This window comes from Emys orbicularis, chromosome 13 (genome assembly GCF_028017835.1).
Source record: "Emys orbicularis isolate rEmyOrb1 chromosome 13, rEmyOrb1.hap1, whole genome shotgun sequence".
Classification (NCBI taxonomy): Eukaryota; Metazoa; Chordata; order Testudines; family Emydidae; genus Emys; species Emys orbicularis.
This window is the reverse complement of record NC_088695.1, coordinates 37,464,488-37,531,043: the sequence shown is the minus strand read 5'-3', so window position 1 is coordinate 37,531,043 and position 66,556 is coordinate 37,464,488. Positions and strand designations below refer to the sequence as shown.

At 49.0% G+C, this 66,556-nt stretch overlaps 3 protein-coding genes across 3 annotated transcripts; all 3 read right to left on the bottom strand.

Moving 5' to 3' along the window:
- Positions 1 to 8,803: 8,803 nt before the first annotated feature.
- On the bottom strand, positions 8,804 to 20,862 carry EPN3 (epsin 3). The gene is made up of 9 exons (XM_065416102.1): positions 20,289 to 20,862; positions 19,166 to 19,284; positions 14,916 to 14,999; positions 14,394 to 14,501; positions 13,456 to 13,540; positions 12,690 to 13,004; positions 11,123 to 11,233; positions 10,166 to 10,396; positions 8,804 to 9,120 (listed from the first exon to the last, which is right to left on the bottom strand). The coding sequence occupies exons 1-9, from the start codon at positions 20,860 to 20,862 to the stop codon at positions 8,804 to 8,806; spliced, it is 1,944 nt and encodes a 647-aa protein (XP_065272174.1).
- A 13,010-nt stretch (positions 20,863 to 33,872) lies between these two features.
- Positions 33,873 to 49,253, bottom strand: MYCBPAP (MYCBP associated protein). The gene is made up of 19 exons (XM_065415849.1): positions 49,115 to 49,253; positions 46,235 to 46,362; positions 45,433 to 45,592; positions 45,151 to 45,257; positions 43,551 to 43,734; positions 43,034 to 43,149; positions 42,190 to 42,340; positions 41,687 to 41,802; positions 41,389 to 41,504; positions 40,315 to 40,426; positions 39,783 to 39,972; positions 39,047 to 39,234; positions 38,296 to 38,442; positions 37,770 to 38,084; positions 36,693 to 36,814; positions 35,796 to 35,911; positions 34,912 to 35,045; positions 34,506 to 34,688; positions 33,873 to 33,974 (listed from the first exon to the last, which is right to left on the bottom strand). The coding sequence occupies exons 1-19, from the start codon at positions 49,251 to 49,253 to the stop codon at positions 33,873 to 33,875; spliced, it is 2,826 nt and encodes a 941-aa protein (XP_065271921.1).
- Positions 49,254 to 60,335: 11,082 nt separating this feature from the next.
- Positions 60,336 to 66,212, bottom strand: RSAD1 (radical S-adenosyl methionine domain containing 1). Its single transcript, XM_065416121.1, has 9 exons — positions 66,075 to 66,212; positions 65,252 to 65,385; positions 64,622 to 64,826; positions 63,990 to 64,355; positions 63,396 to 63,459; positions 62,956 to 63,103; positions 62,281 to 62,335; positions 60,523 to 60,626; positions 60,336 to 60,444 (listed from the first exon to the last, which is right to left on the bottom strand). The coding sequence occupies exons 1-9, from the start codon at positions 66,210 to 66,212 to the stop codon at positions 60,336 to 60,338; spliced, it is 1,323 nt and encodes a 440-aa protein (XP_065272193.1).
- Between the last annotated feature and the right edge of the window lie 344 nt (positions 66,213 to 66,556).

Genomic DNA, 66,556 nt, shown 5'->3' with positions numbered 1-66,556 from the left:
ACATGAATTATGCACATGCAGAACAGCTCCCAACCATTTGCACTTACTCTTCAGTTACAATAATTTGGTGTTTCACCCAGAGAAACAATGAGGATATATTAATAAAATTCATCCAGTATGCGAGAGAGGACAATCTGCCAGAAAGTAGAGTGCAGCAGTATAGAGCATCTGACAATGTATATCACATCACACACCAGCTCTGTGTGGCTGGTTCCTTGTTGTTTGTAGTTCCACGCTGGATGGAGGCCCAGCACTCGCTTGTCATCACGCCTAGAAAAATAACAAGGCTTGATGGGTTTGTTGTACCTTTTTTCCCTGCCCAACATCAGCTTTTCTGAACCAAGGAGGTTGCTCCACTCCAGACTCCTTCTGCAGCTGCCTTACTATTCAATTAACTGCTCAGCATTGATCTGCTTTTAAGTGCCACTGGGTAACCTGCACACCTGCACTCCCCCCTGCCCAGCTCACACCAAAGAGGAGAAGGACTGGGCCACATTAACCTCCCCCTGCCTCTTGTTAGCTCTTGAGCATCGATTTCCTATTTGTGCAGCGGTGAGGAGAAAAAAGACGCCTGAGAAAGCAGAATGCTGTCCTTTTACTGGCGTTTATTAATGACACTGTGGGAGGAAAAGCACATTTTTGCTAAGGGGGTTGATTCAGTGCTGCAGTGGATTGGCTTCCCTCCCCCCACTGGAGGACTGTAGACCCATGTTTGTTTGCTGCAGGATGTGAAGAGAAGATGGTCTTAAATATTTGTTGTCATGAAGGTATGAAACAAGCAGCGCTGCTTGGTAATTGCCAGATGAGTGCTCATTCCCCCAAACCCCAGCGTCAGCGCCTTGGTGAGCTGATTTGAATTTCCAAACGCTTGGAGTCTGATGGGTATCATGTAGCTGCGGCGCCTGAAGCACAGGCGAGCCTGACTAAATTGATTACCTGCTAAACCCAGGTAGATTGTTTCTATTTTGTTCCTGCTGTGCCTTTTGGGGGTGGGGAGGGGGTATTATGTAACATGTACAGAAAAAGCTTTTGCAGCAAAAAAGATCCACGTGCAGAGTAGATCTCAGGACTGCAAAGGCAGGCCTCTTTGAGAGCTGGAATATATGACATTCGCTTCTTCCCCAGGGGATGGCTTGAAATGTTTTCTTTCTTTCTTTCTTTTTTTTATTTTTGCTTTATGTCTTGGCTTGATAGTTACTAAAAGATCAGCTATAACACCTTGTTGCACTGGCTTCTTTTCTCTGAAGCCATGTCAGCTTTCCCCATCGCCCCTCCATCCTGACCCCTTAAGAGAGGAGACTTCAGGCTCTGTGTTCATTCATGGTTAGCAGTCCACCACCGCTTGCTATGCTCTGCCCCCCTGCCATGGAGGGCCCATTCCAGCCTTGGGTAAGAAGGGAGGTCAGCGTCCATGTTGGTTCAACTCTGCCTTAGAAGAACGCTTCGCACTTCAACCCCATTTCAGCCCCCGTGTGTTAGGTTGGAAGGTGATCACCAGTTGGAGTCAGGCAGAAATTCCCCCATGCCATTTTAGCTGGGGTGAAGGTGCTGCCTCCCTCTGTAGTATTGGCCACTGGGCACGGTCAAAGCCGAGAGAATGGCATGGATGGATCAGTGGACTTGTTCCAATATTATTCCTTAAAGACTAACAGCTCTGTTAGTCTTTCAGGTGCCACCGGACTCCCTGTTGTTTTTGTGGATACAGACTAACACGGCTACCTCCTGATACTTGACACAATATTATTCCTGTTCGTCCTCCAGGTTCCACCGAAAAGGCTCTGGAATTTTGTGATGGCTGAGAATGACGAGGGATCTTTGCAAATATGGTGGAGGTGGCCCTGTCCAGTCTGTAAGGCGCCTGTGCAGCAGTCCGTGCTCCGAGAGACAGCCCAGAAAGTGAAACTTCGGGAGGAGGGGGGCAAAGGTGGCTTTAAACCAGTTTTGCACAAGGCAGGTTATATCTGTGTGCTCAGGGCATCTGCAGTTTCTGGTATAAACTAGAGTAGTCCTGGGGGTGCTCTAATTTCTGGCAGCCAACACTGAGCTGTGCTGAAGCCGAGACTCCGCTGTAGAGCAGGATGCTACTGACCTGTCCCCAGGCATGGCCCCTACACTGGGAGCTACCTGTAAGGGGGGCAGCGTAGGGCCATTTACATTGGCCCAACAGTATCATAGCAGCCCTGCAGCCCCTATATGTTGCCAGAACAGTGTACAGAGTCTGGAGTGGTGGCCAGAAGTGGACTCTCTGTTACATGACAAAGGAATTTCACATTTTACTGTAATTCATTTGGGGAGAGACTCTCATGTCTTTCAAGGATTGGGGAAATTCATAGCTTGGGATAGGACAATAATGTGACACAGAAGCTCCTTGGCAAAGGGTCCCCTGTTCTTTGCAAATGATGCTTACCTCAGACCTGACAAACTCAGTACACCAGAGATGTGTTACAGGATATTTATCCATAAAGAATAAGAAGTAAGGTATCTAGAGAAAGCTTGTAACTTGTCAAGAGTTATAGTCATTGTGAGATGTGTATGGGTGATATTTAAGCAATAATTTAATAGGGTTGCCAGGTGTCCAGTTTTTGACAGGAATGCCCAGTCGAAAAAGGACCCTGGTGGCTCTGGTCAGCACCACTGATCAGGCTGTTAAAAGTCTGGTTGGCGGCGCAGCGGGGCTAAGGCAGGCTCCCTGTCTGCCCTGGCTCCGCACAGCTCCCGGAAGTGGCGGGCATGTCCCTGCAGCCCCTAGGCACAGGGGTGGCCAGGGAGACTCCACGCGCTGTCCCCGCCCCGAGCATCAGCTCTGCAGCTCCCATTGGCCAGGATCCGTGGCCAATGGGATCTGCGAGGGCGGCGCCTGCGGGCTAGGGCAGTGTGCGGAGCCCCCTGGCCACCCCTGTGCCTAGGACCCGGACATGCCGGCCGCTTCCGAGAGCTGTGCGGAGCTAGGGCAGGTAGGGAGCCTGCCTTAGCCCCACCAGCCGGGAGCCGCCTGAGGTAAGCGCTGCCTGGCTGAAGCCCGAACCTTTTCCCACACTCCAACCCCCTGCCCCAGGTTGGAAACCCATCCTGCACCCCAACCCCCTGCTCCAGCTCTGAGCCCCTCCCGCACCCTAATTCCCTCCCAGAGCCCACACCCCGTACCTCCTCCTGCACCCCAACTCCCTGCCCCAGCACTGAGCCCCCTCCTACACTCCAAACCCCTCATCCCCGGCTCCACCCCAGAGCCTGCACCCCCTCCTGCACTCCAACCCTCTGCCCCAGCCCGGAGCCTCCTCCCGCATCCTGAACCCCTAATTTCTGACCCCACCCAAGAGCCCGCACCCCCCAGCTGGACTCCTCAGCCCCTCCCACACCCCAACCTGCTCCCCCAGCCCAGTGAAAGTGAATGAGGGTGGGGGAGAGCGAGCAATGGAGGGAGGGGGGATGGAGTGAGTGGGGGCAGGGCCCCGGAAAAGGGGTGGGGCAGGGCAAGGGTGTTTGGCCACAGCGGCTCCAGGCACCAGCGCACCAAGCGCGTGCCTGGGGCGGCAAGTCGCGGGGGGCACCCTGCCGGTCCCTGCAAGGGCGGCAGGCAGGCTGCCTTCGGCGGCGTGCCTGCGGGAGGTCCGCCGGTCCCGCGGATTCGGCGGCGGGTACGCCGAAGCCGCGGGACCGGCGGACCTCCCGCAGGCACGCCGCCGAATCTGCAGGACCGGGGACCTCCCGCAGGCATGCCGCCGAAGCCAGCCTGCCTGCCGTGCTTGGGGCGGCAAAAAAGCTAGAACCGCCCCTGGTGTTCGGTTTTGTGCAATTAGAAAGTTGGCAACCCTATAAGGTAATTATATTGAAAGTCTGCTTTATGGACTGGGAGTAAAAGTTAATCACCAGGGGATAATGTGTCTCAGTGGTAGCCCATTCAAGCAGGAGGGAGTTGTCACCCTGCCCTGGTTAGCCACTGATGTAATACCAGGCTCAATTGTCTAGCCTTGTTCCACCCCAAGACTTTCAATGAAAAACCATCAGAGACAACCGCAAACAATCAAAATCGCTTGGAGGTCAAAAAGGAACATTACAACAGATGGGGGATCACCCTGGCTCTGGATAAAGACAAAAGACTGTATCAGTATAACACAGGGTGGGGAAAGGCCCCTGGATCCATTCACTGAGCAGACATCCGGGGGGGGGGGGGGGGGGAGGGCGGGCAGCGTGCTCATGAAAAATTGGATACTGGTTCCCGGGAAGCCAGCTAGCCAGCCCTGCAACAGACTGAACATTGAGGGGAAAGCCTAATTTATTAGCTAGGAAAGGTAACTATTAGTAAGTGTAGACCCAGTTTCCGTTTGATGATTTTGTTTTGTATTGTAACCATTTGTTTCCATCCGTCACACTTGTTTCTAGGAGAATCGCTATCCTTTCTCAAATAAACCGTCTTTTGTTTTATTACAAGTGCTGTGTGTTGGGGGTGGGGGGCGTTAAGGTAAAACTGGCACACTGAGACACACTGCTCCTTTGGGGGCAGAGGCTGTGGGATTTCTGTGAGTAGCCAGTGGCAGGGACTAGCTATCACAGGGACTCGGGGACTGGGCTGCAGGTATTGTTAACCTGCAAGGCGAACTCAGGGCTGGCATAACCCGGAGGAGAGTGGTCGAGGGGCTGACAGGCTTAGGGAGCGGACACCAGCCACCTCAGGCCAGACTCCCTCTGGCTGGAGGCAGGGGGTGGTAAGGTGACTCGGGCCTGAGGACCCCATGAAATGTCACACACACAAGTGGGATCTGATTTCGTCTTGGGAGGAATATTGTGCTTTCCATCTAGATGACATTAAACAGCCCCTCATGCTACCCAGTCACTTTTGCCCCTCTAGCGTGCTATCACTGCCTTTGAGATGGGGGAGCCCAGTCTGGGCCTGCTTCCAGGCCGTACATGGTGGCCTCTCTGGCTCAATGTAAAGGCCGCCTGGACAGACGGCTGTAGCTGAGACTACCTGTGAGCTGACAGATGTTAGCCATGTTTATTGTTCCAGAGGAGAAGATGGAGTTGACATGCCCACGTCCCCCACACAGGCAAACAACAAACCATCTCCAAAGAGCTGCCAAGGGAACGTAGCTGGGCAAGAGAGCGAATGGCAGAAATACACCCCAAGCGAAGCCAGAACTGAAATCCCCTCTGTCTGCTCCACGGGCAGAGGATCTGCAGGCCAGCAGTGAGCAGGATGCTCCTCGCAGGGGCCTGGCTCAGTCAGAAACAATTCTTGTCCTTCAGAACTCAAGGCAGCAAGTCCCTGGCTCATTCTTTTAAAGAGACAGCCCTCTTTGCTTTGACACTGAAACGGCTCAAATTCCTGCTTGACAAACTCACCCAGAAGGCCTGGCAAAAGATTCCAAGTGGGGGCAAGACGCAGCTGAGCACTGCTGAGAGGTCAGACAGACTAGGAGCAAGGCCGTGCTGGAGAGAGCTCCAGGGTGGGAGGAGGATGTTCACAACTGGAGGGGAGAAGCAGAAGGGCATTTCTCAGGAATGGGGAGTAGAAAGCCCACAGCACTGGTAAAAGAAAAGGTCAGCAGTGAGATTCTCATCCCTGCTCCAGACTCTATTTGCCTCTGCACTGGTATGCACGAGCCAGAAACAGCCTGCAAATGGCTGGGGGGGAAATGCCCCTGATACAGCCACCGTAAGCATCTCTACATGCTGGTTCCCTTGCCAGGCCTGGTGCAGGGGATGTCCCAGGAACATGGGGTGTTGCCCATTGCACCAGGGAGTCTAGGCTGCAGCAGCCCAGAGGCTGCCCAAGGTGGAACCCCAACTGCTCTATTTTATACCAAGGACCATTTTGCCCCTTGTAGCAGGTCAGAATTGGGAGGGTGCAAAAGTGGCTGAAAGCCCCTGGAGGCACAGCACAGACTCTCATCCCAGATATGGGGAACAAGACGCAGGAGTTCTGGGAGGAAACCGACATCCCTGTGACAGATGCTTTATAAATCCATCCAGGCACATGCATGGCTCCCACCACCATAGCGTCAGCGGGCCTGATTCCCCACTGCCCTGCCCTCCGTGTGGCATTTACACTAGCACAAAGTGGGTGAGAAATGCTGGCAAATCAGAATGGCAGCATTGTAAACCCGCTTGGCAATGGTGTAAATGATGCCCCAAGGTGCAAGGCAAGTGTGAATGCCAGAGACAGGGCAGCTATCAAAACAGGGATGGGTCTGGATCCAGAGGCCAGGCATTGCTGTGACGAGGCTGACGGGCAGACGGTAAAAGACACAGAAGGGGGAAGCAAAGCCTTCTTCAAACTTAGGAAGGGAAATAAAGGGTAAAGCCCAGACCAATTTCCTTGGAAGTCAGAAGCCCCACACCGAAATACACTAGAATATTTTATTGTTTTATAGTCAGTTCATGTTTTCCTAAGTTCGGTTATAGCCACGAAGTCTCCATTACTGTGCTGCTACTGCTGCCGCTTTAGAGAAGTGTTAAACGTATGCACTAAAGAGCTAACAATTGCATGGCAACTCCCCCTTCCTTGTCCCGTCACCCCTCCCTCTGCTGTGTTAGTGTCTCAGAGTCATCCCCTCCCTCTGCACGGGGGTCTAATGGAGTTGGCATGGAGTCCTCAAAGTAAGACACAGCTGGCACTCAGGACGTTAACCTCACACTGTCCCCACCCTACAATCCCAGCTCATTAGCCCCTCCTCCCCCACTCCAATGTATTTCCCACTCAGCACAGCAGTCCTGGCAGGAGGGCTTTGACTGGCTGAAACTGGGATCCAGTAGTTGAAGCTATCCAGGCCTGTGTGGATTGTCTCAGAAGGGTTTTGTCTCTTGTCGAGTTTAAGGGAGATGGGGTCAGGCTGTGAGGATCTGCACCAAGGCCAATGAACACATGGGGAACATCCACAAAGGATCAGCGTTCCAGAGGTCAGCACCCCCTGGAGAACAGTAGAGGACAGCATCAGCGGAAAAGGTTTCCAAAGACCAGCACCCAAGCAGAGTAACATCCAAGTGACAGCAGCAGAGAAACAGGGTTCCCAAGAGTGACACCTAGATGTGGGGGAGGAAGACATCTGGATAAGGCAGGCACAGAAGAGGGTCCCAAACATTAGCATCCAAATAAAGGAACATATGGGTGACAGCAGAAGAGGAAGAAGATTCTCGGGATCAGAGTTCAGTCATCCCCAGGGCCATGGGGAAAAGCATACAGGTGATGGGCAGAGGAAACAAGGAGGAGTCCGGTGGCACCTTAAAGACTAACAGATTTATTTGGGCATAAGCTTTCATGGGTAAAAACCACTTCTTCAGCTGCATGGAGTGAAAATTACAGATACAGGCATAAATATACTGACACATGAAGAGAAGGGAGTTACCTCACAAGTGGAGAACCAGTGTTGACAGGGCCAATTCAATCAGGGTGGATATGGGCCACTCCCAATAATTGATGAGGAGGTGTCAATACCAAGAGAGGGAAAATTGCTTTTGTAGTGAGCCAGCCACTACAATGTCCCTATTCAAGCCCAAATTAATGGTGTTAAGTTTGCAAATGAATTGTAGCTCTGCAGTTTCTCTTTGAAGTCTGTTTATGAAGTTTTTTTTGTTGAAGGATGGCCACTTTTAAATCTGTTATAGAATGTCCAGGGAGATTGACATGTTCACCTACTGGCTTTTGTATGTTACCATTCCTGATGTCTGAATTGTGTCCATTTATTCTTTTACATAAAGACTGTCCAGTCTGGCCAAATGTACATGGCAGAGGGGCATTGCTGGCACATGATGGCATATATCATATTAGTAGATGTGGAGGTGAACGAGCCCCTGATGGTGTGGCTCATGTGGTTGGGTCCTCTGATGGTGTCGCTAGAGTAGATATGGGGACAGAGTTGGCAACGGGCTTTGTTACAGGGATTGGTTCCTGGGTTAGTGTTTCTGTGGTGTGGTGTATAGTTGCTGGTGAGTATTTGCTTCAGGTCGGGGGGGCTGTCTGTAAGCGAGGACTGGTCTACCTCCCAAGGTCTGTGAGAGAGAGTCAACACTGGTTCTCCACTTGTGAGGTAACTCACTTCTCTTAATGTGTCAGTATAATAATGCCTGCATCCATAATTTTCACTCCATGCATCTGAAGAAGTGTTTTTTTTACCCACGAAAGCTTATGCCCAAATAAATCTGTTAGTCTTTAAGGTGCCACCGGACTCCTCGTTTTTGTGGATACAGACTAACAGGGCTACCCCGATACTTGGCAGAGGAAAGGGATTCTAAGGAGTACTCCTCCTGTCCCTGGGAACATCCTGACCTCCAGCAAGCGTTGGGGCTGCAAGTCTCAGCAAGTGATTGCACCTTCCATGCAGATGACAGAAGGATTCCTCTATCCCACTGACGGGCCCACGATGATCTCTAAGAGATCTATGGCGACTTGAAAATGTCTGTTAAGATGCTTCATACTGGGCTCTCTATGTACCAGCATCCGGTGCTGGAGAGTGGAGGGCCCTAAATAATTAAAGCCCTTTCTTAGGGACCCTCCATCTACTCTGCAGAGCATGGGAATGCCAGCTGATGACAGGAGTGTCCTTATTGCCATCAGAGGCAGATCTAGCCGTCCTTTACCCACCATGCTGGAGCAGGTACTTCTATAGCACTTCAAGCAAGGAGATTCATGCTAACTGTGTCTCTGGGACCTGGGCAGGTGTTGGGTTAGGAGTTTCGGGTGAATGGTTTCCTCCATCACAACTAATGAACTTGTGCCCACAAGGCCTTTGCATGAGAACACGCAAAGATTTCCATAATAGCTGGAGGCGGGACAAGAGAGACTACACGTAACACAGATCCAGAGACTTCAGAGGAAAGGGTTCATCACCCCCTGTGAGGAGGGGGGAAGAGCAGAGCCAGTCAGTGGCAACAAAGGCTGAGGCAGGTTGCTGGGTAGCTGTGGAAACGGCCCTGCTCCGGCCTGCGGGAAGGCACTCATGGAGACGGGGATGGTCATTGGGACGCTGCTGAGCGGAAGAGGAAGTGAAGCACTGTAGGTCATGGAGTTCATGGTCATCCCCATGGCCATGCCTGGCACTGGAGAGCTGGTCCTCATCTGATTGAGTGTTGGTTTGATCTGGTCACTGGTGCTGAATGGGTTTGTGGGAGAAGGCGCACTGAGACCTGTCAGGAGAAAGTACACAGCATCATCAGGGATACAGTCTACTAGACAGGAAGTCAGGGGATAGGGTTAAAGGTCACTGGTCTCAAAACATACTGCTATTAAATTCAACTGCTAAACTGATGATTCAGGAACATTCAGGGTTTGACTCAACCCCAGAAATTCAGACAGAAGACTGAAAAAATTAGCTTGAGAAGTTAAGTTCAAACCAAAGTCTCTGTCATGAGTTTCAAGCTGACCTCCGTTTCCAGGCCAGGATCAGAACTTTAGTGTGGTTTTGTTTTTCACTATGATAGTAAGGGCAGAGTTCAGTCACTAGGTGCTGCATGTTAAACCAAGTCATTGTGAAAACGTTCCCATCCTTTTGTGACCTTCTGATTCACATCAGCTCATGAGCCACCCGAAGGTCCCACCTGTCATCCTCACATAGCCCACCAAGAGCCTCAGGGTACATCTACACTGCAACGTAAGCCCAGGGTTAGTAGAACTCAAGTTAGCAGACCCTGGGTTTGTTAACTTAGGGCTTGAGCATCTACACTCATTTGTAACCCCATGTTAGGAATTGCTGAACCCTGGGTTCCCAAGCCTGGGGCTCCAGCATCTACACTGCATTGTACAGGCCCAAGTTCAACCACCCGTATCCCAGACTTCCTAGCACCCTCCCAAAATGTGGCTGCTCTAGCCTTTTGTTCGTGGTGCAGCGTGGGAAAATCTGACTGTCCACCAAACTTGGGGAAAGAAAGCTGGCCCATGGGACTGTGGGATACTTTTTGCGGATTCCCAGAGCACAAGTTCAGTGGGGCTGCGTTTACACTGCAAAGCAACAGGGCTTGAACCCTGGGTCCCGGGTTGACTCAGGCTCGGACCCTTCACCCCTGTGGGGTCCTGGGACCCTGGGTTAGTGCAATTTGTGTGTAGACAGAATGGGGATTAGGCTTGAGCCTGAGTTTGAACCCTAGGCTTACGCTGCAGCGTAGACATACCCTCAGAAACTGCACAACATCCTTCAGCGGCCTTTTCGACTGGGCCCTGGGCCCCATGACCTACCTGACAAAAATGGATTATGAGTCTTCAGGGTTGCGGGGGCAACCACCAAGGAGTCCAAATTCACCAAGGAGGAGGCAGTTGGGCCAAGAAAAGACTCTGGAGTTTTACAATCTTTCCTCTCTTTGTCGGAGTCAGTAAGAGAGTCTCCTAAGCCCGCAAGATCAAAAACGTCTGTGTTCTTAACTCCATTCTGCTTGGTGCTGGGAATCAGGTCGCCAAACAGGTCCAAATCTAGAACAAACAGCAGAGACTTCATAGCATAACAGAGATGGGATAATGAATGTCAAGAGAACAACAGGCAGAAGTGTGGACTGTCACATGAGAGAGAAGCAGCACAGTGCATCCTGCAGACTGAATGCACCATAAGCCAAGTGACGTTGCCTCTCTCTGCTGACTGTTGTGTCTTGAAGAGTCACAAAGCACACGCTTGGATTGCCTTCACAAACGCTTCTCTTTTATCTGGGACAAACTTCCCTTAACACAGAGAGTCGTTGCAGGGAGTCTAGCTCAGAAGTAGCAGTCTCTGCTTCAAGAAGCTGCGTCCTCTGTCTGCTCAGCAGCAGGTCGCAGCATGCATTGTTGCCAGACTCAGAAGACAAATGTCAATGGAAGTTTGCCCCATCTGATCCCAAGTATTTCTAGCTAATGGAAAAACAGTAGCTTGCATGGACTCCACCTTTGCCCATATGCAAACACTTTGGGATAGTTAACCCTTTCGTCAGATGGCTAACGCAGAGATGAAATTGTATGACGCTATGACAGTGAGAGACTTTGAGGCCAGTAGCCATATGTCATGGTGAGTTATAATCACGCAGATGCATGCCACAATATTCCCACAGAGCCCCAGGGAAGCTCTCACCCTCACTTGCAAACACACCCGCCGACTTCCCCCCTGTTCCATAATGCCCTATTTACCCTTCCGGCCCCAGCACCCTTGATCTGTTTGGACTCTCTTACCAACAGGGCTGTTAGGCTTGACAGAGGATGGGGCCTGTGAGCTCTCGTGTTCCAGCTGCTCTGTCGGCTGTGGCGGTTTCGCAAACAAGTCAAAAGTGACATCACCTGAAGCTGAGAGGAAGAAGGGAGACAGACAGACCCAGAAGGGAAGTGAGGGGAAGGAAAACAACAGAGGAAGGACAGAGGGAATCAATTTTTAAAAGGGACAAAAACAAGGCAAGACAAGCAGAGATGGGGAGTTAGGGGTTAAGGAGAACATAGAACACCAGCGAGAGGGAGAAAGGAATTAAATAGGTCAGTGAGTCCTGAAGCTACCTGTATGGATGAGCCACCGAGTCCAAATCAGTGACCCACTGACCAACCAATGCCAGTGGACGAGACAGAGAAACTTAGCACGCAAGGGAGGGCCCACTTCATACATGCCATCCTCTGCAGCCCGGCAGGCTGCCCCGACAGTTAGTGCCTCAGAGGGCAACAGGAAGGTGTGTTCAGACCAATCCCAGACCTGTAGGGACAGGCACGCCCTATGACTCCAGAAACCCGTCACCTGCATAGACCGAGCAAAGCTAGCAACCCAAAGAAGTGCCAGTGACCTGAATTCCTTTCTCTAAAGGAAAGAATCATTGTTGAGAATTACTTAAATTCTGAGCTTTGTTGGGCAGGGGCCATCTTTTGTTGTGTTTGTACAGCACCTCGCACAGGGGGGCCCTGGTACCGTAGCTCCAAGGCACAATGGCAATACAAATAATACATGAATAATAATCATTAATTAATAACTAAGGCAAGGAAAAGGTATTCACTAGGGGCCAGACTCTGATTTCATTCACATGGATTTAAATTCAGAGTCATTTCACTATGAATGTATGTCAGTGTCAGTGAGATCAGAATCTGGCTTCTTTTAAATATCCATTCCTCCACTGATTTCAGTCGAGTTACGGCAAAGTTTACACCACTGTAACTCAGATCAGAATCTAGCCCTAAGAAATTTGTTCCCTCAGAAAGTATTTGTGCTTCTACACATTGTGGCTCTGTTTCCCCTGTGTGGGCCTTACCAGCACTGGTATCACACTATGTAGTCCAACTCTTGTAGCTTTTTTTTCCCCAGTGGGACTAATGTAAATTCCTCCATCACACACTACTGTCCTCCTGGGGGTTTCCCCTTTGGGCATTGCAAGGGCTTTCACCATACACTGGACAGACCCGATCTGTGGTTTTGTTATTCTTCTCCCAGGGGGCTGTACTGTTTTCACTACAACTCTATTTTGTGCATAGACATGGCTAAGAGTGGGTCTAGGTCTCCCAGTGTGCTCAAGATTTAGGCGAAAAATCTGCTACATTCGCCTCCTCGGGAGAGGGGATGAGAGTGGAGCTGGCAAAGTGGACCATCAAAGACGTTCCCTGGGAAGGAAATACAAGACGCAGGTATTGGCTGAGATTTTTAGAGGATCAGAGGAAACTGGATCCCAAAAGAAGGGGATGTGATGGTAAGTATCGTGAGGATGGCAGGAAGAATAATCCGAGCTTCAAGTAGCAATGGAAACTGACGAACAAAATGAGCTTCTCTTACCTGCCCTGGGAGGATTGTCAACGACACCTCCCCAAGGATCAGCAGCTGAAGTAGCATGAGCGGAAGCTTTAGAAGGTGGGGATGCCTTTACCCAGGCATCTGCTGATGACAGACTTGAAGAGAGGGGGGTCTTCTCCCAAGGGTCAGAAGAGGAGGAGGAGACTATGGGAGGAAGATCCCAAGGCCCTGTGGAGGTCTGGTTGATCGATGCTGCCATCTGGTTTAGAGGATCCCCGGAAGCAGCAGGGATTGGAGCCCAGGGGTCTGCAGAGGGGACCCAAGAGGCTCCTGCTGGTTCCACATTGGACTTTAGACCTGAAAGACACACAGGAAGTTGTGGAACACCGGCAGGGAACCATTCAAAGGCACTGCAGAGAGAACTGAAACACAGCCAGGGGTGGGGCAAAGAGGCAAATAGGTTAGAGAGGAGCAGGAGAAAGAAAGAAAAGAAAAGAGCAGGTAATCGGGAAAGAAATGCATAAAGCAAAATGAGGCCAGAAGGCAGGACGCATTTAGTAATCAGCCCATGTTTACCATTTGTCACCCTTCTTCCTTCATTTCTCGTTTCTGTTCAATAGCCCAGGTGTGGTTAAAAGTTACTATGAGAATGCAGTGAGTGAGCTGAGGATAAGGGGAAAGGGCAAACAGAGAGAACACAAGCAAAGATTCTTACTGTTAGGTTCCCCAGAATTGGACAAGGACAGAGCTGGAGGGGAGAAGGTTCTGCCATTCTCCCAAGCATCAGCAGATTGAGAGTTGCCCCCACCTGGAATATCCCATGGGTCAGCTGAAACATGGGTTGAAGTTACTGGCGCTGGTCCAAAAATGTCTGCCAGCTCCACAATAGAGGACTAGAATTGTAAGGAGAAAAAGAAACAAGTTAAGGATCAGGGATACCTGCAGGGCCTCGTCCGATATTGCTCCTGGAGCGAAAGGGGCTACTAGAGGGGTTTTTCCCAGGTAACCCCAGACATCACCCTATACAGACGCTCCCCGACTTACACAAGCGTTCCATTCCGGAACGCCTTGCGTAACTCTAATTTTGCGTAAGTCGAAACATACACCCGACTATTATGCAAAAAAACAAAAACAAACAAACAAAACCTATTTCTAGCTGACGGAACTTTTTCCGTAAATCCGGATTTGCGTAAGTCGGGTTTGTGTAACCCGGGGGGCGTCTGTACTTCCTGCAGAGAAGCAACCTGATCTTAGAGCTGGGCAGGAATGGTCTGATCTGGCTTCTCTCTGTAGTTAAGAACCACGTCATTTAAAATCTATTCCAGCTAAAGCTTTAAGTGAATGCAGTGCTCATGCACAAAGCCAGGAGGACCGCAAGGCCAGCTGAACTCTTCCTACTTATGCACAAAACAAATACAGCAGAGCAGAAACAGGGCAAGTGTCTCCCAGCCCGTTCAAGCCCATCCTGGAGGGACAATCCAGGGGTAATTCAGTTTCCCTGGTTAGGCTGCTAATGAGGTGTGAACTGTTATGGAGAGTCTTTTTTTTTTTAAATCATGCAGACATGAAGAATTACACTGAGATCACCAGATCAAGTCACATACACCACTGAACAGCCATCAAGTAATAATCCCTTTGCTCATTACCAATCTAGGATAGATTTGAACCAAAGACCAAGAGATGAAATGTTCTGTACCCGATTATATATGTCCCCAGCCATCCAGACCACCAACTAAAGCTTTTCACCTGACTTTTCTTCATCTTATCCTCTTCTTCCTCCTCCTTGATACCCATGTGGGTCTCTTCCAGTGCCCTCTGTAGCAGTGAGTTCTCTCCTTGGCATGCCCTCACTTCCTGCAGTCAAAATGGACAGTGCATATGTCTGGGATGTGAACAGTAAAGACACAGGATAAATGATCACCGATGTGCACTGACTCTCTGCAGAGAGACCAAGGTCAGGGGTTGCTGTGCATTACAGTTTCGGGCATTAGCCAGCAGCAGCCTTGTTTTATTTTACTGATGTATTTGCACATTTCATGATAAATCCACTGTCAGGAATGTTCAGCGCACAGCTTTAAGAGCAGTGAAAGTAAGTTTACAGCCAAGCAGGCACCAAGCAGAAGGATTGGGGTATACCACTTCCCAGGAAGACACCAAGCAAGGCAGAAAGTTACACAATGTTTAATACTCCAAAGGTCCATTTAGAAACTCATGAAGCTGGAATCCAAGAAGAGGAAAGTGCCCTTTGATCTGCTAGGTGTGGGGTACCTTCTCATGCTCCTTTTTGCTCAGGCGGAGCGCTATCTGCAATTGCAATTCTTCATCTGTGCTGGTGGCTGGAGGAAGCGGCTGCTGCCAATGAAGGAGAACTGAATGAAATTGCTTCTTTGACCCTAGGTCTCTGTATTTGCTACCAAATTATCGCCTTCCTTGTAACCATCTTTCTTTCAATCCCTCGCCTGTTATACAGTAAGTCTTTTTATTCAGCCATTTATCCATTCATCTGTTGCTACTCTTTCTTCTATTTAGCTAGTCAACCACCGATCTTAATGTCTATTCTTTCATCCATCCATCATCCATGCACCAATCCATCTGATCTTTCCTCCATATACTCATCAGTCGGTCTCTCTTTCCTTTTCCATCCAGCCATTCACCCACCCACTGTTTTGTTTGTCTGTTCATCTACTCTTCTAGCACTCTGCCCATCAATCCATTGCTGGAGGGGCTGGTTTAGAAGCTTCTAGGTTGAAACAACACCACCTTGAAACCACAGGTTTGAATCCTGGCACAGTTGACTTAGCCCTTCACATTTTTTAGATATATACATGTAGCTTCTTATGTAAAGTCTTTGAGGTGAGGTCCTAACACCAACATCCCATCTGTACTACGTGAACATAAAAGATCCCATAGCACTTTTCTTAAGTCCTCCCACTGTGGTGCCATAAGCTGGCTGCTGCGCTCCACCTCAGAGGTGGCTGCACTTCAGTGACGTTGTCTTGTAAAGCACTGTGGGATCCTTCAGGATGAAAGGTGGTATATTAATGTAAGATGTTGTGTGTCCGCTATTATTTGACATACAAACACCTTGCCACTTCAGGCTCATCTGTGCCCTATAAGATTCTATCTTGCATTGTGTTTATGGTTATAAGCTTTGTTTAGACTTTTAGCTGCCTGGCTTGTCAGGCCTCTAACCATACAGCTTCCCGTGACACTTCTTCCCCTTGCTGAGGTCAGAGCATATCAAGGGCAGCCTTTGCAAAAACTAAACACTTTGCAAGCTGCTCAGGAGTTCAGTGGATGTTTCCGCTCTTTTATCTCCATGGGAACATCATTAGCAGATCTTCCATTAATAACACGGATAAAGAATAACAACAGCTCCTTGCATTGCTATAGCAGTTTCTGAGAATCAGAGTTCTACGGGTGTTACCGGTTAATCCTCAACACCCTTGTGATGACAGCATTATCCCCACTTTTCAGATGGGAAAATTGAAGTACAGATAGGTTAAGCAAAGATCTTATAGTGCAGGGGTGGCCAAATTTACTGATTCCCTGAGCCACATACAACAATCTTCAGAAGTTCGAGAGCCAGGGCACACCTGCCAAGGCTCCAGGCTTCAGCCCTGTGGGAGGTTCCTGACGGGGCTCAGGGCTTCAGTTCCACTCCTGCTGAAGTCCTGAGCCCTGTCAGGTGCGCCCTGCAGGGCTGAAGCCCCAAGACCCTCCTCCCCACTAGGCAGAAGCCCCTATCCCACCACCCCGCTGCAGGCAGAGGTCCTGAGCTTCCCCCTCTTCCCCAGTCTGGTAGGTGGAGAATGGGGGGAGGGACATGGGGGGCTCCGCGAGCCGCACTTTAATGGTAAAAGAGCCAGACTGCATTTTGACCATGTCCCTTCATGCTGAAAACGTTGATTTGGTGGACATACAGTTTGGGCCCTTCTCCACTAAAAGGTCAAACATGCAGATGGGACCACAACTACCAGCCGCAACAATTGACATCCCTACAGAATCCTTCAGCAAGGCCTGATGGTCTGTGAGAACTCATGAGTGCTAAAGGAGCCAGAAGCAGTGGAAGAGGGCTATTCTGCATGAAGCAGTGTGACCTAGACGCAGGGGGTGGCTCTAGGGTCCCATTACTTGGAGTGGGGGGCAAGTAGTTTGGGACCCTCGGAGGTCACTATTTTAGAAACAAAACAACCTTCCAGGAGTCCAAGGGCTAGTTAGACTCCTGGAAACGCTTGGATTTTAAGAGTTTAAAAAAGGAAAACTTGGCTCCTGTGTCAACGGTTACCTGTGAAAAGGTAAAGACTCACCAGTCTGCTGCTGTTCCATTGTTTAACACTGGATAACTTTGTACATATTTTGGCCTTTCTGACCATAATGTGGAGCCCCTTGAAGACTGTTGGGCGGGGGGGGGGGGAACAAATGTCCCTTTTGCCTCCCCCATTCCCCGGTTGTGCCTGGCCTGCCTAGATGGGTGGTTCTAATGAGCTTCTCTTTGACTAGAATGTTCCTTCAGCACTAACCACAGCAGCTTCCCTGATAAGGTCTTGGAAGCTACAAATAGCTACATTTCTGGGACAAAAATAAAGACACAAGTTCTTTGACGTCCATCAAAGAGCTTCCAGGAAGGGAAGGGTGGGAAATGGTGACTATTTTGCTCAGAAACAGGGATGGTGGCCATGTAGGTAGCAATCCTATAACCAGCCAGGCCTCCAGCAACTGTGCGTGGCTCCAGCACAAAGAGGAATGCTAAGGCCTAGAGCCAATCCTGGAACAGGGACAACCTCAACCACCAGAGGCTAAGCCAGGAGAAGGCGTTTGAGAGACATTTTGGTCCAAGCTTCATTTAAATATAGACTACAGTGAGGCGGGAAAGCCCTGACCCTGGAGGGGTCACCCAAAGGGTGGTGGTGTCCCTCAGTGGCTTTGTCCTCCTCAAATATCATCAGTATCGTTAGAGAGAGGCAGTGCCAGTTGGCGTTAATCTCAAACTGCGTGTGTGTAAACAAACAGTCTCTGCCTGGAAAGAGGGAAGCAGATCAGCTGATAAGAGAGCTGGGGAAAGTACATGAAGGACAACACATGCTCTAGGCTGGGATTTTGGGGCTGACTCTAAAATGATGAATATAACAGCGAGATGGGAAAGACCCGTTAAGTTATCTTTTCTACCCTCCCCTCCACTCCCCCTGGCCAAGGCAGAACTTCTTTCTACAGTGTCTTCCAGACCTTTGTCTAGCCTCATTTCAAATGATCCAAAGTGACTTAATTAAACACAGTCATGTGGAATAAACTTAGTGATCAGATGCAGACACACTAGCACAACCGCATTCAAATGACAGCTAGAGTCACAAATACACGGACCAGTTCTCCAGGAGTTTGCAATTCCTGGTACAGAACCCATTCTCCCTGGGGGACACAGGTTCTCCCTGGTATCTGCCAAGGAAATAACAGAATCATTCTGGGCACATCAGCATAAAATCTTCATGGTTAAAGTAATAGAATCAGAGTAATTTATACATGAAAGACAATGGGTGAAATCTGGGCCCCACTGAAGTCAATGGCAAAACCCCCATTAACTTCAATATCATCAGGATTTCACCCAATGTATTTAGAGCAGCTGGATTACATATGAGCTATAGGGAGTCCTGATTCCACATCTCCAGACTGGATTCTATTTACCTTCTTTGAAACCACCTGATGGCACATGGAAAAGGACCATTCATCTTCAAGGCAACCACACGGAAGAAAGGATTTAGATGGACCGCATCTATCTTACTGAGACCATTTGGAATTGATTTAAGATGTACTGGTACAGTGCATGCACCAAGTCATAGTCTCACTTGTATGCACAGTATATGAAATGGGCAACAACTGTGCAATACATCCTCATCATGCCACGAGATGCTGATGTGCTGTGTCTGCATGGAGCAGCCAGTGAGAAAACAATACTGTGCACACTAGCATGGGGGTTGACAGGGCCTAGAAATCTCTCTCTCATGCCTTACTACCATGATCCCATAGACTCATAGACTTTAAGGCCAGAAAGGACCATCATGCTCATATAGTCTGTCCTGTACATCGCAGGCCACAGGACCTCACCCACCCATTCCTGTAATAGGCCCATAACCTCTGGTGGAGTTACTGACGTCCTCAAAACTTGATTTAAAGACTTTAAGTTACAGTCTCATACAGTTACATTTACTCCAGTTCAAACCAGCAAGTGACCCGTGCCCCACACTGCAGAGGAAGGGAAAAAACATCCAGGGTCTCTGCCACTCTGACCTGGGGGAAAATTCCATCCTGACCCCAAATAAGGCAAATCAGTTAGACCCTGAGCATGTGAGTAAGACCCACCAGCCAGACCCCTGAGAAAGAATTCTCTTAGGTGACTCAGAGCCCTCCCCGGCGTGCGTCCCATCTCCAGCCGCTGGAAATATTTGCTCACAGCAGTCCTGGATGGGCCACGTGACATTGCAGGCAATCACACCACCCCACAGGAGAGCGGCAGCAAACATTACCTTCTCAGCCTCCTCTCGACTCATGGCTAGTGCAAGCTGTAACTGCAGCTCCTCCTCTCCAGTCGTCTGGGGTCTTGCCTGTTCCAGGTCTGAGGTTTGCTGAGGGGACGAGGAAGAGGCTGAGATAAAAAAAAAAAAGAGGAAGAATTCAGATTGAAGGAGAAGGAAGAAAAACAGAATCTCTGGAGTTGGGATGTTTCTAGGAGTCAATCCGCAATGATCACCCACCTTCTCCTCCTCAACGGCTTTTCTGCTCTCCCCTCATTCCCACCACCCAGGTCAGGCTACAGGACCTTCATACTTAGCAACTGCCCTAAACGCTTGGGAAGCTGCTCCTAATGTCACTGACATCACAGAGCACTCAGAGAGACAGTCTGCCTTTAAAGAGCTGGAATTCAACCACAGGCCTGACTAAGGAGAAGGGTGGGGATTGGGGTCTGGATGCAAGTGGAACAATTACCCCTCAGTGTGCTAGGAATAAAATTGTGTTTGTTGGCAGGGACCCTGTTAGCACAAGAATCTCTACACAATGGCAGGGGGACTCCACCAAAGCAGGTAGCTTGGTGTGAGAATAGGAAACTATTGGAAAGTAGTTGAGGCTAATATTAAAAAAAGCAGCAGCTAGAGAAACGTTTTAGAGTTGCAACCTCCTAACAGAAACAAGCTCCCGGTGTTCGAGATTGCATCTGTGTGGCGCTTCCTTCAATTCTGTATTCTGAGTGCCTTGTTTACCCATTAATTAATAATGCCTTGAAGACAGGAAGAAATTCAGACTCTGTGAGATGTAGAGTCACAGCCTGAGCTTTTACTCTCCAGAATGCCAGCTGCACGTGAGGATGGCCCAGAGGAAGACCAAAGGTCACCTACCCCATGATATTAAAACAGAAAGAAAACTGTGTCTGCTTCACAGTGGAGACTACTGGCGATGTGGCTAGAAAGTAACTGATATGGGTTTTGAGCCGCTGCCCTAAACGACTATGTTCTGGACAGGGCTGCCAAGATAGACAAGAGCAAGCCCAAAATGTTCCTTCTGAACTTCAGACACCCAGTGATCCACTTCCCTTGGGTCAGAAACACCCATGTTCTCCAGACCACGCACGGTCTGTAGCACTGCAGCACTTACAATTAAAGGATGATGGAGACCCCCTCGGCCTGCCATAGTCTTCTCCATACTGCGATGTCCGCCTGCCATAGGAGAGCTGCTGGCTGCTGCTGATGCCCGTGCCCTCGGTGGACATGCGCTCTTTGGTTTTCAGGGCATGAGCCCTTTCCTGCTTCAGCCTCTCCTCATCCTTCAGCAGGCCCGTGAGCTGCTTGACTTTCTCCCGTACGTTTATGCCTTGGTCCTTGCCGTCGCGGTCTGTGTACTGGAAGTCTTTCAGAGTCTGAATGGTGTAAAGGTTCTCCCGGCACTGATGGGCCACCTTCTCCGATCCGGTTTTGATGAGGTAGTCCAGCAGGGTCAGTGCCTTGTACACGTGGCGCCAGTTCTTGCCACTGTCGTTCAGCCGCCTCCAGATCATCCCCATGATCTCTGCGAAAGCCACCGTGTTGAAGGTCAGATCTGCAATCTCAGACATCAGGGAGCTGGGTGGGCCCCAGGAGTCATTGGAGGTCGCCTCACGCACCTTGATCTCCGCCTCCGAATAATTGTGCACAATGTTTTTTACCTGCCGGCGCAAGGCAGAGGTAGTCATAGCTGAACCTTGCAGAAAATCCACAACGGGCAATGAAGAACTGAGGAATAAACAGTCTGGGACCCAGTGGGAAAGTCACCGTTCCAACTTCACCAGTGAAAGAGCTCTAGCTCACTAGGTTTTACCTTGATCTGGAAAACATACAGAAAGTGTTAAATACAATCACCAGTGAAAAAGGGACCCAGTCTGCATTCCCAAAGCACGTCTGTGGCTCTCTGGCAGCACCTACAGTCATTTTCACCTTTAATGTGTATCATCAAGACATATTAAATGTAATATGAAAAATTATAATACTTCTATTCCAAACATCCTTGTATTTTGTGACTTAACCTTGCTACTTACTGCAGCTAAAGGCAAACAAGTTAAATTTTTATTTGATCGAGATGAATCCAAAGGAAAAATCATATAGAAAATAAATAGTCGGTTCTTATAGTTTCTCCAGATATCTCCTCTTGTATTCTACAGTAATATTTGGATCGGATTTTACCATGTGGTTCTGCTCCTAAAATTAACTGTCTAAAAATGGCACCTTCTTCCTCTATGTACTAAGGCCAGGTCTACACTACCGCGGTAGTTCGACAGCTGGCAATCGAACTTCCGGGTTCGATTTATCGCGTCTGGTCTGGACGCGATATATCGATCCCGGAAGCGCTCGCCGTCGACTGCGGTACTCCAGCTCGGCGAGAGGAGTACCGCGGAGTCGACGGGGAGCCTGCCTGCCGCGTGTGGACCGCGTCTGAACCGCGGTAAGTTCGAACTAAGGTATGCCGACTTCAGCTACGTTATTCACGTAGCTGAAGTTGCGTACCTTAGTTCGAATTTGGGGGTTAGTGTAGACCAGGCCTTAGTCACACATAGTGGCAAAAATAGGTGTATAGTGTTTTTTCAATGGAAACACACTATGGGAGAGGTAAATGGATTCCATTCTGTCGATTCTATGCATCATCAGAATTGTTAACTAAGTTCCAAATGCAGCTGCCTTTAGTCAACAGGGTTTTTTATACTGGTGCTGATGCCACAGAAGGAAAAGAAAACCAGCGTGACTCTTAGCTCCCAGTGTGCATTGGCAGAGCTTGCAGTCAGAAAAACAGCCACCTTTTTACAAGTAAACTCAGCAAATGAGCTTCTTTGAGAGGCAATAAATATGGAATCCCCTGCTGTTGTTTTCCCAATCACTTGTCGAACTGTGATTCTTCTCCTGGAAATTATTCACGGCCTTCTCCTGTTAGAGAATAATTGGCTCAAGACTGAGGATTAGTGCATCAGTTTGGCTAAAATAAGAAACTTTCCCCCCAACAAACCTGTACCCCCACACTCAAACTGACCATTCTCTGAGCTTGTAAGCTGGTTCTGGATCCCAGCAAGGGAAGCAGGTGCTGCAATGCCACAAGTGGGCCTATTCTCATGATATTTCCTATCAGAAACAAAGGTGCTAGAGATGACAAGATTTCTGACCCAGTTCCGTGCACCCACGCATTTTGGTTAAGCATCCCAAACTCTGGAATGCTTAGGCAAGTCAAACTGACCCTGAGAATGTTGAGGTCTGAGAATGCTGAGATTTTTAGAGACTCTCTATGCACCAGGGGCCAAATCATGGCTCCACTGAAGTCAACAGGAGCTTTGCTATTGCCTTCAGTGGAGCCACGGTTTCACCCCAGACTTTGGGTTCAGTTAGAGTGCGATGCAGGAGTTTTGTTCAGGGTACATCTCCAGCCTGCATCTCTGTAGAGAAATGACTGGCAGGTTCACCAAACCTCTTCCTCTCTTTCCGAGTTTCTCTCATGGCATTACCGAGGTAACCCCTTGTTCTTGGAATGGACACTGATGGGGGCCAGTAAATCTGAAGGTGGGATACGCCAAGCAATACTCCCCCTCAGGGTCTGAGAACAGGCATTTCACAGAGCCCCTGTTGCCTGAAGCACAGGAAGATAAAGCCTGGACTTAGTATCAGTGGTGTATCAGAAACAAGTGTGGTGGTTTCAGTCCAGCTCCTGGGTGGCCACATCTCACCCGGTGCTAACTGACTCCACTGTTATCAGTCTCAGCCGAGAAGCTGAATGCAGATTGGGTCATGGAGACTGGGTTACTCTCCAGCTGCCCGGGTGGCTTCTCCCAGTCAGGCTCGGGTCATTCTGGTGCAGGAAACTTGCATTACTCTTGCCTCTCCTGTAACAATAACCTCGAGCACTTCACACACATTAACTCAATTAGTCCTCGCCACAGCAGGGAAAGGCTGCGATCCTCCGTTGACAGAAGGGATAACTGAGACACGGAGGTCAAGTGACACCCCGCAAGCCAGCGCGGCAGATCAAGATGAGAACACACAAGGCTCTGTCACTGGCCTTGGACTCAGCCCACCAGACCACATGGCCTCCTGCTGCCACTGTGCCTGTCCTGCAGATAGAACAGAATCTCCAGCACCTTTCAAGAGCACGACACTCGCTACGAGTTCTTTTTTAAACAAGTGCATTCCCCATGCGGGGTCTCCGTCATGTTCCTGCCACGCTGCAGCCCACCTAACTGCTAATGTTATATCCAAGCAGAGGTAGCAGGAGAGAGGCGGGTGGAGGGAGAAATTAATTTGATAGAGGGTGGAGGTGGTGGGTGCAGAAAGACGAGAACATTTTACTTTGAATTTTCTTTCGAATGAGCACAAAGTATCTCTCTCTCTCTCTCTCATGCACGCACACACACTCGAACACACACACACACACACACACACACACACGGGGGTGCAGAGCAGCTAAGCCACCCTCCAGAGTCCCAGGGACAGGATTTGCATGTGTAGAAAGTAACCCTCAGCCCTGTTGCGATGAAAAGACGATGCATATTACAATGAGGTTTTCAAAGCTGTGTCAACAGAAAGGAAATTGGGACCCATGACTCTCCACCGTAGTGACGGTGACGGCTGCAGCGTAGACAGGGTACTGATGTTTTAAAATTGTCATTTAAATCTACTCTGAGTAATCTGCGGGGCTCCAAGCTTCTGGAAGGGGGGGAACAATCAGGGCAGGAGTTTCCCCTCCCCCACTCCAATTCTCTGGTGATGGAATGAGCGTAAGGATCCTATGAATTGTTTCCTCCTTCCTCAGGAGAAGGGTAAACCATGAGTTGCAGCTACCCCAGTGACCTCTTGGACTGCTTGTGCTCAAGGCCAACCTTTGCTTTCTAGGCCCACCCCCTTCACTTCCTCTGCTTCCCTTCTTGTGCTCCAGCTAATGTACGCTTGGAGATCACCGCACAGCACTGCCCGCACTGCCCCAAAGAGAAGGCTCAAGTCTGACCTGTGCTAGAGATCCTATCCCAATTCCACACTCTGACTGGGTTTGCCCCTGACCCAGCACTCCCAAGAGTGCGGTGACACAGTGGTTTCAGTCCTCACCTCCTGGCTTGAGAGGCAACTGTGGGGAGGTGACCGCTCCCTGGAATTCAGTTGCTACATCTTGTTTTCATCCTTACTTACCCTTCCTGAGTGACTCAGCTATAACCTCCATTAGGGAACCTCATTTTCTCCATGACGGAGTCCGGGCTGAAAATAGCTTCACGTGAACACACCCACGAAGAGTACGCATCTCCCACCACCTTCCATTAAACCAGTCATGTCCTAGAATTGCTTAGAGAACACCTCAGATGAACAGGCCCTGCCTCTGCCTGGGTATGGCCTGGTTAACCCCATGGCCATCGGTGAAGAACAGGCCACCCCCCCACCCCCAGCCAGTGTAGGCATCACACTCACTGAGGCAGAGAGAGAGGAATCCGCAGAGATGGCTCATGGGACTAAAGAAGTTTCTTTCAAGACATTTCCCTGTATTGATTTCCTTTCACAGTGCAGCCCAGCTCAACCCGCTTACTGTCTTTAGATCTTAGTGCGGCTAAATGCCAGTAAAATGACTGCAACCAGAGACAGCACTTCCCCCTGTGCCAGAGATGCTCCTAATAAACCCGCAGCCGGGTTCCAAAAGGTCATTGCCACTGGCTGCCCCCTTCTCAGGTTGCTGCCACTGGCTGCCCCCTTCTCAGGTACCCGACGGGGGTGGGGGGAGACATTCACTCCTTACTGCTTAAAAACAACTGAGCTGATCAAGTTAAGTCCTTCAGGATCAAGATCAGCACTTTCCCTTCTGACTGCAACAAGATTATTGACGAAGTTCCACCTTCCCTGCTGGCGAACGCTAGGCTTTTGCTGATTAAATTCTCCCTTGTATCAAAGCCTCAGCTCAGGACATTCCCTTCTAGCTCCCAGCAGGTTCCCTCTTCAGTAGAAGCCCCAGGTCCATACATTCCCAATGTGCCAACTAGCACCAGGGCTGTCTCCAGCCGGCAACGTGTGCTGTCTGTGCAATTATTCACCTGCTTGCAAAACTTCCCAGAAAGTTTTCAGTTTTTATGACGTCCAGAGACACAGGAACAAAAGAAGGAGAAAAAACAAAAGTCGGACATGGGTGGCAGCACGGAGGAGGCAGAGTGTTTGTGCCTGGAGCCCTGCCAATGGTGTTAAAAGCAGTGAGTTTTATCGAACACAATATCCCCAGGAATATAAAGGGAGTGAAACAGAAACCGTGTGGTAGATAAGGCAGCACCAGGCAGCCTCATATGGAATTACTGCAGTGACCTTGAGCAAAAAGCAGTCAGGTGGGGAGAAGGACACAGTGGCTCGGCACTGAACCAAATTGCAGGGTCTCCGCCAACCAGGGAGCTTTAGTGATCCCAGGAAAGGGGAAAAGAAAGGGCCTCGGGAGGCAAAGAGAAAGAGACCAGAGCAAGAGGAGACAGGGAGAGAAAGGCAGGGAAGGGAGAGGAAGAGAGACAAGTAATGATTGGGGTAGAGTGGTGGGGGGCAGACTGATAGTTGAGAGAGATGAGGAAACAGAGGAAAAGACTCAGGGTGACAGACAGGGAAAGGGAATATGTCAGCAAGATGAGGATGGGAGAAGAAGGAGAGACAGATGGGGAAGAGAAGAGAAAGATGGGAAAAGCCTTGTTAACTTTAGCAATGTGCACGGCCCTCCCTCTTGGAGAGAACGTTGGCCAAAGAAAAGAGAAGAAGCAGGTGAAATCCAAATAGCAATCAGAATAACAGTGCGAGGAGTCAGCCTTCGGCAAAGGCTCCATCCGTGGCTGCTTCCCCCTGTGCCAGAGATGCTCCTAATAAACCCGCAGCCGGGTTCCAAAAGGCCATTGCCACTGGCTGCCCCCTTCTCAGTATATCCCACTGGGCGCCAGGCTCACAGGGTAGTACCCAGCACTGAAGGAGGGGGATAAGTTACAGGAACTAGGAAGGGGTTGGGCTCTTCTTACAGCTGACAAAGATAGAAAGGGAGGAAAAGACAGAGCGAGAGACAGGGAGGGAGGGGGAGAGGGAGGGAGTCTGGCTGCGAGACCAAGGGTGAAACTTGCCAAGAGCCCAACCAAACACTCAGGTTCTGAGGAAAATCCTACCCAGCATCAAATCAAAGACAAGGGCCCACCCTGACGTGTTCAGGTAACTACATGCAAGCACACGCAAAGCACACACTTACCCCCTCGGCTGCATATGCCTCCATTCAGATCTGCGATAGCTTGGGGAATTACATAATCCCCCGGGATCTTCTTTTCCCTTCCCAGATGTCTGGAATTCCGGGCCCTTCTCCTGTGTGGAGGGTATTTCACAGGCAGAGGGGCACCACCACTTCCGTCCCAGGGCAGGAGTCCTGAGGGGAGGCCTGAGCTGAAGTCAGCCAGCCAGTCCGGGGAAGTCGGTTGTACTGAGTGGAAGTGGCCACAATGCTCAGATGACCAGTGCGACACCAGGGAGGGTGGGGGAAGAGACAGGGAGGGGGAGTTGACACCCAGGGAAGGGGTTGGGTTTAGGAGCTGGGGCTACACTTCAAGCCAGCCCTGACCCTGGGAAGGCTCCCCCGTGCTGTTCTATCCATATGGTGAGTGAACATGCCCCAGTCACCACCATCCAGTACCCTGGGGAGGTTGGGGGAGTAGGGGAGGCTTTGCCCTACCTCAGTCATCCTGAAGCAGCCTCATCTCAGAAACTTCGGGCCCTCCTGCAGTGGGCTGCCTGAGCTCTGTTGGGGAAAAAAAAATCCTACAGCTTTGCCAAACTAGTGATGAAAATCAAAATGTGCTTCACTGCAGTCTGAGATACTCCAGCGTCCAGAACCTTCCTCCCCACCCCCACCCCCACCCTCCTCCAACCTGCCTCCCCTGCTATCCAGTCACCTTCCTGCTTACCACAGGATAGCTCCTGTACCTGGCTATGGTCCCCAGACATCCCAGCTCAGCAATGCACAGGGAGAAAGGAGTCTTACCTCTGGCACTGGCTTCCTCTCTTGTCTCTGTGACTCTGAGCAGCTTCCCCGGCTCTGCAGAGTGCAATCGGCAGACGGTGCTCCGATCAGCCCTTATACTGTTCCCTGCAGCTGACTGTCCAGGCTTGGTGCAGGTTCAATCCCAGAGTTCCTAAATCCATCCAATCCAGAAAGGGCTACATCCCTTCCTCGCTGCTCCCCCCGGGGCCCAGGCAGTGTGTGCTCAGAGGTGGATGCTGTAGTTATTCCCTGAGACTGTCAGAAATCTCTCTGCTCCTTGCTGCACGGTGTGAAAGTTGCTAAGCTGGCTGGGCAGGTCTGTCTCAGCTCTAACAGGACACGGGCAGGATTGGCTGCTCTCATTAACCCCTTCAGGTCCACAGACTTTACAAATTTCAGAGTAGCAGCCGTGTTAGTCTGTATCCGCAAAAAGAACAGGAGTACTTGTGGCACCTTAGAGACTAACAAATTTATTAGAGCATAAGCTTTCGTGGGCTACAGCCCACTTCTTCAGATGCATATAGAATGGAACATATATTGAGGAGATATATATACACACATATAGAGAGCATGAACAGGTGGGAGTTGTCTTACCAACTCTGAGAGGCCAATTAAGTAAGTGAAAAAAAACAAAAGCTCCCAGCTCTTATTGTCCCAGCAATGATATGCCCCTGTGACGCCTAGGGGGCTAGCAGAGAACTCCCAGCTCTCTTTAACCCTTTAGTCGCTGTATGCAATAGGGAAATGATGGAGGGACCCCTTTGCTGAGACTGGAGGAAGGAGAAATGCAGACAGTGTATAGAGGGTGGAGGATGTTTAAACGCTCAGTCACTGTCCCCTTTGGCTTCCAGCCAGTCACTTTTTTTTTTAAGCCAGTGTTCTAATGTAGTCCAGAGCTGCAGCTTCCTCTGGACTCCGCCAGCTGCTTCCAATGCAACCCCAATGGCATCCCAGCCCCTTTTCAGTCGCATCTGTTAGGATTCTACAGGATCTAAGTTTGGAACAGCCTCGCCCAAAGGAGCAGCCCTTCGCTTTCAGCCTCTCCTCAGTGGTGGGAGCAAGATTTTCCGCTTCCATCTGTGGTGGTCCTTCCCTGAAGAACTACCAGACTCTGGCTCAGGGAGTGAGGCACTGAATGACATTCCAGAATAAGTCAGATCTCTTGCTGTCATCATCACCACCCACACTCTCCCCCAGCCTGGGCCTATTATTTTAATCACTGACAGGATTTCAGTTTTTTTTTTTTTTTTTAATATTAGAAATCCCTGACATCTTCTTAATAGAGAATACATCTTCTGTGCAGAGACATTCTTGTGGTTAATCAGTAATTAATTCCCTCCCACGCCCCCTCTATATGATGCACAGAGAGTGGGAGCTTTGAAAGCAGTCCCACGTATGCCCACTCCAAAGCCAGGCCAAGACACATGTAAGCAGGCTACTCATGGCGAACTGAGCCATGGAGCCAAAGGTTCTGCCTCAGGCTACACCAGAGAAGGTAATCTGGGAAGATACCTAACAGCCACCTCCTGGGCCACCTCGGGATGACCCTCAACTCAGACTTTGTTGCTGTCTGGAAGACGGCCTACCAGGGGAAAGGGAGGAAAGAAGTATGCCAGATCATGCTCCTGCCTGGGAATTAGAGCATCCACTCCCAGCGCGAGTGGAAAAGACCACCACCAGAATCTGCTTTCACGAGCTGGCCAACAGAATCCCCCTAGTGGAGATAAATCAAGAGGAATACCATCTGGCCGGTCTAAGGCACTGTCTTTTCTTTATCTTCACTTTCTGTTTATGAGGATGTCTGTGTTCTGATGTTATATGGGATACAGTCATATGCCACCTATAAATTATTTTTCATATATCATGCTATAAATTATTAAATACTTACAAATAAATGCCAAAGCATGGAGGAAAAGGGATCCTTCCTGCCTGACCTGTATGGCTTGGCAGCTTGGGATCTAGATCACCCATTATCCCTTTGGCTAAAGAAATGACCCTCTTTTGAGGGCTTATACTCCAATGGAAGGGCACACATTGGGGCTCTTAATAGATTTTGTCATCTGAACACACCCAGGCCTACAAGGGTGTTTTCCCCTGAAAGGAAGAAGTACCAAGCTACTTTGGACATCAACCAAGTCTGCAACTGTAGAGCCAGGTGGGATGAAATGGACACCACCACACGACAAGTGGAAGCCAAAAATCTAGTTCCCACACCTGTTAGGAGAAAATGGGACATAATGAAAATGAAGGGCTGCTCCTTGCCCTGCCTGCTCAGCAAAGGACGCACACCTTCAGTTCAGTGTGGAAGGAAATACAAACTCCTCCTTGAGACAACATGCTACTCAAACTACTAGCAGATGCTGATAGACACCAAAGGTTGGAGGAAAACAACTCAGCACAAAGAATGGCTACTTACCCTGCATTCGCTGTGGTTCTTTGAGATGGTGTTGGCAGTGAAAATTCCACTGTGGGCATGCATGGGCCCCAAATGTGCAAGATCAGTGTGTTTGCACAGCGGTGTCTGTAGGGGTTGCGCAGGTATCCTGTGCCACCTCATGCTCCAATGCAAGGGCATATAGGGCAGAATGGCCATGACCCTGCCTCATAATGCAAAGCCTGGGGTTGCTGAGGACTCTGAAAAGTGAGGGATGGAGGGTGGGTCATGGGATCTGCACCAAATACATCTCAAAGAGCCACAGTGACTGCACGATAGATAACCGTTCCTTCTTTGAGCATCTGTCAACGGGAATCCCACTGTAGGTCACTGGGAAACAGTGTGCCCTTAAGATAGTGGGAATGAGGAGTCTCAGCTGCATTAGTTGAATAGTGATTGTAGCACTGTTCTCCTGAGGTTGGCATCTAACCTAGCAGCTAAGTCCAATGTGTAATGTCTGACAAAGGTCAGTGAGTTACTCCATGCTGTTGCCCTACAGATTTAGGATATTGCCACATTCCTGGAGTAGGTGGAAGATGTCGCTTGAGTTCTGGTGGAGTGAGCCTTAACATCCAAAAGGAGAGATACTAGCCAACTAGTAACATTTTGAGATGGCATGTATTATGCTCTGGTATATTCTCTGTGATGAATCACTTGACTTTATGAGTGGCTGGCTATGGCTCCAGATAAACAAGGAGCCAGTCTGGACGGGTTTGTTCTGTCAGTGTAATAAAGTAAGACTCTGGAGACACGCAAGTTCTTTTTTGGTACAGAATGGGGTTTCAGGAAGAAGATAGGTTGATTAACTGGTTGGTTCAAATGGAATTCCAAGACCATCTTCTGGATGAACATAGGATGAGGTTTCAACCCACCTTGTCTCTGAGTAAGGTCACAGGGAAATTCAGCCATGAGTGCATGCAACTGACTGACTCTCCCAGCCAGAATTATGGCATTTAGAAAGACTGCCTGGAGAGTAAGACACTGTAATGAGTGTTCTGAAAGAGCCTCAGAGGGAGGCTCCGTGAGATTCCGGAGGACAATATTGATGTCCCATGCAAGGTTCTCTGACCTATGGGTAAACACATAACAGGCCTTTGAGACACTTTGATCCCGTCGGGTGCAGGATGACTGAGCACGACTGTAAAGGAGGATGGCAAGCTGAAATTGCTGCCAGGTGGACCTTAACAGAGCTGAACAAAAGGCAAAGTGTTTTAAATGCAATAAGTAGTCAAGGATCTTCAACATCAGAACCTGCTCTGGGTCCAGGTTGTGTTGGGCTATCACATTGAGATTCTTTCCCATTTCAAGGGGGGGGGATCTTTCTTGTAGCCATCTTCCTACTCTGTATCAGGATTGCCTGAACCTACAAGGAGCAGTCTTTTTCAGTAGTACTCAGCCAGCCAACATCCAGTGACTATGGGTCTGGATGAAGTATCTGACCATGGTTCTGAGATACTGGGACCAGGCAGTCTGGGAGCTGGTTAGGAGGCCGGATGGGCATCTGTAGTAGGTCTGTCAGCCACAACTGTCTCGACCAGTAAGGAGCTACAAGAATGAGTGTGGCTCTATCCATCCTGATCTTGGATATCACCCTACGAATCGGTGGGAAGGCATGTAAGAGGCCTTGATTCTATGGCAGAAGGAAGGCATTTCTTAATGATTCAGGGTTCATGCTCCTTCTGCAGCAAAAGTTCTGACCTTGGTGCTAATCTTGATCTGTGATTGGAGTCCCCCATTGATAGAACACTGGCTCTGTGATGAACCTTGGCGGTGATTACTCATGGTTGGTGACAGACTGTCTGCTTAGGTAGTCTATTAGATTGCTGCTGACTCCCAGGAGATGAAGAGCATCTAGGGTTATCCCCGGGCTGGTGACACCATGTTCCGAGCTTGATAGCTTCCTGGCAGAGGGGTGATGAGCTGGCACCTCCTTGCTTGTTTACATATTACATTACAGATGTGTTGTCTGGCAGGATCTGCACTATTGGATTTTATAGAACAGCTAGGGATGCCATATAAGGTAACCGTATGACTCTGATTTCCAGGATGTTTATGCAAAGTCCCATGTCCCTTATATCTGAAGATGGTCAGGTGGGCTTCCCAACCTATTCCTGATGCGTCCATAATCAAAGTAATCGTTCGGGAAGGGGAACAATAGTAACCACCGTCTCATGTTATTGGGGTTTAGCCACCAAATGTTGACTGTTGTCTCAATCTTGGAGCCCAAGCCCAATGGAAAGGGGCAAGGCAGCTTCCGAAGGTCATGCTAGGCTCAAACATGGCTCTGGTGTGGCTCCTAACATTCCCATCAAACCTGCTGCCGCTAGGAGGATGCTGGGTGTATGACAGAGGAGGATGGATGCCTCCTGAAGCAACAGGGTCTCTTTCTAAGTGGGCAATCAGCTCTTACCACTCGTTAGCTCTGCAGGTAGAAAAGTGTTCTCTGCCTCTGTTGAGGCTAGTACTTGTAAGGGCTTATGTCAGAAAAGGAATTTATTCAAATACAATGAATCATCTCAGATAATACAAGTGTTACTGTGTGTGGGCATACATAATATTAGCAACACTGCATTTAACCTTTCACCCAAGAATCTCACGGCATGTTGCAAACATAAATTAATATAGATATTGATATATTTTCTTCATAATGCCAAAGCGTTTTCTAGTGCACAGAGTCCAGCCGCTTTAATGGGGAGGCTGCACGTTTCTGAAACAAGGTGCCAAGCTGAGATAGACTCTACATCCCAGCTTCCTCTGGATTTGAAAAATGTCCTGAAGCCAAGGCTAAATGGTGTGGGTGTGGCATTAAGAATTGATAAGTTTCCACAAAAAGATGCCATGGTATCTGACAGACACACCAGGAAATCCAGACTGAGGAGGCAGCAGGGGAAACACAAGCAGACACACATGGAGAACAAACCAACACACAAGGAGAGGGGATGATCAGATAGAGGCTAACAGGGCTAACTCCTGCTCTCTTCACTCACAGAGTCAACTCCATTGATTCTGATTCCAATGGGACTAGCTCTGGGAGTAAGGGGAATAAGATTTGCCCCCCAGTGAGACACAGATACATTGAGATGGCCAAAGAGAGAGACATATGCAAAGATCAACAGAAAGGGAGAACACTATTTAAACAGGAGAAAGAAAGGGGAGAAGGCAGGTGACTGAATTGTAGCACTTTTACACTGGAATCCTGTCTCACTCCTGTGTGGGATGATGATCTCATACCCAGGCAGGGGAGTGCTGCTTTTATCTCCACTAGCAATGCACTACTCCACTGAGGTGGGGAACAGTATTATAAAAGGGGTCCACTTCTGCTCCTTGGCTGGAGAATTCTAATTACAGCCAGGCCGATGCTGCAGGGAAGGACGAGGATGCTCCTGCTTAAATGTGGAGTTTTAGGACAGGTCAGGTAGGAAGGCCAGATACAAGAAAGAGGACGACCTTTCCACAGGAGGCCATGTTCTGTCAATTTGACCAAATCCTTGGCAGGGATTAACAGGAGAAAAGGCCAACCCAAATCGGAAGATTAAAGTCTCACTATGTAAGCCCTGGATTACAAATCCTAACCTGTTCAAGCGACTCCTGAAGAGCTCCATTGTTGAGAAGTCATAGGAGGTATGACAAGCAGCTGAGTAGAGGCCTCATGGTGGAAAAAACGCAACCCCAACTCACACAAACAATCAGAGAGAAAAAAAACCCTAGAACTGAAATAGTTACAGAAAAATAAACAGAAGGGAGCAAATTCATCCCTTTTAACTCTACCAACTTCAATTCAGCTCCACCAGGTAGAAATCTGACACAAGGAGACAGATGAAATTTTAAAAAAAGATGGCTTTCTAATGATATTTCTCTGTGTTGGTGTCATGATGGTTGGGTTCAGGAACACTTGGTGCACTCTCTCTCTCCTCATTGGCTTCAGAGATAGGAGACTGAGAAACAAAGACTGGCAATGTGCCTTGAGCTATTGGAACTTTTCAGCTCTCTTCCATAGGCAGAATTTCTCCAGCTTCTTTTAGTCTCAACCATTTCTGAGTCTGTGACACCCCCATGCACTGAACTCTCCCTATTCAATATTATTTTGGCGAAATAACAGATGACCTAGGAATGTCTCCCAGGATGGATCTCCAATAGCAAAATGTGAGAAGAGGGCCATCCTGGTCAGGTTTTTTTTCGTCACTTTTGCCAGGTTCATACAGAAAAGGAGACTACACTGGATCTGTAGAAACATGAATATTTATTTCTTTAAAAAGAACAGCAACAATGTATTTTTAGACAGAAAATGCTTCACACTCCCGCTCTTGGGCATCCCTCTTTAGCTCTTCAAATAGAAAAACCATATTGTCCACCATTGACTCCAGAAGGCCATAGACCTAGAACAGAAAACAATACAAAGCCCCTTTTAATGAAAACATGATAACAAATGTTGGTGAAATGGATTGATTGAAGCAAAACCATCTTGCTTATATACACCCCCGCCCCCAACAAGGTGCTTGTAATGCTCAAAGAAATATCTGGATTTTACATATTTTTATCCCTAACAAGAGCTGTCTGAACTAAAGGAAAGTGTGTTTAACATTATCTGACATAGAATTAAGTATGATGATCCCTCAAGAATCTGTAAGCATGCTGAAGAAATTCCAGGTCAGAACTGGGGCATGCAGCTGAATACATGATGGAATCATTCCAGCTTGGGGATCTGTTGACACAGCAGCCCATGCTAACATTTGCTGACAATTTGTTCATTAGGTTTTCTTCATCTGATAAAATACTCAGCTGTGCACCTAGCTTCATGCTACGCTTAAAGGCAAAGAAGAGGAGACAGCGCAGAACAAAAGCAACTGAGAAAAGGTGACAAAAAACACAGGAGAACGAGAAACATGGAAAGATAAGACCAGACTTACTTCAACATAAAGTTTTTCACGGTATTTCTCAAGTACAATGGGATCTACTTGTTCCTGGCGAGATTCTACTTGGTCTGAATCTATGCCTTCCAGCGGTGTCAATTCTTTCACCTCCCGTGTGAAACTTGGAGTTCTTACTCTTTTCTCATCTTTCCCTTTTGTCTTCCTGCTGTTTGAACGTTCCTGATCATACACAGAAAGACAGACAAAGGTAGGACCATAGCATCCTTCAAACTGCAGAGCATGCTGCACATCAGAGACAGCAATTCATTCAAAAGAGAGGAAATAAACTCTTCCACAGGAAGATGGAGGTTTACAAGCCCAATATACACACCCTTGTTATCTGTCACATACTCTCTCAGAAACCAGTTAATCACTTTCCATCTTCTAGATTTCCACCACATACCTCTCTATCTTTTCCTGTTGACTTTGTTGCTCCTTTTTTGTCCTCTTTTTCCTTCCCCCCAACTGTCTTCTTCTCTTCTTTCTGCGAGGCTTTCCGGTCCTCCTTTCCTCCTTTTACAATCTGCTTCAGATCCACTGCAAACAAAAAATTCCAGTGATCCCAGAGCATTGTTTCAAGATCCAGTACAGAGCTGCAAATCCAATGCCTCTGTGCATTATAAATACATTATATTACAATGTATTTTCCTCTTTCTATAATATATGGAGATATACCTATCTCATAGAGCTGAAAGGGACCCTGAAAGGTCATCGAGTCCAGCCCCCTGCCTTCACTAGCAGGACCAATTTTGCCCCAGATCCCTAAGTGGCCCCCTCAAGGACTGAAGTCACAACCCTGGGTTTAACAGGCCAATGCTCAAACCACTGAGCTATCCCTCCCTCCCTATCTATCTGATGTTTATGGAAGCATACTGCAAATTAGCATTCGTACAATACACTGACTTCTCAGGTATAGTCTTATTTAAGGATGGACATAAGAAGCAATAAATATGCAGTAGGGCTAGCATGTAAAGGAGCAATAATGGTAATGTTTTTATTAGTATGGGTGAGAAATAGGCCTAAATGCTAATAGAAATACAAATACTAATGCTAGGCCAACAGGTTTCTGTTCCTTTAAGAAACCACACTACAAATCAGGGTGAGTACTATACTCTGGACTACTTTTTCTGATACATTGCCTCACAAAGGGCTCAGTGGGGGAAGTGCTCAAGCAGTCATTTCAGTTGAAGCTCAGTAAATTACCTGAAATTAACTGGAACTGAAATCCACTTAAAAGGCCCAGGAAAACCTGCTTAAATGGCTGGTGTGCTCAGACTATAAATTTACCTATTTCTTCTGGAACAATTTCTACGGAAGTGTCCTTCTCAGGCATGCCGAGCAGGGATCTCAGCATTAGGGAGCGGCTCACCAGACCATCAACTGCTTCACGCCACAGCTGGAAACTGAGAAACAAAACCGTCAGTATTTGCCATGGCCAGAAGTTGTCCAGGAGAGGATTCATATGCACATGGGGGAGGAAGGCCAGGACAAGGCAGGGTTTTTGCTTCTCCCAGCATCTTGTTCTACCCTGTGCCCATGAACAAAAACACCTTAACCAGTAAGAGCTATTGCTGCTTCCAACTAACTCAATGTGCTAACATCCAAGGTCTGACAATTGTGCATAGATGGCTTCAGGATAAATTATTTTATGAAGTTATAGCCCCCATGGCTCTCAATAGTTTGGGAAACAGAGGTCAGCTGGATCCATAAATATTGTAAAATAAGGTTTCTTCCTCTTCAACATGAGTCAATGTGGATTAGACTCCCATCTGCATCTTGGAGTTCCTGTGTCCTTCTGATTTACAGGTGAACAGAAACTTTCAGTGTGTTTACAGCCCTAAAGTAAGAGTGAATGACAGAATATGGGATACATCAACCTTTTCAAGTACAATGTTAGAGAAAACTGCCTGCCAGGTGAGGCCCTCATAAAGGTAACACAGAATATTCTGCCAGATAACAATCTCGGAGAATGAAAAGATCTCAAGTATTCTCACTTATCTCCAGAGTAAAATGGGATCTACGACTTGGACAGCTGCTATCCCTAAGCTGTAGAAAACCTTGCATGTAGAGGACTGATAGAACTCATATTGCTGGACACACTTGTCTGCTCTCTGCTGGAGTTTGCCAGTGCTACTAAGCAAAGGTATTTGTAGGAAAGGGCTTTTCTCTGCAATGGTAACATACCATGTTTGGTACAGGAGGTCTGACTGAGTTGGCCTCTGTTCCACACAAAGTGCCAATGCTGCCTTATTGAGCTGGGTCAGGGCTGCTTCTCGTTTTTCCTCCTCAGGGATTAACTGCAAAGCCTGATGGGATAGAAACCCCAGTGAGCAACTCCTCAGCTTCAGAGCTAGACTGAGGACCCTGGGGATCCAAAACGGCAGGGAATGGGGAATAAAGCTATAAAAGCAACAGACAGGTTTCCAACAGTGCGCTGCAGCAAAACTTGCACTGATAAGCTAGGCCAGTCTGGACTCTTAAGTCCAAACTAACACTGCAGTGAGGGATAGAATTGGAAAATACCTTGTCTGCACCCTGTTGTGAGCACTAGGCCCCCAAATCCTCTGATGGATAAAGAGAACTTTTCAAGCACCAGGATCTGTAAGGAAAACAGAGGGGGCTGGACTATGACCCCGCCCCTCATTCTAAATTCTGGGATGAACAAGCGTTTCTCCACCATACTAAAAGCTTTAGCTTTCCAACAGCTAAATACTACTAAACACAGAACATGTACAATGTTACCCAATTCTTTTTCCTTCATTACACAGGAGCCGCAAAGTCTCCCTCAGGAATCTCTTCACAAGAGCACCCAGGACATGGTCAGCAGAGCTGAAGGATGATTCATTCCCTGCTAGGCTTTCGCTGACACATGTGGAGGATTTGTAATGCTTTATTACGCGTTGCGGTTTTTACCTTTATAAGCTTAAAGCTGTGTGGTTTATGCAAGGCGGCTGACCCCCTTGCTTGGGGATACGCCGACCTTCCCTTTATGCATAATTGTATTGTGTAACCTAATAAAGGTGCATCAGTGTGTCTGACCCAAAATCAACGGTGTGGTCAATTTTTCCACGACACACACTCAGTGACTCACCCCTCTCACCTCATTGCAGTGATTTACTCAAGCTTCTGATACCCACACGACTTCATTCGTTTGGGAGCTGGAGCATACCAGACTATTCCCAAGCAAGCAAATCTCAAAATGGTTGCACCTCCATTCCTTGCCAACCCATCACAATTTGAACAAGGACAGAGGGGTAGAACCTGTTTAAAATCCTCAAAGGAAAGGTTCCACTCTGGCTGGCTCACTTCCTCCTCCTCCACATTCATCATCTGGCTTAGGATCGCCTCCACAATACTCTTCTGGCGTGGGATCTCCCCGGGAATGCGCTTCTGAAATGCAATGTCCATAGCACTCTTCTGGCACCAAATTTCCTGTACAGTGCTCTTCTGGCCTGAGACTGACTGCACTACGCTCTTCTGGCGTGGAATCTCCTCCTCCTCTGAAGTTGAGGGAAAATTCATGTGTTGCCTCCACAATTCATGGAGCTCCTTCACCACTTGGTGCTGATAGTGCAACTGTGAGAACAGAAAAGGAAAAGATAAATAGAGAGGTGAGACCTGTCTTACTTTGCAACTATCTAGAACACCATCTAGCGATTAAACCGACAAGCTAGACTATTCTATCTTCCTGCTTAGAAACCCTGGGATGCACCACGTAGGCCACGGCATCATAATTCCCGAGTACTTATGCTCAGTTCAGTGTAGAATATCAAGTGGCAAGCTGTACCTCCGGATTCTTTCTGTGGAATAACTCTTCCTCTGTGATGTAAGCATCCACAGGAGATGGGACTCGCTCCGGTGTCCGAATTCGATCAAGCAGCTCCTTCAGATTCTCCTTCACTATGACAGCAACTTCTCGTGCAGCCAGCTCACTCTGGGGCACCACAGTAACCAAAAGAGATTTGATTCCTTGATCCACACACACACACACACACTACTATAGGCATACATTAACATATATGCTCAGTCGCATGGACACATAAATCCACAGATGTATTTACATCCAATACGGTGGTCATTAAAATGATCACACAAACATCTATATTTTACAGATGTTGGTATAATTTTAAAATTATTATTTAATTTGACTTTACTTAGTAGGTCATTAAAACTGCAGACATACCAGTAACTACAACTTAAAGGAAAATGGGTAGAAGGATTTTTTTTTAAAAGGACAAAGTAACTATTTTAGGACAGACATCATTAGATTTTATACAAGAGGAATGAAAATAGATTGAGGTGATGTGGAGTGCTGATGCCACTTCATTTGGAAAACCTGTATAACTACCTAATTAACTAAAACTAGAAAAGACAAACACAAAACAAAACACCTTTGAGTGCTATATAAGTAACTGATAATCTTACCCTTAGTCCCAATTTTATGGCAATAAGAACATTGCAGCACCCACATCATACTATATTCTATATTTACACATTGAGTCTGAAGCTTATAGTCACACAGCTAACCACTTGGTTACCTCCAATTCATCTCTGAGGCCAGCCAACTTATCCTCATACACAGCAATACCCCACAGGGATACCTGCAGGACAGCCCCTCCTAATAACATGGGGTGAGTACCAAACTCCCAGGACTCACTGAAGATTCCTGCCTTCCCCGACTTGAAAAAGAAGGAAAAGTTTCTAGTTTCTCCAGGCAGAATGACACCTAAGAATAACAGAGAGAGCACATCAGTCACCTGAGTACAAGAGTTCTCTTGTCCCGTTGAATCCTCTTCCAAATACTTCACAAATCTGCTTATTTTCTGGTGTCAATGTCTGTTTTTCAGCCAGATATCACAGCTAATATCGCCATCCATCTTCCAGGTTTACTCCCATCCATCAGATTGCTGAATGGATTTTTTCTCTTCCCCCTTCCAATCCCTAATTTTACCTTGATCTCAACACTCTCAGTACACATTCTGCCCCAATTTTTCAATAGAAAATCATGTGGTTTTAGATATTCTACCCATACAAATTCTGGCTAGGACTCATCCTCTTTCCTCCAACCACCCTTGAAAGGGATCTTTCTCACACATCTCCTCTGGCATTAGTCTGCTCTGGGAACCCCAAGTAGCTTCTTAAGGAGAATCACCACATGTGTTTGCTTTAGCAGTGGCCTGACTCAGATAACCCCCTGAACATGTCCACCTCACATGTTTGCTTTGGCATGGGTATTAAGCCTATACGGTAATCTTTAAGAGATCCAATTCTCACCTGGTCTGGTGTTAAAGTAAAAATACTGCATCCCTTTCTCCTTAGTTTCTTCAAAGGTAACCGACTGGGCTTGCCTCCGCCAATCATACCATATGGCAGCTGTCCCATCATTGCTTACTGTCAGGCAGGATTCAGCTTTCTCACCCGCCAAAACTTCAAAGGTGACCCGGGCAGCAATGCCAATTTCATCCTGTGGGGGAGAAAGAAAGAAAAAGGTAACCACAGGATTTGCCTTCCCATGACCAAATGAAGTGATACTACAGCTGGCTGTTTAAACTATTAGATCCAGCTTGACAGAAAGTGCTACAAGGCACCCACCAAGTTGCTACCCTCAGGAGGTGGACTGAGGCTGAACAGAAACACAAACAAAACTCCCTGTCTCTGTTTCTAGATCCCTCCAAAACAAGTACAAGTTTAGCAACCACTCTACGATGTCCAGAATAACCCTGCTGGTTACACTCAATATATAGCTATGACTTGGGAAAGAAAAAAAACTTAGCCTTATCATATTTCAAAACAATTGCAATTTTACCCTATGAGAAGTGGTGCTGTTGATCCAACGAGCTGGCTGTCCACAAAACTGCAAAGATGGACCCAATACTGGTTCTGGAACCACATCTGGATAATCTTCTAAGGGATCACTGCTAAACAAAGCAATGGCCAATATTCTCTTGGGACTGTTCAAGCAAGTTATTATCAAGCACTGAGGAACAGAGTGGTTGTTTAGAACACCCGCATTAACCAAGAAACAGAGGATTCATTTCTGATTAACCATTTCATCTTTAGGGTTCAACTGTAGCCAACAGACTGAAAACTCATCAAATCACAGAGTCCTCTGATTACAGACAGTGCCATTGGACTGCAGCTTCGGGGGTCCAAACTTGAAGGAACGCCAAACATAGACTGATATTGTCACCACCAAGAATGGGCAGGATGGAACTCATGCTTGATGAAATAGACAAAGACATCTGTCTAAGGAAGGCTGGGGACAGATTACTAAATGAAGAGGCAGTACCCACCAAAGAATGGACCAAAGGTAATGCCCACCGTGGGCAGAAAAAGATATCTAAGGAAGATGGAAGACTGAACACACCTGAAGGAGATGCACAGTCTGGAATAACTAGGGGCAGATTCTCCACCCTGCCTAACCTAGGGCACAGTGAGTGGAAAGGGGGTGGGCCACAAGAAGTTGGTTTCAGCTCCTTGATCCTCAGCCATGAGGCCCCAGTGCTAGTTCAGAGTCACACAGGAGCACCTCTAACTTTGCCAATGGAGAACTGACCATAACAGTGCTTCACTCCGCCATACCTCCTCCTCTTTCCACCTATGCTGCACCCTGGAGCACTCTCAACATGGCCCCTTACGTAGGGATGAGGAGGGCAGTTGGTATTGGAGGCAGTGGAGCTACCTCTATCAGGTTTCCACCAATGGAGAATTCCCCCTGCACAGGGGGAGTTCTCTACTAGCTATTTCTGGCTTTCTTAAGGCCACTTCCCTATCCTCTGTGGAGAACCTGGCCCATTCTGGATAAGGACAAGTGAGAAATCCTCAAAGACTGTTGGTCAGTATCCACAATTCCTTATCACTATCATCAAGCATAACTTACAGGCTCACTCTCTCTTCAGTGGTGCCTTCCTTATTTTCCTTGCACAGCGGGAAATACTGTGCTGAGACAGAAGTGAAAGGTTGCCCTTTACCAATCACTTCCAGGCCATCTAGGTCCTTGACAAAAGGTAATAGACATAAAAAAAGAAAAAGGACATCTGTTAGTTTTTCTTCTTACACAGAAGTCAGACGTAGTCAAGATAGGCTATAGTATATCCTTTGATAAGGAAGGAGAGAAGCACAGTATGCTGCCTTAAAAAACAGTGCCTTGTGCTTAGGAGAGAGTCCACTGGTCTTACAGGGTGATTAAAATCCAGCTCCTCTAGGACGGATTTTAGCTCCTGTCGTCGATACCTCAGGAAGAGACTCTTATCCCAGGTGAGACGGAAAGGGGACTCTTTTGCAGATCTGGAACCTGTGGAATTAATCACATGTGAGTTCAGTGTTTACACACCACACACCTATTGGTTTCACTTTCTCCCTGACAGTTGATCTTGCAACAGTCCAAATATCCCCAACTGTATCTCTGAGAAACACAGTTCCATCAGTGTGAACTTAATCTTAGGAGTGCCCTGGCAGTGTCACCTAGGGCTACAGCAGTGCAGCCTTCAACTTGGCACGTCCCTCCATGTGATGACTAGATGCCCGACGGTGTAAGCTGCTTCACATCAATGCCCTTCCACTGCCAGAAGGGATCCTAGCAATACGAGCCTCCTCACAGCAATTTAAAACTACTGGATAGTTAATCTTTGCTGTTCCACACGCCTCCCCATTAATGTTGTGCCGCCACCCATTTCCTCACCCATCTCCATCCTGACACTCTGAGGTTTCCCTACATGAGTGATAGGCTCTGGGTAGCCTCGCTCCCTCTGGGTCAATGTCATCATCAGACCAGTGAGTTCATCTCCGATGCACTCAGGCTGGCTCCAGAACTCACTTCCTACATGGTAACCCTAGGGAGGAAAAAGAAGGTCACCGCCATGCAATGATAACCTGTCTCTCAGTCTCACAGGAACTAAGCAGAAGGCATCACATATTGTTTATAAGAAGATTTAACCAATTATGACCTGTCCTCAATCCAAATGGACACTCTGACTGAATGAAAGATCAAATGATATTAACACAATATATTCCCACTGATGTGAATCCTTTTTGAGTGCTGTAAATACACAGCAAATGACTCCCTTGTTTTAGCCCAGGAACATTTCCCTTCAGAGCACCTTCTAAATGGGAACCTCTGCCATCTAGCCCTGATGCCATTAGATCTTTGTTGTCTGGTAATAGTAATTTCTGGCACACGACCATGCCATCTCCCCAGCCTGTGCTGGTCCTTAGTAGGAGGCTCACTGCATGGCAGTGCCCCATGCACTAAAGCTCTTTAGCAAGGAGCCCACAAGAGCAGCATCAGTTAGATCTAACCAATACTTGTTATATCACCACCATTTTAAAAGCAAATGATGTTTCTCTTTGAAATAACTGAAAGCTCCGTAATTCATTTTGGACCTGCAGTGGATGTGGTAGATGCCTAAAGATGGCTCCTCAATGCTAGTCCCAACAGTATTATTCATGACACTAACATCCTAGCCCAAATGACCCCCTTCCACAAGACCAGAATAATCAGGACTCTGAAGAAGTGGGGCTCTCACCTTCCCATAGTGCAGAGCAGGGAGGCTCCGGTCGATAAGATACCGCTCTTCCTGGACTCGTCTGTAATCCTCTGAGAGATTCATCAGCAGTTCATTTTCTGGTTTCCGAAGAAACTCTAAAACCAAGCAAAACAGAATCACCTCTTTTACCAACCAGAATCTCCAGAAAATCAGCCTCACTCCTTCCAGCTACCTCCCTCTCCAGCACGGTAACTCTCTTCCAGTCTCCTTCCCTCACCCCCCCCCCCAAAAAAAATCTGCCTCACTGCTACTTCCAGCCACAGCCGTACAAGCCACCAAGGCCATCCTCACAGCCTGAATGTGCTGAACCAACTGACCAAGCACAACTGGAGTCTGGGGAGCCCTGAAAATGTGTGGATAATTGCACAGCAATACAATTTCCCAAATCAGCCAGGCCTTGGTTTGCCTGAGGCAGTAATAACTTACTGTGATGGTGTTTGGTTCACACAGTCTTACATGGCGTTCCACACAATTAAGTTGTCCCAGCTTTACTCACTACTCAGAACTCTCTGCTGCTTCTTCCTGAGTGCCACATTATGATGCCAGTTCTGGAGGGCCCTGTGCTGTGATGGTGGGGCCCAGAGAGACTTTCTCCTCTTCCCTTCCCCACGTTTCTCTCTGTACTTCTCTAAAGCTGCCACTGTACCATCCAGATGTGACTCTGCAATCAGCTCAGCTAACTGAACAGAAATTAAAATGTTTCAGAGTGGCAGCCGTGTTAGTCTGTATCAGCAAAAAGAACAAGGAGTACTTGTGGCACCTTAGAGACTAACAAATTTATTTGGGCATAAGCTTTCGTGGGCTAAAATCCACTTCATCAGATGCATGCAGTGGAAAATACAGTAGGAAGATATATATACACAGAGAACATGAAAAAATGGGTGTTGCCATACCAACTCTAACGAGACTAATCAATTAAGGTGGGCTATTATTATTAAATTAAAATGTTAGATTAGCCTATCCATCCATGCATGGGCACCACAAAAACAAATGGGGCAAAGGGGTAAAGAAAAGAATGTTCTGGATTGGCACTGTCTCTATGCAACCGCTTCTGGATCAACAGAGTTTCTGGCATTCACAGCATCACTCGCAGACTGTTTAAGACTATACTACATTGAGTAGTCAGACATAAGGAAAGGCACTGTCTCATCACCTCGCTTCTCCTTGTACTACTCAGTAATGGTGCTCTCAGCAAAACTGCTGATGGAACTGGAACCTGGAACTGTCCAATTTCTCTTACTATGGGACTCTTCTCCAGACACGACTTACTAGGCCTGGCATTGCAGCTACTCTGCAAGCAATTTCCTCCCATATGGGCAAACCATGTCTCAGGCCAGAGAATTTTCGGAAGCATTTTCAGTTAAACCTAAATCTACTGCACTCATCACTAGAACTGTGTGAATAATAGATTTTTCGGTTCACTAGCCAAACAAAAAAAAACACATTTTGGACTGACCCAAAACTATTTCCCCCCCAGTTTCTGTGCTGGTGGTGCCCCCAATAACCCCATGGCAGTACTCACCTGGGATGCAGGAAACCCAGATTCCAATCCCTCCTCTGGACTAGGGACCTGAACCAAGGAGTTCCCACTCCTAGGTGAGTGCCCTAACCACCAGGCTACAGAATCTTACTTTTCTCTCTCTTTGTGACCCAATGAATATTTCAATATTTCATGAAAAGTGGGAAGCTTCAACAGAAAAGACAGAGACTTCCCCAGAATACCCAATAGCTTGGTGGTTAGAGCACTCACCTGGGAAGGCAGACACCTGAGTTCAAGTTTCTGCACCAAAGGAGGAATTTGAACCTGAGTCTTCCACATCCATACTGAGTGCCCCAACCAGTGGACTATTGGGCATAAGGGGGGCACCATTACCATCTCCTCCTCAGTTTTGTGAATGCCACACAAATCCCCTTGTGAATCTAGCCAGAAAGAAATTCGGGGTTGAAAATGACAAGTTTGCAAATAGCTTTGGCTCAACTGGAAGTCCGTTTTTCAGTGAATAAACTATTCTTGCAAAAAATTCATCCAACTCTACTCACACTCTACTTCTAGGACAGCATTTGATGGCAGCCATTTCACAACTTTATAAACCAACCTCAGCATTTCCTCTAGCTAAGGCTTCTCTCTTGAATTCCTGGAGACTTCCTAAGATACTGTGGGGGAGAATCTGTTCACAATTATCAACAAATGGTCCTTCTGACCCTGCAATAAAGCAAGACAGACTATGAGACCACAGAGCGCCCCTCATCAAACACAGAGGACAGAAACAGTAACAGACTACAAGAATTTCAGGTTCATTTCTGGACTCTGAAAGGTCTAGCCACAGGTAGTTATGCAAAACCAAGAGTAACAGGTAAGAGCTGAAGTTTAACCCTACCAGAATAACTCAATGGTCTCTTGGATGCATCAGTATCAGCAGGATATGCTACCAGAAGCTGTGCCTTCTTCCCAGCCTCTTGGGGTTTGTGTCTTCGAATGAGGAACTTCCTGGTAATAGGAGTTTTCTCCCCTTCTTGGGGAAGGCGTGGAGTATGGAGCTACAGAAACAGAATACACAGTCCCAGTGATGTTAGGTACAGCACTGCCTCATCTCCACCCTTCTGATCTTGCTGGGGAGGGCCTGGAAGTAAAGAACTCACCAAGGTCTGTCTCCACACTTCTGGTCCTCCTCAGGAAGGTGTGGTGTATGGAGCTACAGTTATCAGATTAAGTAACATCCTGACTACTTTGACTCTGCTGCTTTGATGGGGCAGGGGAATGAACTCTGAATGGCCTCCCCCAAGAATTTTCTGCACCATAGCTTAGTGGCGGGTGCTACCTCTTAAGTAGTTTAGTTTGGGTTTCATAAAGGTGCTATATTTTTTTCAAAACCATAGAAATCTTAAAAGAAACAAAAAAGTTGGAAGTGTGATTCTGAACGCACCAGATGGTTCATCCTGACATTTAAGATCTTAGTATAAAATTAATCTTCCACTTTCAGCAGATTTTTCACAAAGACTAGCTAAAAATTCTGATGATTTGACAGGCCATCAGAAGTAGGACAGCGACAAGTGGAACAAGAGCAGAGCTCCTATAGTTTGTTTTGATGAGACCCCCCCAAACCTCCATTCAGGATAAACGGAAAGTTTCAGTGAAGGCAGCTACTCCCTGTGACAAGGGACGCAAGATTTTATACCCACCTTCTCTAGATCTTCCACTTTGATTGCCAGAGCCTGGATTTCATCTCCTTGCAGAACAGAGCTGACAGGCTCAGGCTCCTCCTGAATTGGCGGGGAGGGCTGCTCAAATGTCTTCACTCTCTTCTTATCTGAAACACAAGTGAAGTAAAAACACGTTGTCTTCCTCTCCCAGGCAGGGCCGGCGCAACCCATTAGGCGACCTAGGCAGTTGCCTAGGGCGCTACAATTTGGGGGGCGGCGACCGCGGCGGTATTTCGGGGGCAGGACCTTCCGCCGCCTCTGTCGGGGGCGGCATTTCGGGGCGGGACCTTCTGCCGCCTAGGGCGGCAGAAAAGCTGGCGGCGCTCCTGCTCCCAGGGAAACCCCTTCTTTCTTTTGGACAACTGAGAAAGCCTTAAAGGCAGTACGAGTCTTCAAGGTGTATGGAAAACTAGAACTCGGTATCGTCCGTGTTCAGCACATCATGGTATCCACATGATTTGAACATGGACAGTGGGTTTCATCTGCCCCATTCCCTTCACCCTGGCCTAGACACAATGCAATACATTTTCAAGTAGTACATTTCCAGCAGGCAACAACCCAGAATGGAAACAAAGAACTTTTACAAAAGTTTCCTATTTCAAATGGAAATAGAGAACTTTAACACACAGTTACACACTCAACTGCATGATAGTCCTTAAACAAAAACTCTATCATGTGTGCAAAAATATCAGATTTGTATATTCAGGGAGACATTTTTGCTGCTCATAAATGCATATTGATCATCACGGCTTTGATCTGCTTATGTCCTGAGTTGTGGCATTCTCCTTATTACCTTGTGATGTTATATCTTCCTTGTCTCTCCTTTTGGTCTTAGATTGTAAATTTTTCAGGGTAAGCACTATCTTTTTGTTAGGTGTTTGACAGCACCTAAAACAATAGACCCTGGTTGGGGCCCCTCAGTGTCACCACTATTCAGTAAGAAATAATCCTAGCTTTAAAAGGCTTTCCCCACCTTTCACTCAAAGCAACAAAAGTTTCTCCAACCAGAAAGAAAATCAGTAGTAAGAGTCAGTCAATTTTTTTTTATTTTTGAGACAGGTATGTTAACATAATTAGGAATATGCAGTGTTATATTTCAATCCCTTTCAAACGTTAAAAAGAATATCAGGGTGAAACCTCCTTCTAATTTTATGTAATACGTATTTTGAAAACATATGAGATCACTACACTTCTCAGAAGCAGATTTAGCAGTCTTCTCACTGACTATAATTGGTATTTGGAAATCATTCTCCCTAGGACTCCAATATTTATCTGGGTAAGTGGATTAGATATGGATATAATGTGCGTCTGTGATAAATCACTTGCATATATACTGAGGGTAGGGCTAGCCAAGCCATCCAGACCTGCCCAGTTATTTCTACAATCTCATTGGAGGCATATATGTTCCTTTCCTGTCACCTGCTGAAAATATTAAAGCACGTCTTACCATGCACCCAATTAGACATACTGGAGCTGCTGCTACCTCTCCAACATAGGTGCAGCTTTTGGAAAACTTAACCTGCTGGGTCCTGCCTCCCTCTAAAAAAAAACCACCTGGTAAAAGTCTAGATAAGGGCAGGCGGAGATGAGATTTTCTCTTCTAAAGTTAACGCACAGTAGGTAGCTGGTAACAGTATCAGAACCACTGACTATCCCTGTTCAGCGTGTGGCCCTCACAGTGCTGTTAAAGCAAGGTCAGTTTCACTTGGATATTCCCAGCCCTATGGCCCATCAGGTCCAAGGCAGGATTGTCAAGGCAATGCAAGGTCCACTCAGACACTCCATCACCATTTCATGCATGGCTGGCGGTGGTGACAGCGGGCAATGGGAACATTGCCAGGGCTCCCAGATCGTCCCAGTGGATCTCTGGCTACACTACCTGGGCGATGGCAGGATGTGCAACCTCCCAATGTGTTAGGGACCCCGAGGTGGTGCCAGAGCCGTGCCCCAGTGACTGCCTGGCAGTGATACCAATGCCTCTTAGCTGTATGACAGCACAGCACGGCTCTGGAGCTGGTGCCAGTGCTGTGCCCTGTCAGGGTCTTCCCCCGTCACTGTGCCTAGGAGGGTGGGGTCCCTGCAGAGGTGCCTGGACTGTGTCTCTGTGCCTGGGGGAGTCCCCAGGCCCCCACACTGTGTCCAGAGGGGGGGTCACTGTGCCCAGGGGGGTCCCTGGGCCCCCACACTGTGCCCAGAGGGGGGGGGGTCTCTGTGCCTGGGGGAGTCCCCAGGCCCCCACACTGTGCCCAGAGGGGGGGGGTCACTGTGCCCGGGGGGGTCCCCGGGCCCCCACACTGTGCCCGGAGGGGGGGTCTCTGTGCTTGGGAGGACTCCCCAGGCCCCCACACTGTGCCCAGAGAGGGAGGCGGTCTCTGTGCCTGGGGGGACTCCCCGGGCCCCCACACTGTGCCCGGAGGGGGGGGTCTCTGTGCTTGGGGGGACTCCCCGGGCCCCCACACTGTGCCCGGAGGGGGGGGGTCTCTGTGCTTGGGGGGACTCCCCGGGCCCCCACACTGTGCCCGGAGGGGGGGGTCTCTGTGCCTGGGGGGACTCCCCGGGCCCCCACACTGTGCCCGGAGGGGGGGGGTCTCTGTGCTTGGGGGGACTCCCCGGGCCCCCACACTGTGCCCGGAGGGGGGGGTCTCTGTGCTTGGGGGGACTCCCCGGGCCCCCACACTGTGCCCGGAGGGGGGGGGTCTCTGTGCTTGGGGGGACTCCCCGGGCCCCCACACTGTGCCCGGAGGGGGGGTCTCTGTGCTTGGGGGGACTCCCCGGGCCCCCACACTGTGCCCGGAGGGGGGGTCCCTGCAGCAGTGCCGGAGGGGGGCGGTGCTGCCGGTCCCAGCGCCCCGCCCCTACCCTGGGGGGTTTTGGTCCGAGCGTCCTTCTTGCTCGACTTGTTCATGGTCTCGGACACGGCGATGAGCGAGGGGACCCTGCGGCCGCCCCGAGGCTCCTTCTTCAAGCTCTGAGGCGGCGCCGCTGCCGGGGTCTGCATCCCGGACGGCCCGGGCAGGCAACAGGCTTGGGCCGGTCCCCGTGGCAACCCCTCCGCCTCCAGCAGCGCCCCCTCCGCCACAGCCACAGCGCCTGCGCGCGCTCCTCGGGAGACAAGCTCCGCCTCCCGCACTCTATGGTCCGGGGAAGCGGAGGGGAGTGACGGCTCCCTGGAATCGTCACCGCACGCTGGGCTGCGGTTGTGCGCATGCGCGATCCATTCGGGTGGGAGCGCGCGCATGCCTTGGGAAGCAGGTTCACCATGCGCATGCGCAGTATCAGTCTCAGACGTGCTTGCAGCTGGCCAAGCCCTGTGTTGCCCATAGGTCACAAGGGCAATGAGGATGCTGGCGGGCAAGGGGACGTTGCTCCGAGGACTGGGGCAATTAAAGAGGCAGCGTGGCACTGTGAGGGGTGGTGCCCGTGTTTTTCCCCTATGTCCTTCAGCAGCCACCAGCGGTGCCTGCATCTTCCTCCTCCTCCCCTGCCCTCCTGCTGGGCTCGGGAGCTTGCACGTCCATGCCTCCTCTGGGGCTACTCTCCAGATCCTCCCGCTGGCACCTCCAGCCCACTGGGCCTTTGTGCAGCGTTGTGATACCTTCCCTCCAGGGCAAATGCCTCTCAGCAAGGCGGCTTCCCCGCCCTACACGAGGCTGAACCTCCCCTCAAAGGGGGTTATTAGAGTGATGGAAAAGCAGCACAAAACAGAGACAGGTCTAAACCAGCCCCAGTCACTGGGGAGATCGGGCCCACAGCCCTGGTGCCTGTCAATCTTCGCATCCCCTTTGACTCTGCAGTAGCTTCCCAGCCCCTAGACAGTCCATCCAAGGTTTCTTCTGGGGCACAGAGGAATGTTCCGGTCTTGGCAGCCCATCCACGCTCTTTTGTGCGCTCCAAAAGGAGCATTCTGCTCGCTCCCATTTCAAAAGGAACGTCCCTCTCCTCTCGCCTTCTTTGCCCTTCAAACAGGAAGACAGTGTCTGGTCACAGGAACTCCCAGCACAGACTGCTATGTCCCCGCTTGGCAAGCTCTATGCGGAGGCCTTCCCTGCAGACACTTTCTTACCAGGGTTACCCACATCCTTTCTTATAGCAGCAACGTGATGCAGCCACCACTCTTCAGTTAGCTGAAACAGGTCAATAGCATTCCCTCTCTCCACACCTCAGCTATCGGAACCGTGACTACTACTCTGTGGCCTTAGGCCTACTATCACACATCTGAGGACAAGCTAAGAAACTAGAGAAAAAACCTGCAACACATCTTATTTCTACGGGAGGAAGGGACAAAAAAATGTCCAGGGAGGGGGCAGTCCACCTCATGTCCCGCCTTAGCTATGGGGCTGGATCCCAACATGCAATGCTTTTTGCTTTCCTCAAGATGGTGCAGTGCATGCTGGGACTTATCCTTTCTGTGGGCTGCCCTCCCAAAGCCTACCCCTTCCCCCCACATTAAAGATGGGGCATTGTATTCTGGGACCTGTCATCTCCCTGGTTTTAAAGTGCTGCTTGGCTCATAACTGATCATTGCATGCTGAGATCTTCCAGAACTGTGGGATGCACAGCACCCTCCATAATAAAGTGCCACCTGGCTCACATTGAAGCATTGCGTGCTTGGTTCAGTGATTTCCCTGGGCCCGACCCTATATTTAAAGATGAGGGCTACCAGAAGAGCAGATTGCAGAATTCCTGTGAGTGGATTTGATTCACCTCTTCTTCATAGCAGCATAGTTCTTGACCATACAAAAGGATGTCGCTCTTTTGTGCTCATTTTCATCCATTTTAGGCCATGCTTTAGCTCCAGATTTACCTCTCCTCAACCCACGATAACAAGGCACTATTAGTGCTTTATGTTAAGAGATAAGAAATACTGATTTTTCAAACCAAGGTGATATCAGACTTTACACCAATTAAATTAATGGCACATTGTTTTTTTTCCTGCTTCCTCCACTGCTATTTATTGCTGTGCCTTTTTAATATTTCCATCTTCTTCATCGTACATTTTAAAGGCCTATGTCACAGATTCGGCTTTTGAGAGCTTTGCATTATACCTTACTTCCAGCACCATTTGGTGACCAAAAATATAATTGCTTTAGTTTGTCTCATCACAGTGTCTTGCAATGTGGTGCTTTCCAATATTGAGAAACAGATTTAAGATAAAGCAAGATGATTACTGCAAATTCTTGGCAGGTATTGATCATGTGTCCTGGGGTTCTCTGACTAATTAGTTTGGCAATGAGCATCCCATCAATAAGCATAATTTCTGACAAATTAAAGGAGAATACAAAGCCCAATCCTGTAAGCTGTTGAACACTATAGTCTCCCCAATTCCCATTGAAGTCAACAACATAAGGTGCTTAGCAACCCACATGAGCCAGGCCTTAGTTCATAAAACCTTTCCTGTTGAAAAACCTGTCTTCACCACGGCAGGTTTTGACACTGTCACCCCATATTAATTTTATTTGAGAGGATGTGAGTAATAAAGAGGCGTTCCTAGACTGAATGCCTTCAGGATATTTGCAAAAAGAACGAGGAGTACTTGTGGCACCTTAGAGACTAACAAATTAATTTGGGCATTAGCTTTTGTGGGCTAAAACCCACTTCATCGGATGCATGCAGTGGAAAATACAGTAGGAAGATATATATACATAGAGATCATGAAAAAATGGGTGTTGCCATACCAATTCTAATGAGAGTAATCAACTAAGGTGGGCTATTATCAGCAGGAGAAAAAAAAACTTTTGTAGTGATAATCAGGACGGCCCATTTCAAACAGTTGACAAGAAGATGTGAGTAACAGTAGGGGAAAAATTAGCATGGGGAAATAGTTTTTACTTTGTGTAATGACCCATCCACTCCCAGTCTTTATTCAAGCCTAATTTAATGGTGTCCAGTTTTCAAATTAATTCCAGTTCTGCAGTTTCTTGCTGGAGTTTGTTTTTTAAGTTTTTTTGTTGGAGAATTGCGACTTTTAGGTCTGTAATTGAGTGACCCGGGATGTTGAAGTGTTCTCCGACTGGTTTTTGAATGTTATAATTCTTGATGTCTGATTTGTGTCCATTTATTCTGTTCCGTAGAGACTGTCCGGTTTGGCCAATGTACATGGCAGAGGGGCATTGCTGGCACATGATGGCATATATCACATTGGTAGATGTGCAGGTGAACGAGACTCTGATGGTGTGGCTGATGTGATTAGGTCCTATGATGGTGTCCCTTGAATAGATATGTGGACAGAGTTGGCAACGGGCTTTGTTGCAAGGATAGGTTCCTGGATTAGTGTTTTTGTTGTGTGGTGTGTGGTTGCTGGTGAGTATTTGCTTCAGGTTGGGGGGCTGTCTGTAAGCGAGGACTGGCCTGTCTCCCAAGATCTGTGAGAGTGAGGGATCATCCTTCAGGATAGGTTGTAGATCCTTGATGATGCGCTGGAGAGGTTTTAGTTGGGGGCTGAAGGTGACGGCTAGTGGCATTCTGTTACTTTCTTTGTTGAGCCTGTCCTGGAGTAGGTGACTGGAGTAGGATATTTGGATCTTCTACTTCTCCTCAAAGAAATCCCAATTCTAATGCAAATGGGCACACTGTCTGGCTACTTGGCTGATGAGCATGAACAGAAGACCAAATACTCAATATTCTCAAAATGGTGGGTACAAAACCCCACCTCATGACAACAGCTCAAGAGCATGGCTGGAGGAAGTCTCCCCTTCTGAATATTTATTTGCAATTTATTGCATGAAACAGAGCTGCTGGTGTGGATTACTCCACCATCTACAAAGCAGGGAATGCTGCCAGAGCTACCAGGTCATGGCCAAAGCAAGTTACAACAGGAAGCTTGCTGCTCATTCCAAAGATATTTGTTTTCTGCCCAAGGCACCTAAACTGCCCAAAGAGGGCTACATTGGCAGCTTGCTAGAAACCCAAGGGCCCACCAATGAAGCAGATGGCATCGACCCTTCTTTATAATTTAGCGGTGCAACCGAGAGTGATTAAAGGTCCCAGCATGCACTACGTGCTTGTCAGACAGAAGGTTCCTCTCATCTGCACTGCTCAGCATGATAGACAGTTATTGTACAAGATTCTCCAGGCAAGTAAATTCATCTGGCTCAAGGGCCCATCCCTGTTTTGCTCATGGCACAGCCATCTGATCAGACAGGGCATCTGGATGTGGCGCAAACACCTGGAGGAAAAGAGCAGGCTGAGGCTTAGGCTCAATTTCCAGTGATGAGCACAGTGTGGTTGTGATCGACCTTATGTGACTGATCTGCTTGGTCAAGTGAAGCTGTCTTCAACTAAGAATGATGGGACAAATGTGGCCAGTATGCCTTCCAATAGGTACCGATGCTAATTTCTGCTCTGTTCAAAATTTCCTAAGGTAACAGCTGTAGTGCACCAGTTACAGCCCTTGAATGAAACTAGGAATGTCTTCAGGGGATTCATGCCTCTCAATGCCATCACTACCACACACTTGTATGTGCAAATTGAGGCCTTGCATCTCCCTACACCCAGAGCTTCCTCATGTCAAAGGCACAGAGCACTGCAAAACTATTTCTTTGTAGCCCAGGTTGAGGGAGAGTCCATGTTCCTGCTTCAAAAATGTCCAGTAACAAATCTTCAGCAACTAACCCAAATGGAAATTTCCTGGATTAGGCTAAAAAGGGAAAGGGAAGATTTATATTAGGGAAACAGAAGCAAGTCCCCCTATATTTACCTTAGAAACCTTGTACTGGCTCAGGCTAGAAAAGCTCAAGGCACCTGGGTTTATGTAGTGTTTGAAGGCCTTGGGTGACATGAGTTTGGGTGGCCTTATCTTAGGCCAGGTCTACACCCAGCCGCTAGTTCGGCGGCTGGGAATCGAAGTTCTGGGTTCGATTTATCGCGTCTGGTCTGGACGCGATAAATCGATCCCGGAAGCGCTCGCCGTCGACTGCGGTACTCCAGCTCGGCGAGAGGAGTACCGCGGAGTCGACGGGGAGCCTGCCTGCCGCGTGTGGACCGCGTCTGAACCGCGGTAAATTCGAACTAAGGTATGTCGACTTCAGCTACGTTATTCACGTAGCTGAAGTTGCGTACCTTAGTTCGAATTTGGGGGGTAGTGTAGACCAGGCCTTAGTCCCAGATATGCACTGTGGGTTGGGAAACCACTTCCTCTGACACTCTCTCCCTCAAAAAGAGTTGGGGCTGACAGACTCGGGTTTTTTACTCTTTCTAGCAAAGCACCCACCCTTTAATTCCGGCATACGTCACCCTCTACTGTCACCTTGGTTGTTCCCAGAACCACACAGAGCACATACTGAAGGACAAATTCAAGGATTGCTCTTATCAGCACTGATGGAAGCTTGCCAGCCCCGAGCGCATTCCTTACCACTTCACAGAGCAGCGCATAGGTAACTGGCCCCTTTGCCTAAAGCAAAGACCAAATGGCATCCAGCAGGCTTATAATGAGGGGAACGTGTCAGAGACTGTTAGCATGAGTCATTGCTTCTTAGGCTCAGTGAGACTGACTCAGGGAAGGCTTACGCATGTATTTCACCTGGGTGACAAACTCCTCCTCACTTCAGGAAGCAACAGTGGGGATTTATTCTAATCAGTGGAAGTGGGTGAAATTACTAGTTCAACCTGTTAGGCCACTAATTGACAATCAAGGTGTCAATGAGGAATAATTGGGCCCTTGCACCTCATCACCTCACTGCATTCCTTTCAGGTGTCTTATTTCCCCTTCCTTAGTGAGACTGTGCTAATGCTATGTGCTTCCACTGCATCTGTCAGTTGGGGATCTCAAAGCACTTTGGGTATTATCCCCATTGTACAGCTGGTAAAACTGAGGCACACCATGGTTAAGTGTCTTACTCAAGGTCAAGCAATGCATCAGTGACATCACCTGCAACAGAACCCAGCTCTCTTGGTTTCCAGTTTCCTTCTCTGTCAAGCAGATGACGCCGCCTCCCATAACAACAACTGTAATGATCTGAAACATGTTTGACTGATTGTGAATTATATTAAAAGACTTTAAAAATAATGTGCCCTCATGTCAACTTCTTCTTCTTCTGTGCCATCTCCATTACTGGAGGTTTGCAACAATGGTAGTCCGTTCTGTATGGTCCTCTTCTAACCTCTTTGTGGATGAGCAGTCCTTTTAATCCACCCAGGATATCATCTCACCACCCAAAATCTTCTTTTTCTGCCTCATGTTCTGCCATCAGCTTTCCCTTCCAGTGCCCATAAACATGCACTGCCACTTGAACCTCTTAAAATATGCTCTGCAAATCAAATCTTCCTTTTAATAAGATCTCTAACTAGCGTTTGTGGAGTTCCAGTCATCTCCAATACTTTTTCATTGGTTACAGTCTATCTGTGATAGTTTCAGAATTCCATAACCATAATGTGAAGGATTGTAGTTTCTTTATTATCAACTGTTTGAATGTCCATATTTCACAGCTGTAATTTAACATAGACCAAATGTAAGTTTTTAAGAGCTGGAATTTAGTCTTCATATTTATGTCCCTTCTCATCAGATGTTTATTCTTCCGCAGTGTCTGCTCTCACTTACTGTGGTGTAAATCAGGAATAACTCCAAATCAATGGTATATACTGGGATGAGTGAGAACAGCATCACTCAATGCATGCTTTTGTTTCTCATCTGCCAACAAAGGGCTCTCTTGCCCTTTTCAATCCTGATCTACAACCCACTGACATCGATGAGTCTTTCTATTGTCTTCTTCGGGCTTTGGATCAGGCCCTGAATGTGGATGTAGAATAGTTATTGGTAACAGGAATTTTCTGTGCCCATAGTATAGTAGATCTGAATGTGAATATATTGAAATTGGCTATGATGGATTTCACAAAAACAATAATAGCAATCCATACAGTGTGCTTTCCTCAAAGGGACACGGTTCAAATATTGGTGTACTGATTTTAGTACTCCTTTGCATATACACCTCTACCCCGATATAACGCGACCCGATATAACACAAATTCGGATATAACGCAGTAAAGCAGTGCTCCGGGGGGGCGGGGCTGCACACTCCGGTGGATCAAAGCAAGTTTGATATAACGCGGTTTCACCTATAACGCGGTAAATTTTTTGGCTCCCGAGGACAGCGTTATATCGGGGTAGAGGTGTAGTTTCTTCTCAAAGGCTCAACATTTCTTTCCCTACCAATTTTGGACGCATCTGGATTCATTTACGCCCATTAAAGTCAAGAGGATGGTGGAGGTGTAACTTAATGCACAATATTTGTCCAGTTGCATCTGGCAAACTTTGTTCCCATTTCTCCCACCCATACTCCTAATGGAGGGGAGGGGAGCTTGCCTGATTTTGGTAATGTCCTTATTTGTTCATTAGCATAATCAATTACATCAACAGCCTTGGAAATCACCAGGAAGAACACTATTTTCTCTGGATCCCACTGCCATCGTAGGGCTAAATGTTAACTAATGTTAACTAAATGTTAACTAGCCAACTGATTGTTCTTTAAAAAAACCTTTTTGCCTCCTACAGAATCCATTCAGAGGTGCCATACACCAGCTGATCAGCAAATGTGAAAAATGGCATTGGTTTTCCAAATCAGTCAAAGCGAGGCCATCTGACAAGACCAATAGGCCATGCAGATTTCTTATGGGGGAGAGAGTTTAATTTTGCCTAACTCACATGTGCAGGAGACTCCTCAGCAAAAGCCACAGATGGCAGCAAGTGGAATTTCCTATTAATTACACCGGACCCTCACTAGAATGCGGGATTTGGGATCCATTCATGGTACCACGTTAACGCGGGGACCCCGTTAAAATGAATTGCAATTAAAGTAATTAAATTTGGGATCCATGGCCGCGACCGCGTTATATGCGAATTCACGCTATACAGACGCGTGTTCTAGCGAGGGTCCGGTGTATTTCACTTCCTATCTTCCACCCTTTATAAGTTCTTTGAGGCAGGGTCCATTTCTTACTCTGTGTCTAGACAGCATCTAACATAATGGGGCTCAGATGCCAGACATGCCTCTAAGCACTTGTGTAATAAAAACAAATAAATAATAAATTCCTTATTTCTGCAGTATCACTCAGAATTTTACTTTCTAGGCTATGTCTACACGACGCACCTTTTAGCAACACAGCTGTGCTGCTACAGCCGTGCCGCTAAAAGGCGCGCAGTGTAGCTGCTGTTTGTCGGCGGGAGAGAGCTCTCCCGCCAACAAAAAACTTCCACCCCCCAATGAGCGGCCGTGGCTTTGTCGGCAGCGAGCAATCCTGCCGACAAAGCGCTGTTCAAACCGGCGCGTTTCGTCGGTAAAACTTTTGATGTTTGGCCAAAAGTTTTACCGACGAAAGTCCAGTGTAGCCAAAGCCTTAGTCACTCTGAGCTAAGAATAGCAGTGGAAGATGGGAAAAGGCAAAACAAAAACATCTGAAACATAGACCTAGAATTTGCAATGCAAAATAATTACAGCTGTTCTGGCACATGGCTTACTCATAATCCCTGACACAGGACAGGCCCTCAGCTTGTATGGATGCAGAGAGATTTTCCCCAATGATTATAACAACGAAGGAGTCAGGCAAACTCTGGACTTAAATTTCTTTAGTATCTTTAATAACACCTATAAAAAATCTAAATTCAGTTCATGCAGCCACATATCTAGGGCAGAGCCCCAGGATTCAATCTGATTTTGGAATCGCTGAATACACAACATAAACTTTTGTTGACACTGTAGCATTCTTGTCTTTGGGCCAGAAGGTCATTCAAAATGTTCTACAGCCACACAAGGACTTCTCCTTCCAAAGGCTGACTATAGCCCTACACTGCAGAATGAAAGGGGCGGTAAATTCAAGCTGTATAAGCTTTCTATTAGAAGTTAAAACTACGATCCCTTCTACCCATCTCTGGTGGCACTGAACAATCACATTTAACCTGAGCCTCTCAGCTTTCACATCCTCTCCATCGAAAGCAGGTTCTATGATCCAGGACTATGTACGAGCTATTGCTCATTGCAGAACGGCTGGTGCTTTTGCCCCCAGAGTTGCTGCCCAGCCAGTATGGCATTGATTCCATTATAAAGCACTCAGAGAACCCTTGTTTGGTCTTGATTCTTGTCTGCAAGGTAATCTGCTTTTCTGCTGACCTCTTCATCTTCCAGGAGTTCATGACAAATTGCAAATAAAATCAAGTTAATATTTTAAAATGATTATTCTCTGTTTGAACAACTGCCGCCATGTTTTGAAAACTGTCTGAGTAATCTATCACGGGATCCAAATATTGATCTTACAGCTAAACGGCAATTACCAGACTAAGTCAGAGCCAAACTATTGCAGGCTGGTTTATTAAAAACAAAACTTCTTACTCACAAATGCAGCAATCACAACACCCGATTAGATCAGCAAGCGTGCCCGAGCTCTTCACTCTGCATTCGACAGAGACCAGAGGAACGTCCAATAGCTGCACAGCTCTCCACCAAAGCTAGGCGTAATATAATGGGCCTGAATCTGATCCAAGATATGTGGCACTCACCTCTGTGTCTCCTCCGCACGGGGAATGCAAGGATCACAATGAAGCATAAGTTTCTGTGCAGTAATATCTGCATTTGTTTTGATTTAAAAGGGAAGTGATGTCTGGGCTGGACACTGTCCTGCAGCCTGGACTATAGAGCACTGGACTAGGACTCGGCAGACTCAGGTTCTACTCCTGGCTCTGCCACTGACCTGCTGTGTGACCTCTGTTTCCCCTCCCACTTTTTGTCTGTCTGGTCTGATTAGACTGTAAGCTCTTCAGGGCAGGCACTGTCTCTTATTATGTGTATGTACAGCACCTGGCACAATGGGGCCTTGATCCTGATGGGGGCCTTTAGGTGCTACTGTCATATGAATTGCCGTCTAAAGACAAGTCTCTAAACCTTCGTTCCATTCAGCAGTGAGGCCAAGGGGTGAAAGGGCCACTGAAGACAAACTCTCCTCTTAGCACGAAGTCAGGGCTATGGCGTGTTAGCGGGATGGGGTAGGAGAGCCTTGGCCTGCCAGTGCCTATGCTGTAACTGTCAGTGGGCAAAAAGCACTTCATTCCCCAGCGCTGTCACGGCAGCACTGAATTCCCTCCAGAAGTAAATTGATACCCCAGGCGCTAATGCACCTGGTAGAAAATGGAGCTCAATAATGTATTATTCTTGGCTGCATAATCTGCACCTTCCCAGCTCTCTGGCATTGCGGGATGTGTATCTCTGTGATACCCCCTCTGCTTGTGGCTCCGGTATCCAGGACAGTAAGGGAAAGACGGAGTTAGACTTGGGGTGCCCTGCTTCTGTACTGAGTGGCGGCTGCTGAGACCAGCAAGCTACTCTACAGAGTCCAAGGGAAAGGCAAAGAGAATAACCAACAGCCTTTGCAAGGTAGCCCTTAGCTCACCTGTCCATCTTACTAAAGAGCTACAGAGCTAGGCCAGGGGGACAGGGAGCAAGGCGCACCCACATGCTTTATTAGTGGGCATGAGACGGAGGGATTCCGAAAACTCGGCCAGAATGAGAGGTAGCTCTAGCCGGTCCTGGTCGCCCGCGCTGACTGTGGGGAGTTCAGTCCAGCGCCTCGGGCAGGAAATGATCTGCTCGCCCTTCCACGGGGTTTGACATTGCAGTATTTTTGCTTCACTCATCTCCATCTGCTGCACGGAGATAGTATCGCATGCTGACTGCAGAGAAGAGACTGACTTTCCTCACTGAAGTAGTTTAAGTCACTGAATCCCACACTATTATGTATCTTTCCAGTCAATCTAAAACTAAAATGCTTTTACCCTATTTTCTGCAGCAGCCACTGAGCAAATATTGTGCACATAAAAAAAAAGACCAGCTTCCTCTCTGCTATAAGCAGATGCAAATTCCACCAATTTACTCCAAGCCTGGATCCGGCCCTCGTCCTGGATTTTGTAAACTGAGAGCTCCAAACTGATTCCAGCCAAGAGCCAAGTTGTTCCTTTGGACACTTAGGATCGGCCTCCCCTGCTGAAATGCTTTCCAGATTGGATGCAAGATCTGTTCGTCTTTGGGTCTGCCCTGTCCATCCAGGACTGCTGGAGTTTGCTGGGAAAGGCTGCTGCTTCCTGGTTGACAGCTGTCTAGCTTCAGGTCCCATGGGCTGTTCTGTCTGCCCAGGACTGCTGGAGCTGGTTGAGAAGGGTCAGCAGGAGAGAGTCCAGCACCGCCAAACCTTTCCAAGAGCACCTGAGCCCCCTGGAAAAAAAGCAGGACATGGATCACCTCGCCCATCAGAGAACAGGGCCCTTCCCACAGCCACAGTCCGTCCCTTACCTATTGTCCAAAAGCAGCAAGCCCTGATCCTCCAACTCTTTCACTTTCTCTGAACTTCCAAACATGTCCCACAGGCTCAGGCTGGTTGCAAACTGCTGCCAGTGCTGGTAGGGAAGCGAGGGAGAGACTCATTGTAAATACTGACTTGACAGAGTTTATTGGGGCTTTGATCTTTTATTTTGTGGGTTAGTTTCACCTGCCTAATAACAAATTCCACACAAAGCTCTAGAGGGAAGGGTGTGAGCCTCTCGGAGAGGACTAGCGTTTCTCAGGGCTGCCTGCCTTTCTGCTCCTGCAAAAATGGCTCTCACATGGCTTTGCACCCTTAATTTAGATGGTTCAATCCCTGACTGTGCCTGATGCTGCAGTGATGGGGGCCGTGTGAAAGCAACAGCAGCCCCTTTAAATCTCTGGCTGTGGCATGCAGTCCAAGGAGCCGTTCGCATGGCCCAGTGGGTAATACACCTGCCTCTACCGGACCAGGGCTGACTGGTCAGTAGAAACTGAACTCCTCTCTCACCCCTCAAAGTCAGGGCTAAAGGGTGGGAGAACCTGTCTGCCAAGTCCCAGGCACGGGGACTCAGGCTCCTAGCCCGGGCTGATGCTGCACTCCCTGGTGGTAGGGATGCACTATTGAATGCACTGCCCTTTTGGGAGGGATGTTAAACAGAGATACCGTCTGTCTGTCTTTGCTGGGAGTTCAAGAGCTCAGGATATTTCATGACAAAGACTAGAGAAAGGGAAAACTCATGAGTCCTGGCCAATGAACAGTTTCTACCATCCAACCGTGCGAGAGCAGCTGCTAAACACACGACGGTTCACGATCACTGCACTGTCAGCATCTATTATTGTAAACTGCATTTCCAGTTGACCCTCAGACTTACGAACCCCTCCGGAATGGAGGTTGTTCATAGCTCGGAAATGTTCATAACTGAACAAAATGTTCTGGTTGTTCTTTCAAAAGTTTACAACTGAACATTGACTTAATACAGCTTTGACACTTTACTATCCAGAAGAAAAATGCTGCTTTCCCTTATTTTGTTAGTAGTTTATGTTTAACCACAGTGCTGTACTGTTTTTTGTCTCTGCTGCTGCCTGGTTGCATACTTCCGGTTCCAAATGTGGTGTGTGGTTGACCGGTCAGTTCGTAACTCTGGTGTTCGTAACTCTGAGGTTCTACTGGACTTTGTATACTGGGCCCAGCAGTGTGTGATCCAAGCATGAGATTGCAATATCAAAGGTGCCACATACAATCAAATCCTGTCCTACTGCATGTGACTGGGACCGAGACCTGTATCCTGACTGTAAAGGTTTGTGGAATTACTGAATTCACCATTTGGACTTGATGACCTTGGGCCAAACTTTCAAAGGCATTTAGGCACTTCGTGGGATTTTCAAAAGCTACCAGGTGCATAACTCCCTTTGATTTCAAATGCCTATCTGCATCTGTAGGCACCTAAATACCTTTAAACATCTGCCCCTTGGGGCCTTCAGCCAAGAGCAGCAGTACTGGGCCAGGGGGGTGACACCTTGGCAATTCAGACTAAAAGATTCCCTGGGAGAGTTCCAGAGCTGCTCAGAATCCCAACAGAGAACAGACAACTCCTTGCTGAGCCAGTCCACACACAGCACTTGACCAGAGCTCTCCTTGGAAATGGTTCCTCTTGGCGGCCCTGTCCGCTGCCAGCTGCGAACGCCATGCTCTGAGAGTTCAACCCCCCCCAGGGCAGGCTGCTACAACCGAGAGCCAGCTCTCACCTGGTGTGTGATTCCGATGTCCGTGCGGAGCCCGAGGACCAACACCTCCTCCAACCTACAACACAAAGAGCGATGCTGGAGGGCTGCGGGGTCTCTATGGGGCTCCAGAAGGCATCCTGCATCTGGGGCTGAAGGTGCAAGGAAGGCAAAGGGGAGCACCTGAGTGCAGGTGGGAAACGGCTGTCCACATTGTTCTCCTTCAAGGGCCTGAGACTGCAGCTCTGCTGGCAAAGCTCCCACCATCTTTCATACTTTAGCCAGCAGGAGAACGGCAGGATCGGGCTCCCGCTCGGTTAGAATCATAGAGTTTAAGGCCAGAAGGGAGCACCAGATCATCTAGCCTGACCTCCTGCATGTCACAGGCCACCACCAGCACCCAGCAGCCGCACACTAAACCCAACAACCAAAACTAGCCCAAAGTCTCACAGTCCACAGGAGACCCAATATGTGCCACAGGCAGAGAACGGGCAGGACCGAGGTGCATCAATGCTCGAGGCCCCGCAAAGGCAGGGAAGTGATGGTGAGATATACCCAGACAGTCCCGGCAAGTGACCCGCACCCAGGTTATTGTATCTCAGTAGCTTGCAGGAAAGGCCACATGCACCAAGATGCTGAGGAGGAGGCGTCAGACACCACCTGGGGTGAGCTGACTGTTGGCCCTGCCCCAATACTCACACCTCCAGCTGGCTCAGCACAGTCCGCTTCCGGGTCCCGTGTCCGCAGGCCAGCACCTCCTTCATCCAGCTGTCCGGCTCCAGGGTCTGTATCCTGGCTTCCCGAAGGCTCTCGCCATGTGCTCGCGGCACAAACCTCCCATGAGCTCCTAGGATAAAGACAGGCATTTCTGCAGCATCCCTTCCCCGCTGGAGTTCATCAGCCCCAGAGCAGCACTGCCCCTTGGGTTAGAGCCATGCGGTGCTGGGGGGTGTAAGGTGGTGCCTGCAAGGGTCAGTCATCACCCAGGGCCCTGCAACAGAACCCTGGGAGGATGAGCTTCCTCACAGCAGCTCCTTGTAGAGGTCAACTGGACCCCAGTAGAGAGGCTGCTTTGTAGCCCTGTACACAGCCCCATCTGGTGAGATCCCGTGTGCCTCTCACTCTCCCAGGGAACTCACCTGGCCCGATCCCTATGTACTGGCTGCCTTGCCAATAGGACAGGTTGTGGGTACTGAGCGCCCCCTGCAGGAGAAAACGACACACAGTAAGCCAGGAAAAGGAATCAAATCTCTTTGGACCCATTCCTACAAGATGCTCAAGGCTTCCGGCAAGGTGACTCTCTATTGGACTCAACGGGACTCGCAGGTGCTCAGCACCTAGCAGGATCAGGCCCATCATGTGAGGTTCTGGGTTTATCTTCCTCACAGCGTGCAGAGTAAGCAGGACTTCCTCTTTCAGTGCTTGGCTTCCCATCTCTCTCCTGGGCTGAGAAGACAGTCCAGTTTCCTTGCCCACCCCGGCTCCCTGCTGAGAGGGAATCTCAGCACACATTGCTAGCAGAGGGCATGCTCAGCACTCGTCCCCACTCCCGACATCCAGAGAGAGTTCCCCCGGGCCCGCGTCTGCTCCCCCACATCTCACCCCGGCACATGTCCCCTGCTTGGGGAGCTCAGATCCTCTCACCAGTTGAATTCTGAATTATTTGGGTTTATTCTCCCCCCCTTAGATCCGGGACACACCGCAAAAGGGACAGGCCGAGGGGAGGGACTCACATTCCTGGCAAAATTGGAGACCTCGTACTGCCGGAATCCCACGTCCCGCAGCATCTCCCGGGCAGATTCATACATCTCCGCCACCACCTCCTGCTTGGGCACGGGCAGAGAGCCCCGTTGGACCTGCTTGAAGAGGGAGGTGCCCCTCTCCAGCGTCAGCTGGTACAGAGACACATGGTCATCACACAGCTGAAGCAGCTCTTCTAACCCCCTGGCCCACGAGGAAACACTCTGGCCGGGGAGGCCAAAGATGAGGTCAACGGACGTGCGGCCGGGAAACAGCTTCTTTGCCTCTTCCAAGGTCCCCAGAGCCTCATCAGCTGTGTGGTTCCTCCCAAGGAGCCTCAGCTCCGCATTGTCCAGGGACTGCAAAGAACAAGATTGACCGGCGGTGAGGTGCTTTAGGCTGCCTGGTATAGAGAGGATTGGGGGTGGGAGCACAGGGAGGCCCCAGAGAGGGATGAGAAGGGCACGTGAGGAGACAGCGAGAGGGAGAAAGAGGGTTAAGGAGGGAGTGAGATAGAGCAGGAGCCTGTGGGAGAAGATAGAGAGTGTCCCTGAGAGAGGAGCATGGGGGGCAGGAGGGGAAACGTGCCTGAGGGATAAGGAGGGCAAATCTCCTGCTCTCTCACCTGGATGCCGATGGAGAGGCGATTGACGCCCGACGCCTGGAATCCCGCCAGCCGCGAGGCACCTGCCGAGGTGGGATTGGCTTCCAGAGTGACCTCAGCGTCTGCTGCCAAGTGGGCGCAGCGGGAGACGGTCTCCAGGACAGTAGCGATGGTGAACGGGCTGGCCAGGCTCGGGGTGCCCCCGCCGAAGAACACCGAGCTGATCCTGCTGAGCAGAGGGGAGACAGGCCCAGAGTCTCACAGGGTGAATGGGCTGCTGGGCAGGCGACCTCCAGACTCACTGCAGTGGAGGAATCCTCCTCTCACGCCCCAGGGGACATCTGCTTTCAGGCAGGACGTCCCCACCCTCGTACCTCAATGGACCCCTAGTGCAATGCCCCAGCTTCAGCTCCTGCCACAGCAGGAAAGGGGAACAGTGTCAAGAAGCCACGCCCAGCCCCCAGCAGCTCCGCGTCGGGTTCAAAGCAAGAGGCCAGCGCAGCCTTTGTGGAATATAGCAGGGCAGATTTCACCACCTTTTCACATGCCTTTCCCTGGTTGCTGTTAGGGTTCTGGTGTAAAGCCACAAGGAACCACACTACCTCCCCTTCCCGCAACCGTCACTCTCCCCTTTCTTGCCGCAGGACCCACCTCTGGACCTGGCTGAGGCGGATCAGGGTCTGGGCTTCCCGAGTGAGACAGCTCCTCATGGACTCCTCGTCTAGGCCCCGGGGGATGTACTTGTTGAAGTTGCAGTAGCTGCAGCGTTTCTGGCAGTACGGCCACTAAGAGACACGGGGAGCAGGATTCATAGACTCTAAGGCCAGAAGGGACCACTGTGATCATCTAGTCCAGTGGTCCCCAACGCGGTGCCCGCGGGCGCCATGGTGCCCGCCAGGGCATTTATGTGCGCCCGCCTACTGACAAGGGAGCGCTTCTGCCGGACAACCCGCCGCGGAGGAGCGCAGCCGCCGGACAACCAGCCACCAAAATGCCGCTGAGAAGCAGCGGCATTTCGGCGGCGACGCTTCTCAATGACGCCGCTTCTCGGCGGCATTTCGGCAGCTGGTCATCCGGCGCCCGCCACGCTCTTCTGGGAACATGAATATGCTATTGCAACAGAAAGACTGGGGACCACTGATCTAGTCTGATCTCCTGCATGACACTGGTCACTCACAAGGCTCCTTGAATTCATTCATTCAGAGGGGCTATCCCTCGCCCCTGCCCTGTGCCTCAGCTCCCGTCCACACACATCCCGCCACGCACATGGTGGCAGGAGCCCCCCCCCCGGCCCTACGGGGCACCAGCCAGGGGCGCACACACGGGCACACGCTGCACGGGCGTGCACACGGCATGGCATGCACCCGAGCGAGCGCACACGTGTGCCAGGGGCACAGGCACGCGCACTCACACGGGATAGGGCGCGCACGTGTCCCGCCCCCCACGGGCTCGGGCATCCCCGGCCCGCACTCACGTGCACGTAGAGGGCCGCCTGGACCGGCTCCGTGCGGGGCGGCTGCTGCGCCCGATGCTTCCAGTTCCGCGCCGCTCGGACGCAGCGCAGGGCCGCGGCCAGCCGGGCCCGAGGGCGCAGCCAGCCCGGCGCCGCCATGAGCCGCCCCGCCCGTCAGAGGGAGGGACCGGCCGGCTCCGCGGCTGCCCCCAAGCGGGTGTAGCCGGGCGGGAACCCCCCAGTACCGTGATCAGGCCGCACAACCCGAACCAGTCCCCCCTTGTCCCCCCTGCTCCTATCTTCCCGTTCCCCACTCTGTTCCTACCAACCCATCCCCATCTCAGCCCTAACCAGCCCCCCGTCCCCCTGTTCCTATCACCGCTCCCCCACCAGTCCCCCCTGGTCCCCCTGTTACTATCCCACAGCTCCCCCGCCAGTCCCCCCTGTTCCTACCCCACAGCTCCCCCACCAGCCCCATCTTCGTCCCCCTCCAACCCGAACCA

What these genes read in the sequence shown, in the direction of transcription:
- MYCBPAP (XM_065415849.1), bottom strand. Translation starts at nt 49,253, where the DNA reads ATGCAGACCCCGGCAGCGGCGCCGCCTCAGAGCTTGAAGAAGGAGCCT. An exon ending in TCGGACCAAAACCCCCCAGG is followed by an intron (nt 46,363 to 49,114) that starts GTAGGGGCGGGG and finishes CTTGTGTTTCAG; the next exon opens with ATAAGAAGAGAGTGAAGACA. An exon ending in GCCTCAGAGATGAATTGGAG is followed by an intron (nt 38,443 to 39,046) that starts GTAACCAAGTGG and finishes GTGGTGCCCCAG; the next exon opens with AGTGAGCTGGCTGCACGAGA.
- RSAD1 (XM_065416121.1), bottom strand. Translation starts at nt 66,212, where the DNA reads ATGGCGGCGCCGGGCTGGCTGCGCCCTCGGGCCCGGCTGGCCGCGGCC. An exon ending in CGCCTCAGCCAGGTCCAGAG is followed by an intron (nt 64,827 to 65,251) that starts GTGGGTCCTGCG and finishes TCTGCTCAGCAG; the next exon opens with GATCAGCTCGGTGTTCTTCG. An exon ending in ACATCGGAATCACACACCAG is followed by an intron (nt 60,627 to 62,280) that starts GTGAGAGCTGGC and finishes CTTCCCTACCAG; the next exon opens with CACTGGCAGCAGTTTGCAAC.
- EPN3 (XM_065416102.1), bottom strand. Translation starts at nt 20,862, where the DNA reads ATGACTACCTCTGCCTTGCGCCGGCAGGTAAAAAACATTGTGCACAAT. An exon ending in GTCGAGAGGAGGCTGAGAAG is followed by an intron (nt 15,000 to 19,165) that starts GTAATGTTTGCT and finishes CTTCATTGGCAG; the next exon opens with CAGCCGCTTCCTCCAGCCAC. An exon ending in TCATAATCCATTTTTGTCAG is followed by an intron (nt 9,121 to 10,165) that starts GTAGGTCATGGG and finishes TTCTCCTGACAG; the next exon opens with GTCTCAGTGCGCCTTCTCCC.